Raw genomic sequence first — 72,089 nt, 5'->3', positions numbered from 1 at the left:
ACATACCCGAGGAAGGATGTGGAAGTTCGGTGAAATTCGCATTTCTCATCCTTAGCATACAACTGGTGTTGGATGAGTCGTTGGAGAACCGCCCTGACGTGTTGGACGTGCTCAGTGAAGGAGTTAGAGTATATTAAAATGTCATCGATGTACACTATGACCCAGCGGTTCAGCATATCCCAGAAAACGTCGTTGATGTAGGACTGAAATACTGCTGGACTGTTGGACAGGCCGAACGGCATCACAAGGGTCTCATAGTGGCCGGAGGTGGTTGAGAAGGCAGTCTTCCATTTGCCCCCCTCGCGGATGCGTATGAGATTGTAGGTGCAGCGGAGGTCGAGTTTGGTGAAAAATGCAGCTTTTCTTAACTGTTCCAGGGCGGCAGGTACCAGAGGCAAGGGGTAACGGAACTTAACTGTGATATCATTCAGAGTCCGGTAATCAATGCAGGGTCTTAGTCCTCCATCTTTCTTTTTTACGAAAAAGAAACCAGCAGAAGCGGGTGAAGTTGACGGCAGGATGAAGCCCTTGCCTAGTTCCTCTTCGATATAGGCCTTCATCGAGGCTGTCTCAGGCTGTGACAAGGGGAATATCCTGCCCTTGGGGGGCGTAGTTCCAGGTAATAAGTCAATAGCACAGTCGCTGGAGCGATGTGGGGGTAATTCAGTGGCTTTTCTTTTACTAAAAGCGATGGCCAGATCGGCGTATTCAATGGGGATGTTGGGGTTTTCAGACTCACCCTCAGTAAATTCTACAGTTCGGATGGGCATGGGAATTATGGGCAGAAGACAGTGTTCATGGCAGTGGTCGTCCCAGTGCAGAATCTCTCCCTCTTTCCAGGATACGTAAGGATTGTGGGTGCGAAGCCAATGGATGATATAGAAATGAATTACTTCTCGATGAAGTGCTCCGACTTGAAGTGTGAGTTCCTGAGTGATGTGAGCCACTTTGCCACCGCCAATGGGTTTTCCGTCTAGCGCCTCCACTGTTAATGAAGAATGGTACTTGGTTAGCTTTATGTGATGGTCTTGGGCAAAAGAGTCTGACATGAAGTTCCCCGCGGCCCCTGCGTCCAGTAGAGCATGAGTGGAAATAACTTGATTGTTGAGGGTGACTTGAATGGGAATTTTCAGAGAATTGGGTGGATAATTGTAGTGAAGGGAGGAACTCACCGATCTGGAGCCTGAGGTACTAGGGCGGACGGGACAGTTGCTCTTAAAATGTCCAGCCTGACCACAGTAAAGACACAGGTGTAGCTGTTGTTGGCGTTCTCTCTCTTCGGGTTGTACTGGAGTGTAACCCAGCTGCATGAGTTCAGAACTGGAACTGGCAGTCGTAACACTTTGGCTGGTGCGGCGAGAACGGAGCAAATTGTCGATGTGGATAGCCAGCTCTATGAAGGAACTCAACGAATGACCCTCGTCATGGCAAGCGAGCTCAGCCTGCAACTCCAGGGAAAGACCCCGACGAAAGAGCAGTTTTAAGGTATCCTCTACCCAGGTGGTTTGGGCTGCGAGCGTGCAAAACTGAAGTGCATATTCCACAGCCGTAGATTTGCCTTGACTCAAGGAAAGTAACTGTTCTCCTGGATTCTGACCTCCAGCTGAGTGTTCGAACACCTCTCTGAATCGTTGCAAGAACTCCATGAACGTGGTGAACGCGGCACCATCCTCTCTCCACACGGCCGTGGCCCAGTCTAGCGCTTTGTCTTTAAGCAGGGAGCAGACAAAAGAAATACGGCTGGAGTCTGTGGGGTACAGAGAAGGCTGTTGGTTAACGTACAAAGAGCACTGCAAAAGGAACCCCTTACATTTCGCAGGCGTGCCATCAAACTTTTCAGGAAGAGCTAGTCGTGGATTCACAGCAGGTGGGTTGAGCGGTGGCGTGGGGACTGGTGCCGCGGCCTGCGGCGTGGTAGCCTCGGTGGGAGTGAGGTGCAGGCCCTGTAGAGTTTTCACCAGCTCTTCAGTCAATGAGGGGAGTCGTGATAGCTGATGGTGATGCATAGCGAGTTGACTGGCTTGTGCAGACAATTCAGTGGAAATCTGTGCAAAAGCTGCTGGATCACTGAGCGGCGAAGTCTTCTGTAATGAAGGGTCAGTGGAGAGTGGATCCATTCGCAGTCTTTATTAAAACACAGTATAAACAACAGGGCTGAGACAATACCGTAGTCGGGGACAGGCAAGGGTCAGGGCTGGCAGCAAGAATCACAAACGGGTCACAGGCAACGGTCGAGACAGGCGGCTAACAATCACAGATCAGAGTCCAGGCAGAGTTCGAGGTAGGCGGCAGAAGTTCACGAGAGATAAACAGTCCAGGTAACAATGGGTAAGCAGTCCACAGAAATAACGCTCAGAAACGATCACCTTAGCATATCAAGACTTCACGATGTAATGCAGTGTGTGAAGGCCTTAAATAGTGTGTGTGTGATGCGGTGCAGGTGCATGTGTAATCAGTCCCAGGAATGATGGCCTATGGGAAATGTAGTCCGAATGTGAAACAGTCAATATTCCGGTGAGGGCTCCCCCCAGTGGTCCGGAGGATGGGCCGAGGGAGCCTCATTCATGACAGATTCATCATGAGCTCAAAGCATTATGGGTAGAATCTCTCTACAGTCAATTCTGATTCATCAACACAGTTTCACTGATCCAGAACCAACAGCAAACCCAGGATAGAGCGGTTGAGTGAATGTGGTCTGGACTGTGTGGATGAGGCTCATTGTGTCTCCAGAGACGCTGTAGAAGGACAGAGTTCCTGCACTGTGATCCACATACACTCCTATTCTCCTGCTGGTGGACTTTACAGGGAGATCAGTCCGTATCTTATTGTGTTTGAATGAGTATCTGGAGGAAGAGCAGAGCAAACTCCAGGACTGATTATTATATCCAAACCCACACTCTTTACCCGATCCCTTCCTGCTGATGCTCTTATATGACACTGATATACGCACACGTCCACTCCACTCAATCTCCCAGTAACAGCGTCCACACACACTCTCTCTACACAACACTTGAAGATATCCTTCAAATCTGTCTGGATGATCAGGATACGGCTGAAACTCTGGAAAAGTGTCAGTAATCACTCTGTTGCTCTCAGACAGAAGCAGGTATTTATTCACTGTGTTCGAATCCAGAGTGAACTGATGGGAATCTGATGAAGATAAAACACATCAGAATCAGGAATTATCAATCTTTCTGATATCCTGTGCAAATCATCATTATCATCATCCAACATTTTCTAAATGCCTTCCCTAAGTATTAATGTTGGTTATTATTCTGTGTTTATTATAATTTAAAAGTCTGTTGTTGTTATTATATTTACACCATTCAAATGTTTGAGGTCAGTTTGATTCTTTTTTAAAAGAATCTGATACTTTAATTCAGCAAGCATCTATGTATTAAGTTGATTCTACAATGAGTGTAACTAGATAAAAAAAAACTAGAAAAATGTTTGTAGACAAACTTTAAGTTGGCTTAAAAACACCTAGCCAGAAAGTTTGAAACAGTTTTAAAAGCTTGAATTTTGAAAGTTTTCAGTTTGAAATAGTTTGTTTTAAATAGATAGATAGATAGATAGATAGATAGATAGATAGATAGATAGATAGATAGATAGATAGATATGTAGATGCTAGAATTTTCTGGATGGTTGGTAGGGTACTCAGGAGAATGCTAGTTTGTTGTTATGCGATTGCTAGGATACTCCGAGTGGTTCCTAAGGTGTTACTATGCAGTTGCTAGGGCATTCTGGGTGGTTGCTAAGCTGTTGCTTTGTGGTTGCTATGCGGTTGCTAGGGTGTTGGTGTGTGTTTGCTAGTACATACCATCACAGTGCTAGCATGTTTTAAAGGGGTCATATCATGAATATCAGACTTCCCATGTTTAATTGCTATATTATCTGATCCCGGTGCATCTACCAAACTAGAAAACGTGAAAATGGATAACTCAGTAACCGTTACTTTAGCGAGCTCTTAACACATTATAGTCCTTCACATCTATTGCCATCTCAAAACTCTGGCCAGTTGATAATGCCTAGAAAATCAAAATCAACCACAGACAGTAGATCCTTTTCCTTTTTAGCACCTAAACTTTGGAACAGTCTTCCTAGCATTGTTTGGGAAACAGACACACTATGTCAGTTTAAATCTAAATCTAGACTAAAAACACATCTCTTTAACCTGGCTTACACATAACACATAATCTTATATAATTTAAACCATGTAAATTGGTTTGATGTAATAGGTAACACCTGATGGATCCCCTGCACCAGATCTCTCGGGCCGCCAGAGGGAGCCCTCACTCGAGTACTAGTTTCATTCGGACTACATTTCCCATCCACCCACATACCTGGGACTGATCATGCCTGCACCTGCCGCCAATCTCCTCATTATCGCACACTATATAACACGCACACACACACAGTTCTGGACTCTTTATTCTGGACTGTGATTCTTGCTACCTGCCTACTTACCTGCCTGTTACTGTTTATTCCTGTCTGCCATGACCCTCTGCCTGTTTCACTGGTTTATGATTGCTGTACTGCCCTTGTTGTTGTATAAACTGCAAATGGATCAATACTCTTCTGAGAAGTTACACTCTGCAAGTATATGAAAAAATTAGCCCTTCAGATTTCACTCCCCTTGTAATGTAGGAAGAGGATCTTATAATATTACCGCCCCTTAATCTGCATGTTGGTGTACCAGTAACTGGTCCTGGAGTGTTTCTTACTGTATTCACGGAAACCAGAGCCATGTCATTATTTTTATTTTTAACCCGAAAACAATTGCAGTCTGTATAATTAATAAACGCATCTTCATTCATGTTGAGTCTCTCCAACAGTGTGTAGCTTTAGCCACGTTAGCCGTGCAGCACACTATCAAACTCATTCAGAATCTAATGTTAGCAAACATCCACAAAATAGAGAGCATGAGCTCATTTGCATTTGAATTTATACAGAAGAGTTTTCAGTTTGTTTTTTTCTTGAAACATTTTTACTACTGTGATTTTTACCTCTAAATCTTGGATGAATGTTTTTAATTGGCTTTCAGTAAAAAATAATCACATGTATCCTTTAGTATTATAAGATATCCTGTTTTTGAAGAATATGTCCCAATATCCCCAGTTCAAAATAACTTGCATTTCTATTTTTCGTTTTATATTTCTATTTCAATCTTTCCGTTCTTTGAAAATTCTGGATAAAAACACCTCCACACATTCCTCATTTTTATTTTACATTTTAAAATATATTGAAATAGAAAATAGTTATTTAAAATCATGGGGATATTTCACAATATTACAGTTTTTTTTAATCAAATAAATGCAGTTAATGGGTCTCATTCATGAAACATTCGTAAATATACGAGTAAATATGTGAGTGATTTGCGCGTAAAGAGACCTTCCCGAAAACTCTTCTCCTGATTCACAAATACTTCGTAAACGTCAGAAGTGATAGTGAAGTGTGTGTGTGTGTGTGTGTGTGTGTGTGTGTGTGTGTGTGTGTGTGTGTGTGTGTGTGTGTGTGTGTGTGTGTGTGTGTGTGTGTGTGTGTGTGTGTGTGTGTGTGCTTTTGTTTATATTACATTGTGGGGACCAAATGTCCCCATGATGTAATATAAACCTGAGTTCACCTACATCGTGGGGACCAGCCAGCGGTCCCCACAATGTAAATGGGTTTATAAATCATATAGAATGAGTTTTTGTGAAAAAGTAAAAGTTTGCACAGTTTCCTGTGAGGGTTAGGTTTAGGGGTAGGGGCAGGGTAGGGGGATAGAATGTACAGTTTGTTCAGTGTAAAATGCATTGAAGTCTATGGAAAGTCCCCACAATTCACAAAAACAAACGTGTGTGTGTGTGTGTGTGTGTGTGTGTGTGTGTGTGTGTGTGTGTGTGTGTGTGTGTGTGTGTGTGTGTGTGTGTGTGTGTGTGTGTGTGTGTGTGTGTGTGTGTGTGTTAGTTAGTTAGTTAGTGAATGAATTCCAATCAGTCGTAAATGGGACGCGCGTGCACGCTCATTCTCAATTACCATAAATCCCGCCCATTAAATCCGACTGACAACTACATGGGCATCATATTATGACACCAAACGAAGGATTTTGTCCATTTTAGGAAACAATTTCCATAACAAATAAGGGGGCCATTAGTTTGCCCAACCGTATTGAAATCTATCCATTATTTGATTAAAGTGCTCCGTTTGCAGATGCTATTCATTTTATACCTAATCTTAAAAAAAAAAAAAAAAAAAAAAACCTTCTTATTCCTATCCTTTCACTTCCTCTAATCCCTCTCTATTGTAGCTTAGGATAATCTGAGCACTGCCTATAACTTGTATTATGAGCACTTCTTGTCTATTTGCCTCGTCATGACGACTCGCTTGTTGTATTCCTCACTTGTAAGTCGCTTTGGATAAAAGCGTCTGCCAAATGAATAAATGTAAATGTAAATGTATTACTGGCTCTCACAATAAAAGTAAAAAGAAAAAACGTATGTAATTACTATATATAATATTTTTTCAAAATGCTGTGTAAATATGTACCTTATTAAGGTGAATTAAAATGCAGCCTTATTAATGAGCAAAACGTTCGGATGTTAAACGCACTATTTACGCGTGGCTGGGAGCAGGTGTAGATTTCTTTCGTACCAACTAACATTTGGAAAATACGAACATTTTAATGAATCCGAAAATTTACGCCAGAACCACTTTACACACGATTTACACAAAAATTCGTTCTGCTCGTGTTTCATGAATGAGACCCAATGTTCGATATATCAGCAGTTTACCAGATATCCTGTGAAAATCATCATTTACATGATCAATTTCTGTCATGTTTTCTTTCTCCTTCTACAGGAAGAACATGAACACACTCAGTGAGTTTCTCTGCTTGTTTTCTTAGTGACTTACATTGTAGGAAGTCGTTCCTGGTTCTGGGAACAATGTTGGTGAAAGTGACTGTGGAAATCAACAGACATGAAGAGTGTGATTATCATGTCAAGAGAAAATGATCCCTGCATCCATTCCTAAGACACTTCTAATATGATCTTCTACATGATATGAGATGATGGAGGATAATTTCTGAGAGCAGATGAATCTCCAGGACTTTACCTCTGTCAGAGATCTTCTTCAGCTCCTCTTTGCAGAAATCCTCCAGTTTGTCTCTCAGCTGACGGACAGATTCTCTCACTCCATCAAAAGAGGAGAGAGAACTGAAGGGATCATCATTTACGTCTGTAGATTCAGGAGGAGCTGAGAGAGACTGGAAACTCTACAGAAAACAGAAATCAAAGCTCATCACCTCCACACTTCAGCCAATAACCTGCACTACTGTCAGATTTGAGCAGCTCTTGTTGATCTTTATTAACTCTCCTCAATCCAGCACTTTCACGGCATCAGCTTCATTCTTCTCATGTTCATTATATCATGTTAGAGCTATTAGTTCTAGTGTTTGACACTTACATTATATGTGAACTTTCTAGGAAAACACTTGATGATCAAACATCTGCCAATAACATAAATGAAACAGATCAAGAGCATTAATGGAGTCACATGACAGGGTTGAGTAGATTTGATCAGGAAAAGCAGTTCAAAATCAACGAGTAGATTGATTATTATTTATAACTTTTGAGCAGTTAGTGGCTCTGAAATTCACAAGGACTCTTAGGACACGATCCCAAGCTCAGGTTTTGTGGTTTAAATACACTGAAGCATCACTAATATACAGCCTTACTTCCTGTTTGAGGACTTCACTGTCAAATTGATTAATGTGTTACTGAAAATTATTATAAAAGGTAGGATACCATCAAGTTAATGGATTTCACATTGTTGTAAAATTGTTTAAATATTAGTAAAGTTTTCATCTGTTGATGTCTGTAATCTCAATATATCTTTCAGGAAAAAATTTTTTGTAAATGTTTTTTGTTTTCTGTAATGCATTTGTAAGTGTGTCTCTCTCAAAAGAAGAAGATCAGATGAGAGTCTGACTGATGATTATATAATAACCGAACACACAGATCAACACTTCAGTCAACGGCTCCTTCTGCTCTCATGAAATGTTTCTCTGTGAGTCTCTTGCTCAAGTCCACTATGATCCTGTTCTTCTAGATCTCTGTTACCTGCAGGAAATGGATGTGATCCTGTGTGTGTGAAAGCTGCTCCAGCTCAGCGTCTCTCCTCCTCAGATCATTGATCTCCTGCTCCAGTCGCTCCAGTCGTCCTTCAGCTCGACTCACTGCAGTCTTTTCCTGATCTCTGATCCGCTGTGTGGCCTCAGAGCGGCTTCTCTCAATGGAGCGGATGAGCTCAGTGAAGATCCTCTCACTGTCCTCCACTGCTGTCTGTGCAGAGCGCTGTTAGGACACACATCACAATCACACAGTGGCTTCAGTGAGTCCTGACTGAGACTTCTCAAACTTCTCTTCTTCTCCAGACTCACCTTATGAGACTCCACAGCCTCTCTCAACTGCTGAAGATCTTTCTCTCTCTGCTGGATCCTCTGCTGGAACAACTTCTGCGTCTCCTTCAGCTGGTGCTAAAGGACAAACCGATAACAGGAGAAACATCACATAAATCTGGCTCTGCATCAGCCAACCAGGGCTCTTAGGTCAACAAATCAGCTTTTGCTGGAAGTCCCAAGGTTACGATACAAACACTGGGGTGACCGGCCTTTTTCTGTTGCTGGGCCCAGACTCTGGAATAAGCTTCCTGCAGATATGAGCGCTATCACTGACCTGGGCCTTTTTAAAGCTAAGCTCAAAACGTATTTATTTAGACTGGCTTTTAATATCTAGCAGTTTTTGTGGCATTTTTGTGTATTTTATGTATTTTCTTGTTGGTTTTTAATTTTTGTTTACATTGTTTTGTTTTTATTGGAAAGCACTTTGGTTCACCTTGAGTGTTGTAAAGGGCTGTATAAATAAATGTTGATTGATTGATTGATAAATCAACAAACACAAATGAAGATATTAATTTTTCAAAGATATTCTCCTGTTTCTAGACCTGTTTTGAAATCAAATATGGACACATAAATAACATCATACTTCACTGACTCATGCATGTCACGTGACTAAACATGCCACCATATTTTTTATGGCTTCTGCAGCATTCCAGTTCATTTTTTTATGCCCTTCCCTCGCTAACTTCCCTCAGTCTCCTTGACTCAGATGTACGTCATTGCTTACAATGTACAAATGGCCACTACTGGCAGAACCTTTGCAGTGGGCTGAATTGGAACATCCTTGATCTCTTGGAATACGCTATGCAGTTGATTTATTTATTTTTCCCACAGAAAATTGTTTAATGCAGCATTCTATATTCATACAGGTGTGTTTGAGTGTTTTAAATATTTAAATAATAATAATAATATAGAGTTGTTTGTTTGTGGTGGGTAACTTAAATGTGATATGCAGTGACGTCACAATCGTGTTGCATTGTGGTATATGGAGCTGCCTTAAGTGTTCATATGAAGTAGACTCGCAACCTCTGTCAAAATTGAGGGAGTGAGGGTCTGTACATATAAACTTCCCTCGTTCACTTCACGAAGTGTAATGCATTTCAAAAAATATTTTTGGGTGAACCACTGGTTTAAAGGGGTCCTGTTATGCTTGTAAATGATCATAATGGGACTCTTTAAGTTCATACCTGTTTCTCTGTCGTCTGTGCTGCAGCTGATACAGTGTCGTGGTTTTTATGTTCATCTATCGTACACAACACACATATACACTTCTGATCAGTGCGGCAGAAAACCTCAAGGATCTTGTTGTGTTTCGGGCAGATCATCTCCTGCAGTTGTCCAGTGGCTTCAGTCAGATTGTGTCTCTTTCCTTTAAACAAACTCTCATGTTGTTCAAGGTGATTCTGACAGTAAGAGTTCAGACACAGCAGACAGGACTTGACGGCTTTGTGTTTTCTTCCAGTACAGACGTCACACTGCACATCTCCAGCTCCAGCGTAACAGTCAGCAGGAAGTTTAATCTTCTTCAGTTTCTCCACCATTTCAGCCAGAATGGTGTTTTTAGCTAAAGCAGGTCTTGGACTGAAGGTCTGTCTGCACTGAGGGCAGCTGTAGACTCTCTTCTGATCCTCCTGATCCCAGCAGCCTGTAATACAGATCTTACAGTAACTGTGTCCACAGGGAATGGCCACTGGATCCTTCAGGAGATCCAGACAAACTGGACACATGAACTCATTCTGATCCACTGAAATTCTGGCTTCTGCCATTTTACTGCATGAAGAGAGAGACACAAACACACAACAGCTCAACTACACTTCAGTTTCTCTTTCCCTGAACTCATGTGATTCCAGTTTCCTGCTTCTTTTTGAGTGACGTGTAGCAAACTTTCTCTGCAAGTCTAAAGGTCACAGATAATAAAACATCCACTAGATGTCAGCCTCAAACAGACACTCAGAACAGCCTCGAACAGAAGCAGAAAACACAGTTAAAAACCACAGCAATACTGCATCCTAATGGCAGCTTGGTACTGCAAAAATTATGCAACAAGGTTATTTTCAGCTGTACAGCAGCTCTAGAAGAAAATAATGTCACTGTCCAGCATTAAGTTCATTGTTAATTCATTAATTTAGTTCATTTATCTATACTGAAAACAAGACAAAAATACTAAGAAAAACTTTTTGTGTGTGTGTGAATGCACACATATTCACAAATTGAAAACTTAAACTGAACAGGAAGTTCATGTGTTAAAAAAATAAAAAGGGTTAATTCTGCTCTGATCATCATTTGTGCTTAGACGGAGAGGACTAGTGTTTCTCTAATATTATTTCTTGAGATTCAAAGACTAAGAAGAGCCACAGAGTGGAGTAACTGAGTCAGTAACCATTTTGACAGTTTACTATCCGCTTGTTAAGTCGTGACGTAAGGAACGCCGTTCCTCGACTTGTCTCACTGAGAATGCCATCATCGGACCTTTATGAGCGCTATTTATTCATATTAAACATAAACCATTTTAAAGTTAAACATTTTAAATACTTACAGTCTACACAACAGTCTCCGTGCTCACAGCATCACAGACTTTAATATTTTAACGATTTATAAAAGATAAATCACTGTCTGGCCGTCTGGAATTTTGGTATGGAGATAAAGGTTATTATTATAATTTTTTGTAGTATTACACCACATCATGTGTGTATATTAGAACCATTTGTTGTTTTCTTGTGGTATGAGATAAATCGTTTGGACCCGGAAGCGCTGCCGTGTGACGTCAGACTTAACAACTGTATAAAACATCTCTGGTTATGACTGTAACCGTAGTTCCCTGAGAAGAAAAAGGAGACACTGCATCAATGACACTTTGGGAACACCTCTGCATGATGCGTCTAAAGCACGTGTGTCAACTAATCCAATGACGAGACGGAACGTCACGGGCCAGTAACATCATGACCAAGAAAGCTTAAAAACACATCCAGAGTGATAGCCGTTAGCTTCAATTAGCCGAAGCAAGTCGATCACAGCGATGAAGGAAGTATGGCAAGGTGACACAGCGACTCGTTCCCTTCTCAGGGAATGACCAAGTTCTGTCTTGAAACTCTTGACGATGCAGGCTGCTGGGTCTTTAACTCATTTGGTAGTGATCTCATCATTATCTACACAACACAGCTGATTGGTTGCTGTTGCATTAGCTGCCAATGAGCTTGCGGCTCAAACATTCAAATATTTGGCATTGTTTGCTGTTAGCAGTCTGCAGCGCGTGAACCCTCCTCCTCCCCAGCTCCACCTGTGTAGATCTGCCATGGGGGTTAATTCATGTATGTTACATGTGCAGCATCAGCATGTCTCACATGCTGCATATAGGGCAGTCGTGGCCTAATGGATAGAGAGTCGGATTTGTAACCCAAAGGTCATGGGTTCGAGTCTCAGGTCCGGCAGGGATTGTCGGTGAGGGGAGTGAATGTCCAGCGCTCTCCCCATCCTCAATACCACGACTGAGGTGAGACCCTTGAGCAAGGCACCGTACTCCCAAGGTGCTCCCCAGGCACCACAGCAATGGCTGCCCACTGCTCCGGGTGTGTGTTCATGGTGTGTGTGTTCACTGCTGTGTGTGTGCACTTGGATGGGTTAAATGCAGAGCACAAATTCCGAGTATGGGTCACCATACTTGGCCACATGTCACTTCACTTCACTTCACTTCACTCACAGACAGTGTCTGTGAATGTACTGGCATTAGCAAGTCCTGGTACTTGCTCTGCAGCAACAGCGTAGCAGATCTATTCCACCAACACCAAATATATTAACATCCTCAGATCCATTACCATGCCAATCTCAGTTATCATACCAATATTCCAAGAGTTATCATGACAGAACTCCTAAATATTTAATATTATTAATTTTCCACTTTATATTTCCACAGTTATATTTATTACGTATGATCCACTAGGGTGAATAATTAAAAGAGAGGGTCTGAGTTTGTCTAAATTTAATCTGTATCCTGAGTACCACCTAAAATGTACAAGCCATGAAATAAGTCTGGAGTCTGGGTCGGAGATTGTCATAAGAATATCATCCGCAAATATACATATTTTGAGTTCATTTTCTTTAAATTGAAATCCTGGTATTTCTACATCTTCTCTAATTGCTTGGGCAAGTGGCTCTATGAATAGTGGAAAAAAATTGTGACTTAAGGGGCATCCCTGGCCAAATGTAATTGAACTAGAAACATTACCATTTATTTCAACCTGGGCCTGTCGGTGAATGATATAGTGGTTTAAAAGGATGGTTCACTGGCTTTTTTCTAGGCGTGATTGTGTTTATGGGGCGCAGTTTAACATGTGTTAAGTGTAACCTGGGTAATCCAGTCTACTAGTAAAGGAGTTAAAAATATGTTAGAAGATGAAAAAATTAAGAAAAGCAAAGAAGAGAGAAAAACTAGTTATGGGGAGTCGACTCCAAAAGAGTCGATTCCTCGACTCTGAATAGCCCCAGAGTCGGGGTCGACTCCAGCACAGGAATCGACTCTCGGTGTCGACTCTGTTGCTGTGTCCGGAATCGCTTCACTTGTTTACTGGTTCTTAAATCCATAGCCTACATAATGCATGGCAGTTAAGTGCATAATGTCTATGGTTAAGTGCACTAAGCAAGGAGTGAACGAAATGAAGCAAGGAATTCAGACACTGACGAATCGCGTCAGAGAGCTGTCGCAGAAACTTATACATTTATGCATTTATGTAGCTTACTTTAGAAATAGATAACAGTCATAGAGACTTTAGTTTGTAAGTCAGCTTTAGTATCATGGTATATTATTGCAATAAATATAGATTTGATTTTCCATAGTTAACCGTGTTCATTAAACTAACCATACATAAAAATAATAAAACACTCAACAATAAACATAAGTGTACATTATCGTATGCATTTTTATGTATTGTATTAATTTTAGTATCTTAACTCTTGTGTCCAAGCACTTTTAAGACAAATGATCATGTTCGTTTAGCGCCATCCCCGGACCGTTATAATGAGATGAATTCATTAAAGAATCCATGCTTTCTCGTTTATTTAACTCTGACATAATATTCGACCACAGATGTTTTTCGTGACTTTCCTCTTTGTAAAATTAGGTATTTAGCAACATTGATAGGCTATTCAATCATCTCTAAATTGGACTAATTTGGACAGTCTTGCTAAACGCGTGTTGTTTTAATGAGGGGATTTTAAGGCTTCGCGTCGGTGAAAAATAAATTAAGTGTGTAAGGACTGCCATCTTGGCTTATTTATGACCCTGTTTTGATGTACAGTAAATGGAGTCGAGGAGTCGATTCCATCGACTCCTACAGTGGGAGTCGGAGTCGACTCTAAAAAACCTGGAATCGAACACCCCTAAGAAAAATGAGTGTTTTAGAAGGAAAAGTGTTTTGTCCAATCATTGATCATGCTGCAGTGACAGACACTCCAAAGAGCCAATGAAAGCAGCACTTTCATAAGTCCCGTCCACAGGCTGCGCCGGTGTTACGAGATTTTCAGTTTCTGAGATTTTCGGTTTCCGAAGGCAGAGCATTGCACGTGCACCTGAGAATTTTAGTTCACTCGCAAGACATTAGTGGATTATTCTATAAAGGTAACTATAGTTGCGTCCCAAATGACGCACTATACACTACACACTTATACACTATGTACTTGTGCACTATGCACTCATCCATGTAGTGCGTGAATTATATAAGGTTATTTTGTCATTTAACAACGGAGTCCGATCCTCTCTTCCCTTCCACTACGTAATTAAAGCTGCGACAGTCGAGTGCACGAAGTGTCCAACATTCCACACTTCGTTTTTTCCGTTAATTTAGTGCATCATCCGGGTATTTAAAGTGCACTTTTTCTTTTTGGAATTTTCTGTGTTAACGCACTACTCACACTATTTATAATTAAACGTCATAGAATAGTGCATAAGTACGCAAATTGGGACGCACCTTATATTCTCAGCGTCGCGGCTGACTTACGCCTAAACTACAGTTGTTTACTTCTAGGTAACAGTTCATAATGTTTTCATAGTAGCCTATGCACGATTTGTGCAGTCGTCTGTAACTGAATGACAGCTACTTCGTCTAACAGCAGAACACCTTCAGCTGTCGTCTACAATGAGTTCAGCTCCTCGTGCTCTTCCTTTGTACCCTGCGATGTAAAAGCTGATAGGCCTATATAAATGTGTCTGTAGACATAACCTACAGACTACTGGTGTGATTATACATGTGTTAGCTTACCTGTTCAGACTAACATTCTCTGGTTTCCGGTTGGTGACGAATTCTGAAAATATTTCTGAAACTATATTGTCTTTTCGTGGTTTCCATTTAAGATACACTGACACCACAAGGTTTAATTTTCCAATTGCACAATAAAACAAAGCATCCCAGAACACCTGAATGAGTTGAAGTAGATTATACTGATTTCATATAACAAATAAATGGGAAAATAAATTTGATACACAAACACTCATTATTTGGCATATATTCAGGTTGATCAGGAAACTTTTTCCCAGTCATCCCAATGGCAAAAAGTGTCCCAGTCAACCTGAATTCACTGATCATTAATGTTCATAAACATGCATTTTCTTCATGGGGTTATAATTAGGGGCACATTTGGCCTCATGAAATTTAAAATAAATAAAGATGGGAATATGGCCTTGATTTGCTTTTGATAGATGCTTTGTATAATGTGTGATGGAGTGAACATATGATATTATGCGAGACATTTAATGACATTTTGTTTTTGTACAAAAAGATGGGCATAGACTTGCCAACAACAAACTTTACCTACTGTAGCAGTCCCTTAATATATGGAAATATGACACATAAGAAAGCTATTCTCAGATAAAAAAAAATCAAATAAAAAAAAATTTGCCTTAAAGATTTTGACATTTTTACCACCCTTTGAAATTAAATGACTTTTTTATTTACTTTAATAGCAGCTCAGAATGTTTTTTGAGCAGCAAATCATCACATTAAAATGATTTCTGAAGGATCATGTGACACTGAAGACTGGAGTAACAGGAATAAACAGCCATTTAAAATTTGATTAAATAAATGCAACCTTGGTGAGCCTAAACAAAAATAATTTTATTAATCCTTTTGAAGAGCAATAGGCCTACATCATATCAAAATGAACAAGAAAACAATACCAGAATAGATATAGTTCCTCAAAAACATTTATACAGGTTTATTTCAGTTGTGATGTACTTAATGATAACAACTAATGAAATACCGAGTTTTAAAACATCGCAAAGGAAGAGCACGAGGAGCTGAACTCATTGTAGACAATAGCTGAAGGAGTTCTGCTGTTACACAAAGTAGCTGTCATTCAGTTACAGACGACTGCACAAATCGTGCCTAGGCTACTTTGAAAACATTATGAACTGTTACCTAGAAGTAAACAACTAGTTTAAGCGTAAATCAGCCGCAACGCTGAGAATAAAGTTACCTTTATGGAATAATCCACTAATGTCTGGAGATACAATGCGAACTAAAATTCTCAGTTGCACGTGCAATCGCGCATGTCAGGGAAACTCATTAATATTCATGTATGCTCCGCCTTCGGAAACCGAAAATCTCAGAAACCGAAAATCTTGTAACACCGGCGCCACTGTCAGCGTGAGCAGAGCAGGTCAGACGAAGCAGCGGCATACCGCAAATTAACTTCCTCGTTTGAAATAGGATGTCATTCTGGCCTTGGCGAGTTATATTTCAAATATTAACTTGACATTATGTAAGAAAACTTGCAAACTATTAGTAATATTAGTGTTTTTAGGCCGCTTAAGCATAGTGCGCAAGCTAGTGCTAATCTGCACGTGGGCTAAAGCTAGGTACATGTGAAAATGCTGACGAGTCAATGAAGTGTGACGAAGTGTCATGTTTAAGTGTCTTTGTGTTAAATAAGTGTCGAGATGTTGAGTTAATATGTTGTTTGAAGTGCATACGTGGTATTTGTTGACGAAAGTGTTTGAATGGAAGATTAATCATTGTTCTGCCTTGTGATTTTGCAAGGATGTTTTTTTTTTTTGAGAGAGAGAGAGAGAGAGAGATTGTGATCATCTATGAAAGTTTCTCCTATTCCGTCCTGGACAAACGGCGGGCCACCCATGGATTAACTCATCGAAACTGGTAGGAAAATTATTTTCTTTTTGGTTTTGGACAAACAGGACTCAAACTCACTTAGATCTTTTTTTTTTTGCCTATTTTTCCTTTCAATGGAGAGACATTAACTTTGAACTGAACGATTCTAAAGAATCAACTTTTGAACCGAATCAGTTGATTCATGGACTGAGATTCGGTGCGTTCCAAACGGGATATATCGCCCTCCGAAGGGCACTTCGGAATGAAAATAATCATGGCCGCCATGTTGAAGGGTCGTTCCAAACCGAAGTGCTCAAAACTGGCCACTTCAAAGGGCCCTTCGGAATGAAGGATTTCGAAGGGTACAACTGATGGACACTTCGGGCCCCCATGATCCTTTGCACAGGGAAGTTCTTTGACGTCACAGAATGGGTATGGAGGTTATAGGAGTTCGATTTTACCTATAAATGTATATATAGTATTTTTCTATACTACTGTAATATTTATACGAGTTAGATTTGGTACATTATTATGGTCAAAACGACATTGTACTTCAACAAAAATACTTTACAGCTCCCTTTATCAGTCCATTCAAATGTTTAAAATACATAGACACAATATAGCCTACATGCGATAAACCTAAAATAAATAAATAAATAAACTAACGCTAAACAAATGGCGCAGCTTGCACAATCTACTCCTCTTTGATTGTCTCGTTAAGATGACGCAGAAGTGCGTTCCAAAAGAAGAGTTTTTTTGACCCCTACACCCTTCATCCTTTCGAAGCTCTCACTCCGGAGGGTAAACCCTTTGAAGGGATTAGGGCATAGGGATGAGCCCTTCCGAATGGAACGCAGGGATTATCAGAATCAATTAAGTGAATCTTGAGTATTTGATTCATTTAACTGAAAGGACTATAGACCACTTTGGAGCAGACGTCACAATTACGTCACTTGCAGCTGCGCGCGCATAGTGGTTGCAGAAAAATAGCGGTAGCAATTGGAGGAAAATGTGCAAAATCCACAGAATAAGAGAAAAATGTTTTGTTGTGCCTCTGGATGTTGGAATCGGAATGCAAAAAAATATAGTCTTCATTTTTAAAGAAAACCATCGTTGAAAACGTCCTTTGAAGCTAAACGGAGCCGTTTCAAAGACTGGACTGATGACACCTGCAAGGATTAGTCTACTATTAAAGCAGGAATTTGATGTAAACAGTAAGTCTACATAATATTCACATATGCAGTTCAGAGGGCATACATACATAGCAGTTACAGCATTGAAATAATATTTAAACCTATAACATTTCACATAGATAACTTTTAAACAGTCTATACAATTTTAATTTCACAATTCTGACTTTTTTCTTGCATTTGCGTGTTTATTACTCCCAGTTCGGACTTTATTACTCGCAATTGTGAGTTTATTTCACAATTCTGAGGGGAAAAAAGTCAGAATTGCGGGATAAATTGCAATTCAGAAAAGACAGAATAACGAGTATCTCACAATTTTGTTTTTCTTTGTAAGAAATGTGAGATATAAACTCAGATTTGTGAGAAATAAAAGTCAGAATTGTGAGATATAAACTCGAAATTAACTTTTTATTCTTTTAATTCGTGACTTAAACAAAAACAAAACAAAAAACAAAGTTGTACGCGTCAAGAGACTTATACGCTTTTAGCTTCTCCTGAGTATAGGCTATACACTTGAGGTGTCAATCAGGTAAATATATATCTCTGGCCACTGCTTGGCCATTTCGTTTCGTCATTTAACCACTGACAAGGTGCTATGGCAAACGGATCCGTAAGCTGTATCCCACTCGGTAATGTTATTTTTTTTAAATAACAGTGCTTATCGCTGGGTGAAGCTGCTGTGATATGCCGACAACATTTAAAAAAAATAAATCAAAATATTCTATAATGTTTCTAAATCTTAACTACTTTGAACGGCTTCGTCGTAACTCTCTAGTCGTACTGGTTATCACTCCCGGGTTTTCTGCAACCATGATGCGCGCGCATCCCGAATGTTTACAAACATTAAATAGGCCTATTGAGTTTTGAGCATAGACTGTAAAAAAATATGGACTTAGCGTCCGTGACGTCACCCATAGAGTTCTGAACAGCATTTTTGAAGCGTAAATGAGGCCGCTGCCATCTTAGCAGCGCGTCACTGCACGTTACTCCCGGAAAACTGAAAATGGACAAAGAAGCGGGGAGGTGGTTTGAGCTGATGTGACGCCCGCCTAGCTCGGCGTGACCATGTTAGCAGGCAAAGGAGCTATCTATCTATCTTAGATATGATCTAAAATATTAATGAAGATGAGTTTTATCATCAGAAAGTTCTAAAGGTTTACTGTCAATCTACGGTGTGTTTTTTTTAAGATATATCCCAGCAAACACAAACGTTCCCCTAACGTTCCCATATGGTTCCCGTTTGGTTATTTTTTTGGGGAACCAAATAAGAACGTTCTGGGAACGTTCTCTATTGGTTCTTTTTTTGCAACCTAAAGAGAACGTTTTCAGAACGTTCCCTGCAGGTTACTTTTTGGTTCTTTTTTTGCAACCTAAAGAGAACGTTCCCAGAACGTTCCCTGCAGGTTACTTTTTGGTTCTTTTTTTGTAACCTAAAGAGAACGTTCTCAAAACGTTCCCTGCAGGTTACTTTTGGTCCTTTTTTTCAACCTAAAGAGAACCTTCCCAGAACGTTCCCTGCAGGTTATTTTTATTTTTAGATTTCATTATAACCAAACTATTGCAGATGATAGACCAATGGGCTACAGAGATGAAGTGTTACCTTTCTTTACTGCGCGCCTCTGATCACGCGCTTCTGTCTTCCACAGAGAGCCGCGCACTCGCGTAATTTAAAAATTAACGGTCATTTCATTTTACTGACTCACTATAACATTTGTTTATCGATCTCTTTATTGAATGATTATTTATAATTAATATATGTAGGAGTGTAAATAGTGTGATTTCAGAGACATTCGACAGGTAATTGAAGACAACATGTTAACCGAGGAGTTTTTGTTAACCGACCAAAAGAGAGCACCCGCTAATTCAGTGGTAAGAAATTAATGTAATGTTATCCCAGTTAAGTCACATAATTGTTATGAAAATTAAAATTTTATGTCTGTGAATAAAATTAATATTTTAAAAACACCATATTGTGTTGAAGTCATTGTTTGTTGCTTAAGAAACATAAAATCTGCTAGAGGTACAGTGTCAGTGATACAATTCACGAAATCTTACATATTAATGCATAAATTCGATCTTATTTAATCCTCCATAAGGTTTATGTGCTCGGATTATTTATAATATATTTCTATTGATTAAATAAAAGTTCAAAACAAGACATGGTCTGTAGTATCAATACTGTCAATGACGTCCATTCATACGATCTTCCGTGCCGCTCATACCATATGGGACGCGGAGTGATAACCTACCTACAACAGTAAATTATATCGGAGTAAAAAGAGGTTAGGGGAACGTTCTGGGAACGTTCTAACGTTCTGGGAACGTCTCCAAACCAACAGGGAACGTTCTATTTACGTAAAGAAAACTTTCCTGGCTAACCAACAGAGAACGTTAGGATGTATGTTCTGGGAACGTTCCCAGAACGTTCTGGGAACTAGAAACAAACGTTCCCAGAACGTTCTGGGAACCAAAAATTGTTAGCTGGGAGATGCTCCAACACGTGTTGGGTGTGCAAATAACATCATGGAAAATCAAATGGGACTTCATACCTTTATAATGAAATAGAGATTGCGAGATGAATCCAATCTGTGGCACTTGGGTAAAATATAAATGTCCATTGCAAAACAAAAAAACAGTACTTTTTGTCCATGAAATATTGATATATTATCCATTGTTTGCATCACATTTCTTCTGAATGATCTGCTCTCTGTCATCGTTCTGCTCTCTGTCAAGGATGCAATCTGAGCAGCGTTTGTTGTAAAACTGTATACGATCGTATCTAACAAACAAATGAGCCGGTGTCCAAAGTATATTTTTTCAAAATAGTGCAGCAGTTTTAGTTATAATATCCAAGCAGTGCTGTCAGAGTTGTATATCCTCCTGGTATTGTCATTGTAGTAAATCTCACAAACAAAACTTTCAGCCAATGCCACGATCCAACAACGTATTCTGTCTATCTTCCGCATGCATGCACATCTACACAGACACACATCAGTCTCGAATATTATGCAGCAAGACATATTTTATATTTGTATAAAATAATCGAGCACAAATACGGCTGAAATGCCAAATTCAGCGGCTGGAATTAGCTGAGGTAAAGTGAGTGACGGCTCACAGACAGCAGCGGCATCCACCTGTCACTCAAGTGACCACGCCCTTAATTATGCAGAACTTTAAGACTTAATATAGTTTAAAAGAATGACTTAGAAAAAAATTCACCCCCCTCAGAGTTGTCATGAAGGGCAAAATTAGCAGTATAGACCAAAACCACAATTTGAACCAACTTGTAAACATGTTTTTTTCTGCTGTAAATTTGGCCATTTAACATGGGACTCAATGAGATTCTGCTCTCTTTTGGAGCCTGTCCCTAGCGGCCAGTCGATGAACCGTATTGGCTTCACGAGAGACTGGGGGAGGTCGCTTCAAACAAATTACAATTAAGAATATACCCTTAATTAATACAAAATCTCAATCAGCAAACAAGACTCTTGGTCTTTCACCTACCTGCTGTGCTGCCTTCCTCTGATGCTTCCCAAACAACCAAACACTTCACTTTCCCTTCCTGATAATGTGAACATATCATTTAGGATGTTTATGGGCAGTTTAAGTTACTTCCGTATTGGCTTCAAGAGAGACTGGGGGAGGTTGCTGCTTGGTTTTGAGGGGAAAGAGTGATTTATCGAATTGAAAAAGTGAAAATTCAGAACTACATTCTGTACATTGATTCAAATTGACTGTTGAAATAATTTCTTAGTTATTGAGTGTGTAATATTTTGTTTTGAGAATATCCTTTACTTTTTTATTACATTTTGTTGGGTTACAAACTGAGACTGTTGATTTTTTTCCAAATGTTTTTATTTTATTGTACAAAGTATATGAAAATTGATTCCAAACTGAGTTGAACTGTTTGGGCAGTTGAGTCCAAGTACCTAAAAATGTCAAAAAGAGGGTTGACTACAAATATTAATTGATAGTATTTGAGATTTACACGCTTCAAACAAATTACAATTAAGAAAATACCCTTAATTAATACAAAATCTCAATCAGCAAACAAGACTCTTGGTCTTTCACCTGCTGTGCTGCCTTCCTCTGATGCTTCCCAAACAACCAAACACTTCCCTTTTTAGACCCCAAACAATCAAACTAATCAAATTCATGCAGTTTTGCTGATAATGTGAACATATCATTTAGGATGTTTATGGGCTATTTTTAGTGCAAACAGGACTTATGTATTTATTGCAGTGTAAATACAATTATCTGACTCGGTGTGTCACAAAGTGTTTTTTAAAAAGGAAATGTGCAAATCTTACCATATTCTTCAAGTTGTACCCTTCAAAAACAGTGATATTTTTCATAATTGTTTGAAGATCCTTCACACGACATCAACACCTCCGTACAGCTGAGGTTGTACAGTAAGATATTATCATTGGACCTATTCAAACTGGACAACGGACCGTTCGACCACCGAATCCAGCAGTGTCTGCCATAATACTGAAGTAAGTGTGCATCACTGATCATTGTTCTCGCTAAAATATTTTGTCAGAACGTCTGCAGTTTAGTTTAAAGAGGAATTATTGTGCACCTAGCACTCCTCGCTGTCATTAAAATAGCGTGTCACAGGAAAAGTGATCAAAAGTAGCACATCCACTATCTAAATTGTTTTAAAAAGGGATGCAGAGATGGCTATTTTTCTGCTGGACAGGTAAGACAATTAATGGTTCATTGGGTAATAAGGTTACAGTAGCACATGTTTTCGCTTAATCCATACATTTATGGATAACGATAATACACACTACATACACATAGTCACATAATGTTGGTGTTTCAATTCGAGAGCAAAGTATAACAATAATAATTTGTTGTGTTACTTAAAGTGGATGACATGTTACTTCTTCAGGTGAAACTTCTTATTTTGGACATACATACAAGACGTAGCATCTGTAATTATGGTGTAGAGTGAAGATCCACACTGGTGCGTTGACTGACAGCCCACACACAGCTGCAGCTGCACCTCACAACATTACATTCATCTGCACTCATTGAACCGTGCTGAAGCACAATCCACGTAAAGATGATAATGCCGCAAATAACTGCAATTGCAGGTTTTAAACAGAGATGGCGATAAAGAGGTAAAACTTATGGACTGCAGCTTTAAGTAAAATAATTCTATATTCTTGTTGTGACATTTATCTTCAGATATACTATCAAATTGTTAATGAAAAATTACAGTGTTAGTTCACCCAAAACTGAGAATTCTGTCATTTATTACTCACCTTCATGCCGTTCCACACCCGTAAGACCTTCGTTCATCTTCAGAACACAAATTAAGATATTTTTGATAAAATATGATGGCGCAGTGAGGCCTTGCTAGCAAGATTTCCTTTTTCCATGCCCAGAAAGGTACTAAAAAAGTGAGTAATTAATGACAGAAATTTTTTGGGTGAACTAACCCTTTTAACCCTCTGGGGTCGACAAACGTGCTGGTGTGTATTTTCTTTACATAGCAGCGAAATAGTTTTAAATTATGCTGTCATTTATAGTCATACTGTATAAGGTCGACTTTTGTATGTTCACTTACAATCAAAACAACATACTGTGCTTTTGTAAAAACAGACATGAGCAACTTATCTTTATGAACAGTTAAATGTCTACCTTTTATAATGTGAACAAATCTACTGACAGCGCTCTGTATTCAAACGCTAATGTTGTGAGGCGATCCATGCAAATTAGTGTCAACGCCCACACAGACTCGGTAAAAAAAAAAAAAAGAAGTTTAACCCTCAAAGACCCAAATATAGAAGAGAAAAAAAAAAACTTTTACATGTTGTAGGGGACCTCTAGCTAGCCTCTGCTTTGTTTGACAACTCTTTGAACGTAAACAGGAAGTTACTCCACCCAGGATCACTTAGAGCACCTTTAATCTTATTGTCTTATTTCATATTTTATGTGTTATTTTAATTAATTCTATGTAAAGGACTCCGAAGGACTCTGAGTTGTCTATGAAATGTGCCATATAAATCAACAAAACACCGACCTAATCAGTCTGAGATTCCCATCTATGTGCCATAAAATGTTTGTCACTGGATCACTATCCTGTCATCGCCTTGCAGTCTGTATTGATGCCTGCGGATCCCTCTGGATCCACCCTTTCCGTGCATGCCTGCACATGATATTCTGATATGTCTTGAGGAAGAAAAACAATACATTGAAAGAATGAAAAAACATTGCAGTTTACCCTATAAAACAGGAATGTGCATGGGGGGGTGTGGCTACGGGACTTGAGCAACTGCCCCGTCACACTCACCATCTAGTAAATCTGCACTTACATTGTTTCCTTACACATTGGCTTCATCCAAAATCACATATTCTGAGTAGATGCTTATTTTGAGTAATTAATTATGACAAGTAAAAAAATCTAAATAGTATTAATATGTGTGGTATGAATGATTTGGATTTGTCATGTTGTCATTATCCATAACCTACTAGCGTCAGTTGCTCATGGGACAGTAAAGTTTCCATCATATGCACACTTCAGATTCTCACTGGAAGCACGGTTGTGACGGTCACAGAATGACCACACATGGGAAAATGAGTAAAGTGTAAGTGAGTTTTTGTTCATCCCCATGGAGTAATGGTGCTGCCCGCCAGTATGAATGAGCTCTTCTTTGTTTAATGGGGTTCAGATTATTCCTGTTTTGCAAGTTTAAAAAATATTCAATTAAACTTTTTGTATTCACTCTGCCTGTTTATTTCAGCCACACATTTTTGGTGCCCATTATTGGGTTTCCATTACAATGGTTTTTCTATATAGAAGGGAAGTATATGCAGTTTCGGATGCTGCCCGTGTCTGAACTGGACTCCAGCGACGCGACAAAACAAAATAGAACCCATTATAACCAGTAATTACTGTCTACACTGGCTGCGTCACGTGAAGTTTGTTGCCATATGTACTGAGTAAGAGTTCATCACACAATGAAAAGCTTACTTTGCTCACCTTGGCATAAAAAAAAAATGAAAAGAGATTCATAAATGAAAAGATCAACATTCATTTTACTTTCCTGTAAACTCCTCCATGACAGAGTTTAGTAGTTTTAACTCCTTTTTCTTAATCCAGTCACAAATTCTCCTTTTCATATTTTAATAATCGTCTGCAGTACTGGTGCGCTATCAAGCTAAAATAGAGAAAAATATATCAGTGTTTATAGAGTGGTGCAGGGATGACGTGTTTTTGTAGGCAAAGACCTGGAAACAAGTTAGCATTTTATTAAAACACACACACACGATACCCTCTTGTGGTTTATTTTTAAAGCTTTTAATGTAAAAGTCAGTTGCTAATTAGTGGCTAAATGAGACTACAGAGGTTATCGGGGACATAAAGTGTCATCAGCTGAATAGATAAACTCATCTATACTCACTATTGCTTTCACAGCTTCATGTTTACAATCACACTCTAGAAAACTATCATAACTTGAACTTTCAGGAAAATGTTTTAAACAAAGACTGAAAGATTTGTCAGAAGCTTAATAATGCTAATATTGAAGTCATGTGACCATGGTGTAGTTCATTTATAACCTATTTTTACTTCTGCCGATCGGATTCAATACTCATAAAAGTTGTATGTATTTGTGAAGATTTTCATGTTTAACAAAAGCTTATGATTTTTACATGTTTGGTTAATCACAGAGCTTATTTTCTGCAATAATCCAAAAGCCAATGGAAAAAAAAGTTTTTGTCAAGGGACTGAAGTGAAATCATCACACACTGCATTATAAACATCTATTAGGCTCGACACAGATGAATCAAGCAGTATCAGGTACACAAACAGTGATTATACATTAATGCTGACTCTCAAAAACCATTTATATTCTGAAATTTAATCTCAAATACCTTCTGTTGTTAAGATGTACGCATTTCAATTATATGACAAAAATCCAACAAATTGGATATTCATTTTTTAAAATGTGGTGTCATATTTCTTTTATATGTAACCGTGTTTAGCAACGAGCAGATGAAGATGATGGTGAAGAGAAAGAAAGTGCAATGTATTTACAGTGTCCAACATGAAATATAAACTAAAGAAAATTCAAAACATGAAACAAACCTTGAACAAATCATGAATAGACTATGAACAGACCTAGTGCTTGGAAACATGGAACAACACATGAACACGACTAGACAAGACACATGATGAATACATGATAGAGGAGCACATGACAATCACAACCAATGAACATACAGAACTAATGAAACAAGAGCCAATCAGAACTCTACTGAAGGAGCACATTAAAGGATCACATGAGGGGAACAGGGAATCACATGACGGAATACAGGAAACAAAGGAACCATGACATGATAAATTACAAAATAAAAGACAAGAAATCATGAGCATGAAGTCAAACCAAAAACAGACGTGACATTATAACAGTTGTCTATAATAAGTGTAGCGTTCACACTCCAGTGACTTTATCACTGCACGTCTCCAGTGTCTGGTGGTGAGGACACTACTGCTGTTCCCGCTAAAACAAAATTTAAGGAAAAGGAATAAAAAATGGAACCAGTACATCAAATGCTTAATATTAAAGATGAATGAGAAACGGTGAGTTTTTCTTTGCTATCGTGATCATTTATCTGATTATCACAAATGCCGCTCTGTTTGGGTTCACGAATCCATTCAGGTTCAGCGTCAGCACGGCGAGTACCAACATTTGTAAACGAAGACATAAAACTTATAGGGAAGTTGATGACCGCTAAATTAATGACATGGGCTTCTTACAATATATGGACCTCATGTTTGATTTTTACATAAATCTCAATGACTCTACGCTGGTTTAAAAATCAAGTTAGTATTGTAGAAGTAATTCTTTTACATTTCTACATGTTTTTTATTTATAATGTACCTGAGGCCCAAACATAGACTTTATCCACTGTAGTGGACGTTATATAGGAGCAAATTTCTCTGTTTTCAGAGATACCAAATGTTTCGAAGTTTTAGCAGGACATCTGCCTCTCTTTGGTCTTTGAATATGACTGATATTGATGATCAAATTTAGCACTCTTATGGAAATATGATAATATTTTGTAATTATCATTTAAATCTGACTGACTAATTGTCATGAATCAGCATCTCAGGAAAATGTTATGGGGTTTCTAACCAAAATATTACTTTCTCTTACAAAACAGGGCATTGATTTCATACACATCAATATGCAAATAGAGTGCCCCAGGGATGACGTGTTTTTGTAGGCCAACCTGGAAGTTAGTGGCGCACGGGTTCCCTCGACTGAAAGCCTATACATTTTTCCCATAGACTTTTGGAAAATCGCAGAAAATAAGCTCTGTGTTTAACAAAGGGTTATGACACTTACACGTTTTGTCTATCAAGATAATCTTTACAAGTTAACACAACATTTATAGATTTTGAAGCCTAAATAAAGTCGTCAGATATAAAAGGCTAACAGTAGGCTATAAACGGACTACAGCACACCACGGTCGCAGATCAACGTCGTCACCACCAAGCTTCCTCAAACTTTATTTAGAAAACAACTCTATTTAAAAACATGCTCACTGATTATGATCTGCGCTGGGTATGAATACTTATCCACTTTTTCATGAGAAATGCTGTCCAAATGTCCCATTTTTAATGATGACGTCTAAAGTCCCAGCCAAAGGAAGTAGTCCCTTGTAGCAATTTGTTAGCAACCGCCGATTTTAAGACACAGTAAAAGTTAAAACACACCAGTTATAACCCACTTGTGATTTTTTTATGTCATAGATCAAAACGTGAAAGTATTTAGAGGCTTTGTTAACCACAGACCTTATTTCAGGCGATTTAGCAAAAACCCATTAAAAAAAACCATAGACTTTACGGCGTTGGAACCGGAAGTCCTAAAATGCCAACTCGCTTCCGGGGTTTTGCCTACAAAAACGCGTCATCCCTGGGGCACTCTATTAGATACAATGTATCAGTGCATTGTATAGAATAGGAAAATCCACTTATGGCCATTTTACACATATTTCAAATCATTGAGAATAGTCTTTATAAAATATTTTAAAAATACCTGAAACCTTAAAATTGATAGGTGAATGAAACAAACAAACAAAACAAAACTACAGTGGACATTTCATAACATGAATAAAATATTTTTTTTTTTAAATATTTTTTCTCCCATTTATTTTCTGTGCTTCAATTAATGTAATGACAATAATAATAATAATAAAAAAGCTAAATTCACAAAACTAATTTCTCTCTGTCTCAGGAGGATATTTATCATTCTAATGTCTTATCTTTTCTTTAATACTAAGATGAACTCATAATTTTCCCATGTTGTGGTTTTTCTTGGGATGGAGAGGAGGAAGTTGTAAGCAGTAGATAGTGTTTCCCTCCTTATAAATACACTAGTTACATAAAAGAGCTCCAACATGAGAAACCAGGAGCTGAATATGTGTGGATCCGACACCCTCAGATTTGATCAAAAATATCTTCATTTGTGTTCTGAAGATGAACGAAGGTCTTACAGGTGTGGAAAGACATGAGGAATAATTAATGACAAAAATGTCATTTTTGTGTGAACTAACCCTTTAAGTTCATTGAAAGCAATGTCCCATGTTAACGTAAGCTTGGTTTGTGAGCGTGACACAAGAACATAACTTCCTTAAAACTGCTCCAAAAAACACAGGAACAAACACTGCAAAATCAAAATGCTTTATTCATATCTATGTACAACTGGTGAACTATACATTTTTAAATATATAATCCATTGAATATCATGTGACAATTCTGTCACCATCTGCTGGAGATCCTGGTCAACACACTTGTGTTTAGGCGCACATTAAGGCAAGTTAATATCTGTTCAAATCACTTCAGTAATGTCTCCACATTTTTACATATTTTAGTACGTAAAACAATATTTTTTTAAGTAAATACAGTAAAGCATGTTCTTCACACACACACTGATCTCACTGTCTATATGAGGATTCATTATACACATTTATTCCACTCCATATGTTATTTCACTGACAGTTCAGCTGTAGTATTAATGTAATGAAGAGGAAATAAGAGACTCTATAACATCTGACTGTTACTGATTCATCATGAGCTCAAAGCATTATGGGTAGAATCTCTCTACAGTCTATTCTGATTCATCAACACAGTTTCACTGATGATCCAAAACCAAAAGTAAACCCAGGATAGAGCGGTTGAGTGAATGTGGTCTGGACTGTGTGGATGAGGCTCATTGTGTCTCCAGAGACGCTGTAGAAGGACAGAGTTCCTGCACTGTGATCCACATACACTCCTATTCTCCTGATGATGGACTTTACTGGGAGTTTAGTCTGTATGTTATTGTGTCTGAATGAGTAACTGGAGGAAGAGCAAGACAAACTCCAGGACTGATCATTAGATCCAAACAAACACTCATTACTCCCTCCCTTCCTGCTGATGCTCTTATATGACACTGATATAGACACATCAACTCCACTCAATCTCCCAGTAACAGCGTCCACACACACTCTCTCTACACAACACCTGATACACATGATCAAATCTGTCTGGATGATCAGGATACGACTGCTCTGTGTCAGTCAATGTTATCACTCTGTTCCTCTCAGACAGATGGAGGCGTTTATTCACTGTGTTCAGATCCAGATTGAGCTGATGGGAATCTGATGGAGATAAAACACATCAGAATCAGGAATTATCAATCTGTCTGATCTTTTACACTGTAAAAGTTATCTTTGAAATTACATTTCATTCTAATTTTATGTAAAATCAACTTAAATACAGTACAGTCCAAAAGTTTGGAACCACTAAGATTTTTAATGTTTTTAAAAGAAGTTTCGTCTGCTCACCAAGGCTACATTTATTTAATTAAAAATACTGTAAAAACAGTAATATTGTGAAATATTATTACAATTTAAAATAACTGTTTTCTATTTGAATATATTTCACAAAGTAATTTATTCCTGTGATGCAAAGCTGAATTTTCAGCATCATTACTCCAGTCTTCAGTGTCACATGATCCTTCAGAAATCATTATAATATGCTGATCTGCTGCTCAAGAAACATTTAATGTGTATAATTGTACAAAATATTTGTGTACAATATTTTTTTTCAGGATTATTTGATGAATAGAAAGTTCAAAAGAACAGTGTTTATCTGAAATCTAATCTTTTGTAACATTATAAATGTTTTTACTGCCACTTTTGATTGATTTAATGCATCCTTGCTGAATGAAAGTATTCATTTCTTTAATTTCTTTTCAAAAAAAAAAAAAAAAAATTCTTACTGACCCCAAACTTTTGAACGGTAGTGTATAATGCTACAGAAGCTTTGTATTTCAGATAAATGCTGTTCTTTTGAACTTTCTATTCATCAAGTAATCTTGAAAAAACAGTACACAACTGTTTTCAACATTGAAAATAATCATAAATGTTTATTGAGCAGCAAATCAAGCCAATAAAATATTGCAGGAGAACTAGATTTGACAATGAAACAAAACAATTTGCTATTATAGGACAAAATTACAAATTAAACAACCTAAATGTACTCATAAATCAATGTAACGTCTGGATGGATCCATTCAGAGTCAATAAACTTTGGAGTTTTCAGAACGCTTTTAACCTGATGAACTTTGTTTATAAATCAGTAAATCGGCTATGGACGGCTGTGACTTTTGGCAGGTTTGTGGACCTGTGAGGGTAAACAGAAAAACTCCCAACTTCCTCACTTTGGTGACTTCAAAATGAGCCGGGGGGGCGGCGCCCCCCCCCCCCCCCCAGAGACTGACCAGATCCACATTCCAACACCCCACACACACAGGCACACACAAAAACACACACACAGACACATACAGAAACTCACAAACATACATTTTTGACTGTATGTAAAATACAACTATGCCAACATATACCCATCCTGTATTTTGAAGCGTATGCATGTTTTCTAGTGTTTAAATGAGTGTATTTGTGCTAGTGTGCATTTTAATGATAGAATTCTGTCTGTAAACCATAACTTCTTTTATAGGCATTTCTGATGTATCGAGTTTGATCTCTCCGTAAAGCTCCGGACTCGAGCTATTCATTGAGATATGTCACACAGCTGACAAATGCATTTTTCTATGTGTTTAATGATACTGTGAAGAACGCACTCCATCTCAAAATCCGATCTGATAGTCATTAAGTATGCAAATTCAGCTAGGAGACCAGACAAAGAAAGAGCTTGCCCGCCAACTTTGCATCAATGTCATTGGCCATTCCACCTCAAGGAGGTGTCGGCCTATCTGTCATAAAAAGGAACACCAGGATTCTCCTGCGTGTTCTCCCGATTGTCTCACGAGCATCTCGTGCACGTCTTTCCCGGACATCTCCGGTGACCACGCGCTCAGCTTCGGGACCGCCATCTTCCAGCTAAACTCACTCTCAAGTCCTCAGTTCAAACCTTCCCGCGGAACGGAGGAAGCCAACGAACTGCACCAGCGCTAAACTGAAATTCGACACACACAACCAATGCAAGTATACTGCCGTTTCTCAATCTTAGATGATGAAACTGATTTCCGTGCTGGCTTAGGACTGGTTGTGAGTTTGCTACTTGCCTTCTCTCTTTCCTTCTCTACTTCCACTCTTGTACATAGGTGTGTATTGTCTTGTATATATATTTAGATGAATAATCTCTGTAGTCGTAGCTGCATATATTAAACACTTAATTCATGTTCGATTGTTCTGTTTGTTCTTTCAACTGAAGACCAAGTCACTTTGATGTTTTTTCGATCGCTTTATGCTTTGATGTTATAATAGCAGGTTATTTTCATGGCCAGAGAATAACTCAGTTCATAATATTCTATGAGAAGCAGCGGTTTGCTGGACGAGCTGGTAGTTTCTCTAAATAATTATTGAACCTGAACTAATCATATATGTAATTAATTATAATTCGTTGTAACTGATTCACAATATATGTTTAATTCCCCCTTGGGTCAATATGTACATAATAATTCATAAAACCTTATGAATTATTATATTCATATTCCACCCATAAATTGATTAATAACCGCTACATCGTTACATCTAATTAGATCAACTGAATCGGCACAAAGATGGCAAAGATATACAAAATATAAACACATAAAATATACATGTCTGACCTTGTGCCCTTATCAACCAGCTACTAAACAATCAGATAAGAAAAAAACTACATGTACTAATTTCACGTTAAAACTTTAATTTAACTACTCATTTTGTAACTCTGTGATCATGAATCATTAGCTGTGTCTCATTTCGAAGGTTGCATACATCATTGAGGCTGTATCAAAAGTAAGTAGGACTCTCTGAATGTGACCTTCGAATGTGTCCTTCTTCCACAGGAATTCAGAGGATGCATGAGGTGTATCCTTCGCTGCTACAGATACCCCACAATTCTTTGCATCGCTGATAACAACCGTCATTTATTTGATTTCTTTTTTTTTAATGTCAGCGTCGGCAGATGTACAAGTGAAAAAAGGGTGTTAAAATGTAAGTAGTTTCAAGCCTGTTTTTGTTTTAATCTTTGTTCTTCTGAATATCCTCTGTAACAGATATATCTGTTGTACATAAGCTCCTCAAGCATTAACCAAAATAAAACAAGTAAATACATTTTCTTTTCAAATTACTTTACAAATGTATTAATAATTTTCATTCATTTGCTGAGAGCGCAACGAGGCTGCCGTGAACACGTTGGCATAGCAACGATATACTTCCGGTTTCCTTTCCTGCCTGTGTGTCCTACTAAGGACGTCTCCTTTAATTCTGGCTAACTCCATATACCGCATCCTTCACAGGATTCGTCCTCTTCAAAATTAAATGAAATGAGACACAGCTATTAACTTGCATAAGTCCAGTGCCATCTTCCGTTCTCCTGCGGAACCACACTTCAAAATAAAAGTCCCTATAGAAATAACTCAAATGGAGGAAATAATTACATAAACACTATGATGTAATTTTTGCAGTTTCAAATAATTTTGAAGTTAGGGCATCAGTGGGGTTGTCTTAAAGTTAGGACAGTTTTTAAGATAAGATAATGCACTTAACCTGCAGAATGACATTTCTTTTGTCCTGTATGAGGTTCTTACTGAAATTGCTATAAACAGATAAGATATGATTCTAGAGTTAAGATCTTTCTGTAATATGCTGTAAAGTAAATGCTGAATTTAAGTGTTATTATATGTTTTTGAGAGACAGACCTGTTAATGTTTAATATTCAGTTATGAAGAGAGAGAAAGTGTGTGTGTGTGTAGACGTACATTTGCGTACTCCTGCTGTAATCCTGATCTCTCCCCCGTGATCCACACTAGAAAACACACAGTGACACAGTTAGTCAGTAAACACACACACACACACACAGGTTTGTTTGTCTATATTAGTGATTTTTTATTTCAGGTTTATGACACACACAGCAGTGCAGGGCTGTAAGCGATTGATCACATTATATTTCAATTATGATTTCTAACTGCATCCAGGGCCGGCACAAGCTCAACTGCCGCTCTAGGCAAAACCTCGTCGTGCCGCCCCCACTTCAGTTAAACTCGATCTTTGAGATGTGAAAGACTTGAGGTTTTGTTTAGTGATTTATTAATAAACTTGCACTAATACAAAAGCATGTCGGATTTTTCTTTTTTCACTCTGCAATGTAAAAAATAATCAGCACGTTACTAACTACAAATGCAAACACTTATGTTAAATAGTAAGAACATCTCCTAGAAGATTCAGGAGGATTCCTGGTGGGCCGCTGATAAATTGGGCGGTCAGTATCTTAGTTCGACATAGACAGTTTACAGACAGTAATAAGTCATTTACAAATGCATTATAAATCATTAATAATACAGTTATAACTGCATGAATAAAAAGGGCGACTTTAAACCTGACAAACATTGAGCCGTTTTTAACTCACATGTTATAAATGCTTAATAAATGTATTTATTAACACTTATTTAACTCAAAACCATATTCCTGGTTTATTTCATGATGCAGTGAACCTTAATGTAAAGTGGAAACATGAGTTATGAACATTAATAACCTGTGAAAGTGAACCTTATGTAGTGTGAAAACACGTGAATTATGTATTTATTAAAGCAGACACAGAAGATCTTTTTTTTTTTTTCCTGGTGACATTTTATTGTTGAAATATTAATAAGCGATTCATAATTATTCTTGATATCATGATAAAGGATACTGTAACTTTAGTGTTTGACCATCTGCATAGTACCTGTGTGCGACAGAAGAGGGAGCACCAGAGCAGTTATTTGTTTAAGATAACAAACTAACACAGTGATTACATATATAATATACAAACTAAAACAGCGATTATAATATAAACACTTGAAAAACATAGTCTGCAATGTCAATTTAGTTTTAGTTTACCCATCAAATCAGTAACATTAAACACAAATTTTGAACAGTACTAACTGTGTGACTTCTTCTCATGATAGTGGCAAGGCTTTATTGGATGCTCACTAGCGCCAACTCCTGTCACACGCCAGAACACGCATGCTTAGTGATGTGACCTGAAAGAGTGATGTGACCTGACATATATAAAGAGTATATAAAGTATAGCCTAATATATTATTGTCACGTCTAGTTTTCTATAACTATAGTTATCTTCGTAATAAAAAAAATGCTGCATCTGAATCCTACTTCCTCACTGCTCTTTACACCAAATGTGACAATATAATGTATAATAAGCAATGTATTCTTCTTCTTTTTATAATTATTATTATTATAAGTAGTAGCAGTAGGCTATTATGCATGTTAATTCTGGCATATGACAGGAGTTGGCGATAGTGAGCATCATATAAAGACTTAAAGACACTATCATGAGAAGAAGTCACACATACTGTTCCAACCAAGCGGAATGATTGAACAATTCAAACAGAATCAGATGCATTGCTTGATCAGATTTACTCAAGCAGCAACCTCCCCCAGTCTCTCGTGAAACCAATACAGAAGTGACTTAAACTGCGATTCATCGACTGGCCGCTAGGGACAGGCTCCAAAAGAGAGCAGAATCTCATAGAGTCCCATGTTAAATTGGCCAAGTTTACAGCAGAAAAAAACATGTTTACAAGTTGGTTCAAATTGTGGTTTTAGTCTATACTGCTAATTTTGCCCTTCATGACAACTCTGAGGGGGGTGAATTTTTTTCTAGCTCATCCGTTTAAATTATATTAAGCCTTAAAGTTCTGCATAATTAAGGGCGTGGTCACTTGAGTGACAGGTAGATGCCGCTGCTGTCTGTGAGCCGTCATTCCTCAGCTGCCGCTGAATTTGGCATCTCAGCCGTATTTGTGCTCGATTATTTTATACAATTATAAAATATGTCTTGCTGCATAATATTCGAGACTGATGTGTGTAGATTGACAGTAAACCTTTAGCCTTTCTAATGATAAAACTTATCTTCATTAATATTTTAGATCGTATCTAAGATAGATAGATAGCTCCTTTGACTGCTAGAATGGTCACGTCGATCTAGGCGGGCGTGGTTTCAGCAACCAGTCATATCAGCTCAAACCACGTCCCGCCTCTTTACCCATTTTCAGTTATCCGGCAGTGACGTGAGGTGACGCGTAGCTAAGATGGCACGGCCTCATTTTCACTTCAAAACTGCTGTTCAGAACTCTATGGGTGACGTCACGGACACTACGTCCATATTTTTTTTACAGTCTATGGTTCCAACATGCTTTGAAGTGAAAATTTGTGTTTGCTGATTTGAAGGGTGAGCTAACTGAGGTGAAATCGCAGACTGTATATGAGTAATCGCTGTGTTAGTTTGTAGTAATCTTAAACAAATAACCGATCCCACGCAGGTACTGTAAGTGCGGATGGCCAAAGCCTAATACTCAAGTTACAGTGGCCTTTATCACTATATTTTATTCGTTTGTGTCAAATATGTTTGACTTATAGGTGAAGCTTATTATCTTTTTTGGAATACTTGATTGTTTCTCTGAATGTTTTAATTTCAGTTTACTTGCATAAGCCACTTTTCATGAGAAGTCATGCTCTGTGATTTTATGCTGTAAAATAACTTTTTGTTTTGTTTTTTTGTTTCAAGTTTAAAGTTGTGTTTACTGAGACATGCATCAAAAACAAAATATTTCATCTGAAAAAAATACTATCTTATGTGTGTACATTAATAGTTAATAAATACATAATTCACATGTGTTCACTTTATATTAAGATTCACTTTCACAGGTTATTAATTTTTGAATCCTATTAATAAATGGTTCACAGGTTTCCACTTTACATTAAGGTTCACTTTCACAGGTTATTAATGTTTATAACTCATTAATAAATGGTTCACAAGTGTCCACCTTGCATTAGGGTTCACAGGTAACTAATACTGGAATACAATTTTTCATTATTAATATCCAATGAAGTTATGATTATTATATTTTGTTTTATTTTCAAAATAAAGTTGGAATTTTGTCTTTAAAAAATGAGAGTATCATGGGTAAGACAGAAACTTCTGGTAAACAACATAGTAAGAAAAGTGTCAGTCATGAGATATTAATAAGAAAAGCACAAATACAACACCCTTCAGTCTAATTATGTAAGTCAATTTTTGCTGCATCATGAAATAAACCAGGAATCTGGTTATGAGTTAAATAAGTGTTAATAAATACATTTATTAAGAATTTATAACATGTGAGTTAAAAACGGTTCACTATTTGGCAGGTATTGCATTAAAGTCACCCTTTTTATTCATGCAGTTATAACTGCATTATTAATGATTTATAATGCATTTGTAAATGACTTATTACTCATTAACAAACACCTTTATAAACCCTTTACAATGGGAAGCTTAATGTAAAGTGTTACCCAAGTCTCTAGTTCATTTTCAGTGAGACACACGAAAGCCGCAAATCGGTGGTATTTCTAGTAGCTAGTTGCGACGGTGTGTAAGCGGATCTCTGCATACCCAAAATCCCGTCACTTGCGTATGCACAGCTCTCCATTATGAATATAGGTTATAAATATATGGCATTTATAAATATTGTGCACACAAATGTGAGCAACGTGACTCCTCCGCTTTCTCCACTTTTGCAGGTTCACTATATCATTACATTAATAATTATTGTGATTTAATTTTATAAGAATTTTTGTTCTGCTTTTAATACAATTCACCAAAAAGTATTACACTATTAACCAGGCCTAACAAAAAAACAAAAGAAAACAAAAAAAACATTTTTTTGCGATGTATTTGCAGGTTATTATTAGTGAATTTAATATTTTCATTTTTATGAGCTGGGCTAGCCTACTGTAGCCTACAGAAATTTAAACTTTTTAAACTTGTAACTATTTTTAATAATTATTTTGCATTTTAGACTCATTATAAGCACTAAGTAAGTTGCAAGTGTATTATTTATTTATTCATATCTGAGTGTACCATCACCACTTGATAAGACGTGTGGAAATTGCTGCGTTGGAGACGTTTAAACTGTCCAAAACAATTATAAAACACATAACCATATTACTTTAATTTAACATGAATAGTTATGTTACTACCTTGAAAGTCGAAACAGATAACAATGTTTCTTTTGATAACTGATGATAATGGCGCTCTGCTCTGGTCCAGGTTAGCAGTGTGCGCGAGTAGCAGTGTGTAGCTGCACAGCCCCCTCTGTTGTTGAACATGATCACTACACGATTGCTCTGATAACCAACAGGCTGATGTATGTTGGTCGGGCTTTCTTTGCGATGTATTTGCAGGTTATTTTGAACGACCTATAAAACGGGGACATTTCCAGGGACAGCTCCATTCGTGGACGGAGCACCAAAAAGAGGACGTCTGTTCACTACGTTCACAAACTACTGTTAATTTTAACAGAAAATAGGCCTAAGGGAGCATGGCAGAAGGCGCGTAAATAGTGCTCCCTCTGTAATCACTAAAAAGTTGTCATATCTCACAACGTTCTGTTCTAATAAATGAAGCTGTCACACATTGAATCTCTTATTTACATAATTCTAAATTTCTTTGTTTTTATGAGAATTTGCAATCGTGCAAACTCAGTCCACTCACCGTTCAAAACGCCGTTTTTTTTTTTGTTCAGTGATATGCAGCTCTAGGTTGGGGCGGGTTTTGGTAGCCTACTTGGAAAGATAATTTAGATTTAGAATAACTAATCGGGTGATAACCTTTTGATACAAGTAATAATTCCAAACGAATGTCCCAAAAATAAATAAATTAATTAACTTAACTAAATCCCTCTCTTTTTTTGCCGCCCTCACTATGCTGCCACCCTAGGCGGCTGTATAGTTCAACTATAGGCACGCGCCGGCCCTGACTGCATCTAAAAGTTGTGGTTGGCGGTAAGTTTGTGTGTAAATGTATGTTTTTGACCAACTTTTTCGATTTTTGATGTAATTTCTAGCAAGAAATGAGAATTGAAGTGTATCATCAAAGCTCTCTCTGTTTAGTTGTAGATCATCAGATGGTCATTCTGCCTCAGAAGTACAGCTGCCCTTGAATAAAGATTGTTCTGGTCGACTAGTAGTCATTAATTTTAAGCGATTAGTTGACTCATTGCACGTTTATTAAAGTGGTGAAACATGTTCACGGATATCTGCTTCCTGTGGTGATTATTACAGTTTTTCTCAAATGCTAAAACACATTTCACAAACGTTTCCTCCATGTTCCCCAATGTCTAAACACAACACCCTTTTCTAAAGCTACATAAACACAACCACACCTTCTCACTTCAAAACTCAAACTTTCACACCAAAAGAGCAGATCGAGGCTTTCAAAAATGTAAACACTATACACATCATTACACACTACAGCAAAACAATTGAAAACACAATGCTCAATTTGTGAGAAGGTTCTTTGTTTCATAACTGCCAATGCATATTTTTAGAAACTTTACAGTAATGGATGTTCTTAGATCTCTGCAGAGGATTAGGCATTTAGATTTGTGAGTTTCATATGAAGAGTATAAATCTATAGTAAATTCTGCACGTACACTACTGTAACAACTCAATGCAAAAACAGAATCTATTGCACACAACAGTACTCTTGAAAACATGATCAGGGTGTGAAGTTTTTTTATTTACTTCATTCACACCGCACACACACACACACCACAATCACTGTGCGGCATCATGTCGCTGAGCTGCATCGGGCCACATCACCTCATCCACATCGCAGGCTATATTGTCTCTTGCCAGGCACCGTGGGAAAAACGCCCTGGAATGGCCAGACCTCATGAGTACCTCTTCCAAGGATGGATTCGCCATCGTGTCCAACTGTAATATCCTCTGTGAAAATGTGAAAGTGCACAGGTGTTCAGAACAACAGTCAATCAGGTAGCACAGTATTGTCCAGAAGTAATGCAGGCCACTGAGCAACACAGTATGTCCACTAACTGTACTGTGAACATGGATGTATACTTACTTGTACATACTCGTAACGTAGGTCTTTGTGTCGCGCAGAGTTGCGCTCAAAGGGAACCCTATAGACCCGTTTCATCCGCATCTTTTGGCGCCGGAGAACTCGGTCTATTGTGGCCAAGCTGACATCAAAGCTCTCAAAGTTGACATTATCTGCAATGACTTTGTCTCTGATCTCCCGGAGTCTGATGAGGTTGTTCTCACGAACCATATCCACAATGCGGGTTTCTTGTGCCGCTGTAAATATGGCAACCCTCCCACCTCTATGTGGCATTCTTTCAACTCTAAAGAAAGAAACATGTGTTGTCAATTGACATGTTTTACAATACAGTAACAACTGATTTGAAACCAATAGACTACTTTCACAGGCTTGTAAAATTGTATTGTGACAAAGAAAGCAATAGAGTACAATACCTGTTGTGTTGTCTGAATGCCCTGATAATGGTGGCCACAGTGAACCTACTCAGGTTTGGACGGACTCGTAGTCCTGCTTCAGCCATTGTCATGCCATGGACAATGACATGGTCAATGACTGTGGCTCGCATCTCATCCGTAATGATGGTGCGAGGTTGTCTTGCTCTCCCTCCTGGACCTTCTCCTCTCCCTTGTTGGCCTGCTCCTCTTCCTCCTCTGATTTGAACTCCTCTTCCTCGTTGGCCTGCTCCTCTTCTTCCATGGCCAGCTCTTCTCCCTCCTCTGACTCGGATTCCTCTTCCCCTGACTCTGCCTTCATCCATTGTGTTTGTTTGGAATCTACAGCAAACTGTGCACTCTGAACTTGCTTTTATACATGTGGTCACAGCATTAGCAACAAGTGTCTTCTATTTTGAGTCGTTGTGTGTAATGAATGACGCCAGGTGTGTTCATTGTGTTCAAATATTGCTGACTGTGGCAAGCATTTTGCATCACATGAGCTTTCATTTGAGAATATGAGCAGAGTTCTTTTGCAACTTGTGTTTTAGTAAAGAAAAATGTTTTAAGATTTATGAGAACGGAGGATTGTGTTTTGTGAATTGTGTCTTCATGTGAAATGTGTTTATAATATTGGAAAATGATGGCTAGATTTAGTAAATGTGTTTAGACAACTGGTCATTTGGTTTAGAGGATTGGCTTTTGTGTTGTAGCATTTGAGAAAAACTGTAATTGAGGGTGTTTAGGAAAGGAGTATATAAAGTGCTTTTTTTTTTGAAAATAGGCTCATTTTCCAGCTCCCCTAGAGTTAAACAGTTGAGTTTTACCGTTTTCGAATCCATTCAGCCGATCTCCAGGTCTGGCGGTACCACTTTTAGCATAGCTTAGCATAGTTCATTGAATCTGATTAGACTGTTAGCATCTCATTCAAAAATGACCAAAACGTTTTGATATTTTTCCTATTTAAAACTTGACTCTTCTGTAGTTACATCGTGTACTAAGACTGACAGAAAATGAATGATATCTAGGCCGATATGGCTAGGAACTATACTCTCATTCTGGCGTAATAATCAAGGAACTTTGCTGCCGTACCATGTGTGCAGCAGACGCAATGATATTACGCAGAGCCTGTGACCCCCTGCTTGCACAGGGAGCGTGCCTTGCAACCATGGAGACATTTGTGAGAGACGCTGCGTAATATCATTGCGCCTGCTTTACTTTCATAAAAAAAAAAAAACACAAGTAAAAAGTCAGTAATAAAATAAGAACAAATAAAAAAATTGCAAACAACAGCACAAATAAATGCAATAGAATGAAGAGAGCTATGAAACTAAGTTTTTCAGGTTAAGTAGGTTTTTATTCAGGTAAGAAATACTACAGAAATGAAAGAAATCAAATGTAAAATAGAACATCCAGTGTTGTTTTACATGTTTACTTAAGTTTCTGTAGTGTTTTATTATTAAATACAGATTCATTCTTACCATTAAAGTTATAAAAACGTATTCAGTCAAGAGCAGAAAGTGATTTTTTTTGTCTTTTGTTCTTTGATTAACATGACAGACAGCAGCAGGAATATTGGACTGCTGTTCTTTTAAGAGTTTATGAACGGGTCCAATACTGTTACACAAATGCGTTCTCTTTCTCAACTATAATGATCCAAAACTGACTCTGTTTATCTGAATAATCGCCAAGACTGGCATTTTGGCATAATTTTGTATGTATTTGACCGTTTAAGTGCAGTAAGCCACTCATTTTGGTACTTCCCTGTTGAAAAAAACAGCTAAAACTAGCCTAAGATGGTTTAAGCTGGAAGTAGCTGATTTAAGCTGGTCTCCCAGCCGGGGTTAGCTGGTGTTCAGCTGGGTTTAGCTGGATTTTTCAGCAGGGTTGTGTGATGCTGTTTGGCTTCTGACTCTGAGACTGAACGTGGATTGTCCGCTCCACCTATATAGATCAATGGTGCATGCGCTAAATGTGCTAAGAATTACTAAAATTACGCGCAATGCAAGCATTATTTAACCAGAGCAAATGAGATGAGTGAGAGAGAGGAGGCACCCGCGCAGATGTGTGTCACTTCACCGTCGGAGGGAAAAAACGGATCGGCTCGGAATCGGTAAGAAGTGAGACTGACCGGCCAATCACTGATCCGGACCAATCATGAGGAAAATCATCCGATTCTGATCCCTGGTGATCGATAGGTGCATCTCTAGTGCTTTCATCAACAGCTAATGAAAAAGCCAGATAACTGTGGGTCTCTTTGGCCAGCTGTGTTGTTAGATTTCCTGATAGCTCCTTAACTTGGTCTGTGATGGTGCTTCTTGGCAAGCTGACATTTTTAAACTCTGTATCTGGTCGGGACACACCTGCTGACACACCTTCAGCATGCTCTGCTCTCCCTCTGAAAAACACTTAGAAGCCCGGGCGATTTCTTCAGCCACAATAAAATTAGCTTTCACTGCTGCATCACTTTGGGCTGTCGCCTTTGTGAACATATCCTGCCGTGATTGCAGTCTGCCTTTTAATTCTTTGACAATTTGTTATTTTTCTTGAGGCTAAATGTGGCATACTTAGCTCTGTGTCTGCTGTCAAAATGAAGACGCATATTCTACTCCTTTACCACCGAAACTACAACACAAAAGTCACAAATATGTATTCGCTTTCCCAACTTCCATTAAGTTGCCTTCCGACTGTATACATTTTTCTCTTCTTGGACATTTCGGGATTATCTGTAGATATTTCTCAACTCTGTTTTTTGGAAAATTGCTTAAAGTCCCCGTGAACCGGAAGTTGCAAACATCCTTTCTCCAGTGTTGTGACGTATTTCCAAGTGAAACAGAATATTGAATAGAGGGCAGAGTTTTATCTCTCGCTCATAGCAGACTAACGGTTGCAGAGGAGTGGTTTACGCGTTTTCAACCCAAGCCGTCAAGCTGATGTCATCAGAGAAGGGGCACCGTTACAGAGGGGAGGAGCATTTTCAGATTTTGATTAAATATAATAATAGCCAAACTATTTTTTTTTTGTGTGGATTGACTTGCACAGATGAATTGTTCACCACAAAACTAGCAATTTGAGCTAACAAAATAAATAAGTTCAATTTTGATTTCATGTGTACTTTAAGCGCTGATGTGGAAACACTGCAGTCTAGTGGCGGACTGCCGTCACTTCGTGGGTTGTTAACAGCAAAAAATGATCACAAATGAACGTCACCATTTTGGAGTGATTTGGACAGCATGGAGAGTGGCGTCACTGTAGAGGTCTGCATTCCTGCGGCTCTCCTGCAGGACCCGATAAGATTTCTTGCAGATTTCTTTTAAATAAAAAGCAGCAGTGGTCAGTAACTTTGGTGCACTTTGGGTGGAAGTGAGCGTTCTGACAATAACTTGGCCACTCCCGAGATCCTTTGACAACAGCGCTTTGCTTGAACTTGAAGTGAACAAAATGTTCTGCATTGCTGGCATTCACACAGTTCCCAGTTCCCTGCCCTGAGCAACCTGGCAAGATGTGTCCTTTGAAGGTGCACTTGTGGCTGGGATGCAGAGAGAATATTCAGCCTTTGTGGTCGGATTTTGCAGGAGATACATTCGGTGGCCTATTGATTCTGTCGTCAGTCAGTCAGTTGTTAAAAAAATATTTCATATTGCAGTATAGCTAGTAGGCCAACAGTTTGTTTATTCATGTTTTTGGCTTAGCCTATAGTTTTGAGGGACAGTATTTAATGTAGCCTATTTTTCTCTGTGACATTTAGAGAGTTTTTCTGTCAAAGACAAAAAACAAACACAAATCTTGTATAGGTTATCCATCATTTTATATTGGTTATCCCCAATCACTCTCTCTCTTTAAGGGAAATTTAAATGTGACATTCTGGAAACGATCTAAATTTAGCGGGACCTGTCAGGTCGGGAATGTTTTGCAGGACATAAGGGCATGAATTTAGTAAATAAAGTGACAGTGTCTGTAAAAAACGCTTTTTTTTTCAGCGTCGCGTCATTTTACGTCACTCAAGGGAGTCGATCGCCGAGCTCTGTGTTGACTCAGTGCAGAGTAGGCTGGTATTCAGTGACAGCGGTCGTGAATCAGTGTGTTTTCGGTAGTTTTTGTATTCTATTTATCATCGTCATGGTAAATTATTCTGTTTATGGAGGTTGCACAAACTTCAGCCTGTCCAGAGGACATTGAGTACAGAGGTTTAATAACAAGAAGAAGCACGCTGCTATCTTCAGTGCCGGGGTGTGTTTTGTGCAGGTGAAGAGAAGGGACTTTACTTCTGCATCTACTTCGAAAAACGTGTTCATTATAGACCGGAGGATTATCATCCTGGCGATATGATGGAGTTCAACATTGTAATACTACTGTAAATGATTATATTAAATGAATAAACGTACACACGCGATGCTTCTTCACCGTTTTTACTTGAATCAATTTCAACACTGATGAACAAATTATGTACACAAATGTATACAGTCTCACACTCACACAAAACGGTTTTGAATTATGTGCTGGTAATGCACTCCAATTTCATTCATGCCATGTATAAACTTGACTGTAAACGTATATAGCCTATACATTCAAGTTCACACAACTACATAATCACGGTGTCATATACATCCCCACACTATCAGTGATCGGCACGGAATAAACTCGTAATACATAATGAATGAATAAAGGATAACATTACAAGAAACACATACAGTAACGCTACTTCTGTTCGGCCTCCGGCGGGAGACATGATCACGGATCTGTCAGAGAGATGAAACGTGAATTGTGCACCTTAAGTCTTGTTTTTTTATTTTTACTTTGGCTAACGTTACCAAATCAGTGAGAAACCGCTATATCACGTAATGCTAGTGTAGACTGATATTAAGGAAGTTTATTAGTCTCCTGCCCTGTTTTCCACTGCTTCTCCTCACACAACAGCTCAATTTGTCTATTTTGACCGTTATTTTGTCTAATCCTGGCCTGTCGCTGCTCTCTTAAACACATAGCAGGCTAATTGTATGGCTGTGGTTTGTGATACGAGTATGAATAAACATTTACAATTTTTTCAGCATCCGAAATGTCATTGCGATCCATTGTTTTCCTATTGTTTATATTGATCACACTCCCTTGAGTTACATCACTTCTGATTTGGCATTTTTCAGATGCAGAAGTAAAATTTTCTCACAAAAATGACTCCAGAAGCCTATGTAGCGTATTTATACGTGTTTTTTTCAAGAGAATCTATTTCATACATTATTTTTCTATACATTGAATCACTGAAGCTCTAACCTGCAATATGCCCTTTAAATTAACAATACATTCATCAATTAATCATTAACCTTAATACTGCAGGATGCGTATACTGCAATGACATAGTCAAGTCATTTTTATTTATATAGCAATTTTCACAATACAGATTGTTTCAAAGCAGCTTCAAAGTCATAATATGAAAATTAATGGACAGAGATTGTTTTGGCTTTACAGCAGCTCTTAGGAGACTTAGACTCCTAAACTCAGTGTACAGATAAACTCCCAAACTCAAATACAGATATGATCGGGATCATTATTGCTGTGACCGCTCCATCTTTCAGTTTCAAAAGATCTGTAAATCCAGCGTAGAACTGGGCCTTGTTTATGAAAACATAAGTGCTGATCCTGAGGGCCTGAGCAGCCACAGAAAACACAAGATATTCTCCATTTGTTTTAACCAATAAAAACGCAATTGCAACTATCAGTTTCTATAGTTATTTTAATGACAAATATCGAGAGTACATTTTTTACACTTTCAGCTCCACTTAAAGTTGGGTTCTTTGGGAAGCAAGGTTATCTTCCCCTCACAACCAAAAACACACTTCTTTGGTGACATTGTTGATTTTGTGAAGTCCTGTGACCTGTGCAGTGCTGCCGATGACTTCCGTAAAGCGAACGCACGTTGATGGGCGTGCTCTTGCTCTCTCACTCTGGTCGACGTGTGCGTGCCCGTACAAGGAATTCTGCCCCTGTTTACGTCACTCAGGCCCATAATCAAAAAACCCCGCCGAAGTTTGTGAGGATTTGGAAGAGTATGTTTGGCACAGAAATACTCCGTCATACGTCCAACTCGTGTTTTGAAACTTTGGCCATGTTTAGCATGATAATCTAACTCTTTAACCATGTAAATTAGTCAGAATGCATGAAATAACATTATATAGTAAAAGTGCTGCTCAGGTGGAGCTCAAGAGCTGTTCACGTGGAGTAGCCTCGTTTAACACATAAGGGGCAAATTGCATCCAATACCTTCAATACTCTGCAGATGGCAATATCGCCCAAGAAATAAGCCACATCAGATAAAGTTGCAGACTTGTGGGGCACATTAACAGTGTAATAAGTAACGGTAAGTGTCAGTTCAAATGTAGTGGAGTAGAGAGTAAAAGTTGCTTATATTTTTGATACTCTGTGAAAGTACAAAGTAGCCAAAAAAGTACATTAACGAAGTACATTAACTCTAAAGGCCTGTACACACTGGGATGAATATCATGTGCGATTATCACCGACGTTTAATCCCTTGTGACTAAACAAAGGAGGCCAATTTGAGTGTGCACACTGACGCAAAAACGCCAGGCATAAAAGTGTCATTTAAAAAAAAAAAAAAAAAAAACGCCTCGGGTTTGTTTTTTTTTTGGTTTGATGTGCCGCGTTAAAAACTCGCCGACCAATGAGATTGGCGCTTTTGTTCACTTGCCTGGAGCTGCTGAAGTTATAGTAAAACACCACATGGTGGCGCTCAAGCCCAAAACGGTCTTGCTGAGCACACATTGATACCAAGACGATGAAGAGAAAGTAAGCAGATGAGGAAGACCCCTACAAACTATGGGTGCTCTGCCAGTTCTTGGCCACACCAATAGATGAGTATTATATGCCATTTTATTTCTGTATTTTTACTGTTTTATTTTCCTTTTACATTCAAGAAATATAGTTGAAAATGTCTATTTCATAAATATGTTTATTTGCACTACTGTTCACAAAATTAATGGAATGCATAGCTGATATAAAAAATTGGATGACCAGTAATTTCCTACTACTAAATTCAGAATAAAGAGATTCTAATTTTTGGACCAAACACTTCTTCACGTAATAACTTGAACACTGTCTAACACTTGATGGCTGCTCTGTTAAGTCTTCGTCGTCAGTTAGGAACATGGGTGTGCTCTTTGATACCAATCTTTCATTTGAAGGCCATGTTTCTAGCATCTGTAAAACCACATTCTTCCATCTTAAAAATACATCTAAACTATGACATATGCTCTTAATGAAAAATGCAGAACAGTTAGTACATGCCTTCAGGAACTCAAGGCTAGATTACTGTAACACTCTACTGGGTGGTTGTTCTGCTCACCTGATAAATAAACTACAGCTCATACAAAATGCAGCAGCTAGAGTTCTTACTAGAACTAGGAAGTATGACCATATTAGCCCAGTTCTGTCAACACTGCATTGGCTTCCTGTTAAACATCATATAGATTTTAAAATCATGCTAATTACTTACAAAGCACTAAATGGTTTAGCTCCCCAGTACCTGAGCGAGTTCTTAATACATTATAGTCCTTCACGTCTATTGCGATCTTAAAATTCAGGCCAGCTGATAATACCTAGAATATCAAAATCAACCGCAGGCGGTAGATCCTATTTGGCACCCAAACTCTGGAACAATCTTCCTAGCATTGTTTGGGAAGCAGACACACTCTGTCAGTTTATATCTAGACTAAAAACGCATCTCTTTAACCTGGCATACACATAACACATCATCAATTTATATTTTCAAATCTGTTAAAGGATTATTAGGCTGCATAAATTAGGTCAGCCGGAACCGGGAACACTTACTATAACACCAGATGTACTTATTACCTCAAAAGAAGAATGGCATCTACGCTAATATTAGTATTACTGTTTATCCCGAGGTTTACCGTAGTCAACAGGATTCGGGCTGTATCCAGGTGAGATCGAGGACCTGCACCATGACATGACCACAACGCAGCCCTGAAGTATCAGCAGAGATTGAGTCAACTAGATCATCCATTGTGAAGGCCTCATCGACACGAAAGCCAGTGCCACAGTTCCTCAACAGACCGTCCATACTGGCGTGATGAATACAATCCTCAACTGGATGGAACTGAAATAAATACTTTGAATGTTGCGATCCCATGGGACAAAGCACTGTTCTCCAGTGGAGAAATGTCCCCCCGACTAAGCCTGGTTTCTCCCAAGGTTTTTTTCTCCATTTTAACACCTGTTTGCCACCTGTTGGAGTTTGGGTTTCTTGCCGCTGTCGCCTTAAGCCCCGTTCACACCGCCAGCGACAAAGTGACAGGATCCCATTCTTTTCAATGGAGCACTGGCGACTTCCGGTGACAAAAGCAACAGTGACCGTTCAGATATTTCAACTTTATGCAAAACAGGAGCGAATTACGCAAGCGACAACCAATAGGAGTGAAGGCTCTCTGGAGCTCACGTCACTGTTTCAAGTACAGGCAAGACAGATTTCACTGTTTTATATGATTTGACTGTACATACATGGATATAATAAAATGATGTGTGGAAAAGAAACTGTCGGCAGTCTTGTGAGTTTGATTCATACATTGATAGTTTGTGTGTTGTTAATTACATGATGCTGTGAGCAGTTTAGCACTGCTGCAGTTCATATTACAGTTTCTCCTGCATTATGTTGATTATTAAGGACAAGAAAATTGATTATTTGTCAAATTCAAATGACGTTTTATTATTTTTTGACAGTATGAGTGAGCTTAATTTGTTGATAAACCGATCGTTAACCTAGTTAATGATTTATTGAACTGAGCTCTGCAGTCACAACACTCTACAACAGCAGAAAGTTACTGTTAACTATTTCAAACCTAATTCCTAGTCAAATTAGAATGATTTCTTAGTTTTATATATCATTTGTGATTGCACGTCTGATCATATCTATAGAAAATGCAGTCTACCAATGATATTAGAGCGACAGCACTAGGAACGCCCACAAGCGACTTCACAGTTCTGCCTGCATTGACAACATTTTCTTTAAGAGCTGCTGTGCAGCCAAAATTATATACCAATTATCACTGTAAAGCTGCTTTGACACAATCTACATTGTAAAAAGTGCTATATAAAAAAAGGTGACTTGAACACTAGGTGGTGGTATAAGATTCCATTCTTGATTATATAGTTTAATTCTTTCATAACATTTAACTTGAGAATTTCTTTAACGATTATGTAAACTATAAAATATAATGTCTCTGTATAATACCTGAAATGTGTATGTTTATTTATGAATTCATATCTTTATTCTCTTTCTATTGTAGGCTACACGCATACATACACACAAACCCGATTTCAATTCCTGTATATATACACATACTCCCCTACAGTGAAAACAGATTAACTCTGTTAAGCCCGTGTACAGCTGTGTTGTGTACAACCTGGATTAAAGTTACTATAGAGTACCTTAGGGATGATGCATTTTTGTAGGCAAAACCCGGAAGCGAGTTAGCATTTTAGGGCTTCCAGTTCCAACACCGTAAAGTCTATGGGTTCCGAATATTTTTTTGATCCGAATATTTTTTTGACGGACGAAAGTTTCGGAGGCAGTGTGCAAACGTGATTGACATAACGTGAGGTTGAATTTATTTTTTAACGTGCGAAAATTTCGCATGCGAATTTCGGACTCAGTGTGCAAAGGCCTTAAGTGTCATAACCCTTTGTTAAACACAGAGCTTATTTTCTGCGATTTTCCAAAAGTCTATGGGAAAAATGAATAGGCTTTCGATCGAGGGAACCCGTGCGCCGCTAACTTCCGGGTTGGCCTACAAAAACATGTCATCCCTGAGGTACTCTATTGTGTTAGGAACAAATAAACCTCCTTTGAATGGAGCTGACTGGATCCAGTGTTTTGACCAACACCCATTAAGGAAAGCTAGATGTCGGACATCACTTAATACAGTCCCTTTTCAGACATACTACATAAGTTGTGAAACAGTTTTGCAGATGAAATTGCCAGGCAGCACAAACAAGTTTCTGTGCATGTGTGTGTCTGTACTGTATGTGTTCGTTTGTATGGGACATTGAGTGGGAGAAAGCATGCTTCCCATAAATAATAAAACCTTTTTCATGGGAAAATCATAAAAATAGTTTGTTGTTTTTATCCCATTTTTTGTTTGTTTGTAAGACGTAAGGACCTTTGAAATAACTGCAATCATTTGGCAAAATAACTAATGCAGTCAAGAGCAGCCTGGAACTACTTTAGCTTTGTGTTTACTGGAAATGATGTCACACTTTAGAATGTTTGTCAAACAATCAGATTCAAGCATTCAACTGCACTGTAGTATAACTAATTCTCCGTTAGAACTTTTGTAAATGTGTGAAATAAATAAATTCAAACTCTTCCTGCTCAACATACTTGAGTTTATCCAGAGGGCGGTTTTGATGGATGAATCTCCTGGGTGATTGTAGCTCAGATCCAGCTCTCTCAGGTGTGAGGAGTTTGAACTCAGAGCTGAAGACACATAATGACAGCCTTCCTCTGTCACCATACAGCCAGACAATCTACAAACACAGCAACAGTTCACATGGCATATTTATTCAGTTTTTTTTTTTTTTTTTTCAAATCCACAACTAAAGGAGAATGTGCTCTAACACTGAAAAACTCTGAACTCTCAGAAGCACAACTCGGTGTAGTAGTTTATTATACATTTTAAATGTAAAAGATATGATACATATCTTTTATGAAATGTAGAGTATATGTTAGATATAGAACCATAGACATTTAGAGGGTCTCCCCAAAAATGAGAAATGGCCAAATTGTCCCTCAATATTTTATGTTCTTGATGCTGCTCTGCTGCACTTTACACGCAGCTCTGTTTGTTATTTGGAGGACAAAAAGTTTTAAAAGTTTTTAGGTTGCTCTGTCTAAATAGTCTAACAGCGCTCGTCAATGTCAAAATGAATGAGATAACCAATCAAATCAAAGAAGGCGGGTCTTACAGAAGACGAGTATTCCAGCGCAACGCTTTAGTTTTATAATAATAATAATAATAATAATAATAATTCCTTACATTTATATAATGCTTTTCTGGATACTCAAAGCACTTTACATACGGAAGGGGGAATCTCCTCAACCACCACCAATGTGCAGCATCCACCTGGATGATGCAACGGCAGCCATATTGCGCCAGAACGCCTACCACACACCAGATTATTAGTGGAGAGGAGACAGAGTGAGGAAGCCAGTGTATGGGGATGATTAGGAGGCCTTGATGGACAGAGGCCAATGGGTAAATTTGGCCAGGCATGTTGGGGTTACACCCCTACTCTTTTCGAAGGACATCCTGATATTTTTAACGACCACAGAGAGTCAGGACCTCGGTTTAACGTCTCATCCGAAGGACAGTGCTTTTTGACAGTACAGTGACAAAATCATTTATTGTGATAGAATTCTGTTAAAATTGTTACTCAGGTCCAGCTCTCTCAGAACACAGATTGAGGATTGTAAAACCGATGACAAGCTCTCACAACACTGAGCAGTGAGATTACATATGGGAAATCTGAACAATAAAAACAAAATGTGATTGCATTAAGCTAATTATTAAAAATGGGACTGCTAAGATTAATTCTGTATGCAGAGGTTTTCAACCTTTTAGGACAAGTGCCCCCCTACGTTTATCTAATTTCACTCATGCCCCCCTAATCCCAACCAACGTGAACATCATAACAATTATGTTCGGATGCGTCAAGTTCTATGCAGCATATTAAGTAATATTCATATATTGTGTTCAAACCCCGTTTTTACACCAGACAAGACCATTGTCACATTCCACCTTGCCACAATAGGTTGAGGAGGTCTACACTGGATGCAACAAAGTGAGGCATTGCATTGCAAATCCATTTGTTGTTTGTGTCAAAAGTAATGCAGGCAATTTGGAACATGTCAGAAATAGAACAAGGCATCAGTTTACTGTCAGAATTTTTGTGTTGCATCATGCTTCTCGCATCTGGTGTAGACAGAGTATTAGTTAAAAACTGAAATTTAAAAATGTAAACAGCTTACCGACTTTAGAGTGATGGCTGAGCTTGTTTTAACCTTAGTTTTTATCATCTCTGGTATTCTTGATTTTTTTCAAGCCATCAGTCCATTTTGCTTTTAGTTGTTTTTGCTCAAATTCAGTTCCATCAAAACTGCTGCTAACCATAGCCAATGATTAACTGCGAGAATCGTAAAATTGCCCCCTCTAGTGGATGACTAAAGATTTGCTAATAAAATCTCACATTTGCAGCTGTTTACTAAAGTGTATGCTTCTGAATTGACAGGTGCTGCTCATGCCTATTAATGGGTGCTGAAAACCCCTGATGGCCCACAGGTTGAAAACCCCTGACTTCATGCAAACTATTAAAGTATCTGAACTCAAACCTCAGTATCTCCAGCTGACAGTTTGGACTCTGCAATCCATCAGAAAGGAGCTTCACTCCTAAATCCTGCAGGTCATTGTTACTCAGGTCCAGCTCTCTCAGAACACAGATTGAGGATTGTAAAACTGATGATAAACTCTCACAACACTGAGCAGTGAGATTACATTTGGAAAATCTGAACAATAAAAACAAAATGGAATTGCATACATAATCAAATCATAGTAGTGTGATTTTTAATAATTAACTTAATGCAAACAATAAAGTATTTGATTTCAAACCTCAGTATCTCCAGCTGACATTTTGGACTCTTCAGTCCATCAGAAAGAAGCTTAACTTCTGAATCCTGCAGGTCATTGTTACTCAGGTCGAGCTCTCTCAGAAAACAGTTTGAGGATTGTAAAACTGATAACAAACTTTTACAAGACTGAGAAGTGAGATTACAGCTCTGTAGTCTGTGTAGAGAACATAAGTGTTTCTTTAATTTATGATACAATTAAGAATAATAAAATAGGTATAACTCTTCAACAAGGTTCAACTTGTCTGATGCTGAAGACACTTTGGCATTTAATATCTTCACACACATTGATATGTGTTATCATAGCCATAACTTACTTATACAGTCAAGGCCAGCAAGTCATCTATGTAAAAATTATACCCAATTACAAAAGACCAACCGTATATGAAGAGTTTGGTTTCAAAACGCTATAAACCATTTTTGATTCATTTGAGTACTGCACTTTAAGCACAGCTCTGTTTTTGTCCTGTTTGGAGGACAAAAAGTTTTAAAAGTTTTTAGGTTGTTTTTTTTTATTTTTTAGATTTATTGTAAAAACTGAATTTTTTCCCCTCAAAATGAAATAAATCCATGACACTTTTTTTTCAAAATGCAAGTAATACATTGAATCAATATAAAAGTTATTTTTCATATTGAAAATACACAAAAAGTAACTTGATCCACATATATGACAGCCTCTGAACTTGATCAATACTAATCTTGTATACAGGCATTGGACTAAAAATACATTGTCATCACTCCAAAAAAAAAAATTCAACAAGTCATCTTGTTAATGCTATAAATTATGTCTCCGTTTGTTATTACCAATTAAAGAGTATCTGGTGCCACCACACGTTTAAAATAATCACATTTGTCGAGTACATAGGAATTGATTACAACTACCCAGGGGTGTCGCTATACCCAGGCATAAAAACGGGTCAGGGGTGAAAAAGGTGAGAAGGATATTACCCTTCTAGGGGTAGAAAAATTTAATATTCCATATTTTAAAGCATCAATCTGATGCATTTTGAGATGCTTTTTTTGCCAACCTGGGGAGAGCTGGAGAAACTTCAGCCATGAGTCAAAAATTATATGGCCTCCTTACTAAGTATTATGCAAGTCATTTCATGCCAGCCTGTCACTGGGTCTAACATTTACAGTATATTTGGGGGAAGAACCTAGCGCTATGATTGGTCGAACTCTTCTTCTTTTGCTGTTGCTTGATTTGAGGACTGAGTGTGCACAGAGGCATCACCAGGTTTTTGTGTAGTTTAGAGTGACAAATCGTACCAGCGTACTTTGAAGTCAAAATGCGTATCCGCTACGCAAATTGCATAAAGGTTGGCAGGTCTGCTTGTTGATAGAATGGTGGACCACTTTACCTTCTGCCTTGTCAGTCCCCTCACCTCAAAATCTACCTCCTCAAAAACGGTAGCGTTAGCAAATAATTTTTCACCAGAGCTTTGGCTAGCTGGCTAACGTTGCGTTCTCTCCTGCTGTGTTCAATGACTCCATTCATCAAGCTGTAGCTAACGTTAGCTAAGTCTATGTCAACAGAGCTCCTGGGTAACTTATATACCAGAAAATATTAAAATTATTGAAACCATTCAGGGCTCAACGCTAAGGATTTTTTCTGCTGGCCCAGTTGGGCCAGTGGTTCATATTTTTACTTGCCCCGCTGAAATTTTCCGGGCCCCACAACAAAAAATTAATAAAAGTAAAAGACAAGAAAATGGGCCTATAAAATAAGCATAGTTATTGTTTTCATTGTTTTTGATACGTTTAACCTCAATAAATAAGGTTATGACACCAAAAGCTACTAGATTAAACATTTTAAATATTGTTAGACAAATAAACAGTAAGTAGTAAAATAGTAACAAATAATCAAATTACGAGTAATAGCACAAATAAATACAACAGAACAAACATAGAAATTAAATAAATGGTGCTTTTCAAGTAGGTTTAAACTGAAGATTTTCAGGTACTGAAATTGTAATCTAATGTATAACTATAGAATAGACAACTTTAGTAAAGTTAATCAAGAGCAGTTACAGATGCATAAAAATGTTTTAATGTTCAACATATAAAACGTCAAACACTGTTATTTGAAATTTTAAAAAATGAAGACACTTTAAATGTGAAATTAAACCCGCAAGTAGGTTGCAGAGAATCACTGTTAATGAGCGAATCATTGAGATTCAACTGATTCATTCAAGCGGCTGATTCATTCAGGAAGTGTTGCTCAAAGACGCAAAACAATTCTGTGGACTTTGGAACTATTTTCGTTGGCGAAATACAGCGAAACAGATAATTTGGTGTCTAAAATGTAAGTCACTTGATATTAAGTTCTTGTTCATTAAACTACGCTGAATAAAATCAATAACACATTTGTAATCATGCTAATATTTGGAGAAAAACGGCACTCTTTGTGTAATATTGGTTAACATAGATGTTCAATTTTATAAATATGAAGTATATACAGGGGCATTTTTGCCCCTTATATTGAATTTTGGGGGCATTTTAAAGGCATTTTAATAGACTAAATCACGCAGTGAAAGCGTACACTTTAATATGCGCACACACTACTCTAACCCACTAGACTATGTCAAGTAGTGCATGCGTGCACTTAAAGGGATAGTTCACCCAAAAATGAAAATTTTATATTTATCTGCTTACCCCCAGCGCATCCAAGATGTGTCTTTGTTTCTTCAGTAGAACACAAATGATGATTTTTAACTGCAACCGCTGACGTCTGTCAGTGGTATAATGCAAGTCAGCGGGAACTTGGACTATAAGAGTAAATAAAAAACAACAGACAAATCCAAATTAAACCCTGCGGCTCGTGAAGACACATTGATGTCCTAAGACACGAAACGATCGGTTTGTGCGAGAAACCGAACAGTATTTATATAATTTTTTACCTCTAATATACCACTATGTCCAACTGCGTTCAGCACTTATTGAAGTATATGCGCGAGACATATGAGATCAGACCTCACGAATCGAGTGATGAATGCCGTTGGACATAGTAGTGTATTAGAGGTAAAAAATAATTTTGGCGGAAACTAACTTTTATTTTATTTTTTTAAATGGTGTTTATTGCGTTTTGGAACCAAACTCTTTTGTATATAATTGTAAGAAAACTTAATGTAAAGAATGTAAAGAAAACTCTTACAGTGCTCTTCTGGTGTTTTTGATGACTGGCAGCATTATCATTAGTGCTTCATCAGATCTTCTGTATTTTTGCAGTTCAAACTTCTCTTGAGCCTCTTCTGACATCAGGAGCACAAACACCAGGCTAGACCACTGAACAGAGGAGAGATTCTGTGCTGAAAGATATCCTGAGCTCAGATTCTTCTGGATTTCTTCCACAAAGTCATCTTTCAGTTCACTCCGACAGTGGAAGAGATTGATGGTCCTCTCTACTGATTTTTCTGTCTCTATTTTCTGTTTGATGTAGTTAACAGTGTCCTTAATGTTCTCTTTTTTTAGTTTCAGTTTGGGCATCATTAACTTTAGGTCTCTCTGATTGGATTCCAGAGAGAGACCAAGAAAGAACCGAAGGAAAAGATCCAGGTGTCCATTCTTGCTTTGTAAAGCCTTGTTGATCGCAGTCTTATGAAGCTTAAACAGTGACTTTTTGGAGAGTTTCCATGTTAGTTTTTCTATACAGCATTCAACAAATGGGTTTGCTTTCTTGTCTTTGCTAATCAAAAACACATAGAGAGCAGCAAGGAATTCCTGTATGCTGAGATGTATGAAGCTGTAAACATTTATTGTCGAAACCTTTTCCTCCTGAAACATCCGGGTGCAAAGCCCTGAGTACAATGACCCTTCACTGACATCTATTCCACATTCCTCAAGATCTTCTTTGTAGAAAATCAGGTTTCCTTTCTCCAGCTGTTGAAAGGCCAGTTTTCCAAGCTTTAGAATAATCTTACCAAAAGACTTCACCTTGGCTTTAGGTTCAGGATTATCTTGTATATATTTTTTTTCCATCTGTTGCTGCTGATTAAGTAAGAAGTTTGTGTACATCCCTGTGAGAGTTGTGGGAGTTTTGTCATTGCTTTCTTGAGCCAGTAGAGGCTGAAGAACAGTGAGAGAGATCCAGCAGAAGACAGGGATATGGCACGTGATGTACAGGCTCCTGGATTTCCTTTTATGACTGATAATGTTTTCAGAAACCTCAGGACTGCTGTTATTTTTGAAGTATTGCTCTTTCTGCTCATTGTTGAATCCTCGCACTTCTGTCACTTTATCAATGTAGTCTCGGGGTATGAGACCAGCTGCTGCTGGTCTGGATGTGATCCAGATGAGAACCAGATGTGTCTTGATAAGGTTTGTAATTATCTTAATCACTGTTGTTTTTTCTTTAAAATCTGTAAATGCGTCATCCTCTTTAAAGTTCAGAGGGAAGCGGCATTCATCCAGCCCATCAAAAATGAACATGACCTTACCATCATCTTCAGGAAGAGAGGACAGTTCTTCAGGACTAAAGAAGTATTTGTTAAGCAGTCCCATGAGACTGTACTCTTCCTTAATCAAATTCAACATACGGAATGGAAGTGGAAATATGAAGACTATATCCTGGTTTTCTTTTCCTTCAGCCCAGTCAAGGATGAATTTATTGACAGAGACAGTTTTTCCTACTCCTGCGATCCCTATTGTCAGCACTTTGTCAGTTCCATTTTGTTGACCAGTGTCACACTGGATTTTAAACATGTCATTACACTTGATTGGTGTCTCTTTGGCAGTCAGTCTGTTCTGATTTGATTCAATCTGTCTCACCTCATGGTCGTTCACTCGTCCTCCGGTATCATTCTCCACCACATATAAATCAGTGTAAATATTGTTCAGGTATTCCCGATGACCAGTCTGTGAATTACCAACCAATATCCGCTTGTATTCCCGTTTTAATTTGTTCTTCAGTCTGAGGCTGGTATCTTTGAAATCACAAAGAGCATTTTGACTGTTGTCTGCAGTTGAGCCTTTAAGAAAGATGTAAAAAGACAGTGATTAAGTGATCTTTTTTTCATAAATTCATAAATCCTTTACATAAATTCTAACCTGGTTTGCAGTTCTCATAAAAAAAATAATTGTGATAAAAACTGCTTTTACTATATTCAAATAAATCACTCTCTTTCTGCAATAGTGTTTACATGCACATCTTACATTTATAATGCCGAAATACACAACATACAGTGTGTGGGTTTACAAAGAATCTTAAGAATCTGTTTAACATTTGCTGATCTTACATCCTGACATTATATCACATGAAAAACGAGGGTTAAGTACATTGTATTTGGTATTTTAAGGTAAAGATGATGACATCAGATGAATAATTCTGTTAAGCAAAGTTTCCAGCGACTTCCTGTTCTCTTTATTCTAAGTCTTATAAACCACTGTCACCTTTTGTCTTTAATGGCTCTTGGAGCCCCTGTCCCATTCTTTGAATAGTTATGATGGGGCGGGATCCTATATCTGAATATTTAATTTACATGCTTTTTTTTTAAGGTCGTCTACCAAGTGCTTTGTCTCCATCTCTAGGCACATGCCCTAAAATGTATATAAAATACAATGTATCACTGCTTTAGTTGGACTTGATGACTGCAGCTACCAACAGCATGTGTTCTCAATAAAGAATCCTGCAGGGTATCTGCACATTTTTTAACAGCAAATTTAATAACTTTTAAGACCTTTTTAAGTCCTCTAAAAGGAAAATTTAAGACTTTACCTCAACAAAAAAAAAAAAAAACAGGAAAATGTTCAGTGCGACAACACAGAATGATGTGGCGAAGCATTAGCGTGGCACAACTCACCAGAGCCATGCTCAAGACAGGTCAAAGGGACGCAAAAACTTTTATACCAAGTGCTGATTGACCTTACAACCCTGACACGGTTGACTATGTATAAACTATCAGCCTTTAAGGTACTTAAGGTAATTTCTAAATTCTGGCCCCTCATAGCAGTTTAGCCCCAGGACATTGCAAAAGCCCACAAATACACAAAAGTTAAAGTATTCGTCATACTTGATCTAAATTATGGGTAAATGTGGCTGCCAAATAGCCTTGAGCTGGGTTTGGGGGTTCTCCCCCAAGAAAATGTTGTTCAGGGTCTGATTAGTGTTTTCTATGTCATTTCAGACACAGATAAATGCAAGCACATTCAATAATATATGCATAGATAGACCTAATGAATGAAGATCCAGTCAGACAATTGTAGGAAAGATCAGGATCAGAAATGCATTTAAAAGTGCTTTGTTCAGCTACTAGCCTACTTTCAGTGCTGTGAAGACATCAAACTTCCAATATGGTCAACAATGGGATTAATGCCAATCTGGCAATCCAAGATATACATGTATAACAGTATACAAACTAGTGTTGTCACGGTACCAAAATTCCAGTAGTCGGTGCCGATACCATGAAAATTTACGGTTCTCGGTACCAATTTCGGTACCACAGCAGAATCTGCTAGAACTATTTTACTTTTTTATGTAGCCTATTTTAAAAGCATTAAATATGATTTGAAGAGTGTGTATGTTTGTGTGTATATATAGGCAACCTCATTTAAATACATTTTGAAATTTGCTGTTTTTTTCAACAGGGATAACAGACGTGCGTGTTTATTTTAGCTATTCTGTCAATGAAACAACACACTAGCCTGTAAAACTATGAAATAAATATTGGTAAATAATGGTAACCTATAAGAAAGTTAAATATTATTTAAAAAAAAACATCTGTTTTTTATTTCCACACAAAGATGCGTCATATAGCCAAATCCTTATGAAAAACTAGTATACTTTAAGTTCATTTGATCAAATACTCCAGAGTGTTAAAGTGTTAAAATACGAGTGTTAAATGAACACACTTTTAAGTTTTCTGTATATATATATATATATATATATATAAATATATATATAAAATATATATATATATATATATATATATAAATATATATAAATATATATATATATATATATATATATATATATATATATATATATATATATATATATATATATATATATATATATATATATATATATATAAAATATATATATATATAAAATATATATATATATATATATATATAAAATATATATATATATAAAATATATATATATATATAAATATATATATATTTATATATATTTATTTATATATATATATATTTATATATATATATATATATATATATATATATATATATATATATATATATATATATATATATATATATATATATATATATATATATATATATATATATATATATATATATATATATATATATATATATATATATATATATATATATATATATATATATATATATATATATATATATATATATATATATATATATATATATATATATATATATATATATATATATATATATATATATATATATATATATATATATATATATATATATATATATCTATAAATATATATATATATATAAATATATATATATATATAAATATATATATCTATATATATATATATATATATATATATATATATATATATATATATATATATATATATATATATATATATATATATATATATATATATATATATATATATATATATATATATATATATATATATATATATATATATATATATATATATATATATATATATATATATATATATATATATATATATATATATATATATATATATATATATATATATATATATATATATATATAAATATATATATATATAAATATATATATATATATATATATATATATATATATATATATATATATATATATATATATATATATATATATATATATATATATATATATATATATATATAGATATAAATATATATATATATATAAAAATAGATATAAATATATAAAAATAAATATAAATATAAATATATATATATAAATATATATATATATAAATATATATATAAATAAATATATATATAAATATATATATATATAAATAAATATATATATATATATATATATATACATAAATATATATATAAATATATATATATATGAGCTGTATATATATATTTATATATATATATATATATATATATATATATATATATATATTTATTTATATATATTTTTTTTTTTTTTGCTCAGAACAACTGTTTGTGAAATCCTTCAGATTATGTTGATAAAGCAGAGCTTGTGCTGCTGTAATCAATAATGTAAATCTAACTCAAAGATTGGACTCTAAATGAGTTCAGATATTCAGATCAAATAATGATTATGTAAAAACATAACCAACACCACCTGACCATTTTTTCCACTTGTTTGTCTGGATGTTATAACTCAGTTAAAACAGCCCAAACAAAATTTTATTTTAAAAAGTCAAGGGTCAAGAGCTCAACTAAAACAAACACTCATCTCCACGATGGTGGCTTAAAAATTGTGATTTTCTCCTTTGGTGATTCTGCTTGTTATCATCAGGTGTCTTCAATAATGCTCAATCATCACTCAATTAATCACTTAATTATCTCATTAACTTTAACACTCTTGAGTATGGTCTCACATGTACTCCCTGGAGAGTTAATTTAACACTGCAGTTTTTGCTGTGTAGTATTAAAATAGTAAACTACTGGTATACTAGTATAAGTTCACTTTTAGTACAGATGCAGTACAAATGAGAAATGTAGCTGTGAACTAGTCAAAGTTTACTACTGTTACACTTATAGTACACTTAAACGTATACTTCAATTGGGCAAATTTAGTCCCAAGCGGTATTAAAATAGTACACTTACAAGTTTACTACTAGTACATTGATATTATACTTACTACATAAAGTATACTTAAAAAATATACTTGAACATTACTTTAGTATACTTGATCAAATTAACTTGAAGTATACTAGTTTTTCGTAAGGGAAGTCCCGTTATTAGTCTTTGATATAGCTACCGCTCTGCACTTGAGAGGGATGTGGGACACGAGCAGGAAAGAGATATAATAATATCTCTATAATAATATCTTAATGTTATCTCCTGATGTAAGCAACTGACACTTGTTGTAAAAGGTCTGAAGAGCGAGTTTTATCCTCCGCAGGGGCAAGACATTCAGGCTATATATGTTTGATTTAGCGCTGCCAGAGAAAACGAAAGTAAAAATTACCGGCGTGTGTGAAACGCGCTATACAAACAAACTTAACGCGCCTTATATAGTCTAATAACAAGCACAAACCCAGCTAACCAAAATACGTAACTGTTACGTCGTGTGTTAGCTGGGAACTGTGTTAAATAGAAATTGACGTGCAAGCAAAAAGGTTTCTGTTCTACGGTGTATTTTCTACTTTACCACAGTAATGAATGAATAGCCTATAATAGGCCTAAATGCGAACAAAAGAAAGAAACGTGCGTGAGTGAAGATTTGGGAAAAGAAACAGATTCCATGTTCAGCGGAATAACCAATGGAATATTGTTAAATTCTCTGATAATCTGACCAGATCGCGATTCGCAAAACAACAAACGCTTAAATGTATAAACTCACGTAGCCTCTCTCATTCGGCATTAATCGAAATGTTTCCATTGCTGCGATGTTACTTTTAATTGCTAACCTATTATTTCACATAGGCTACTTCTTGTGCTTCTCTGCTTTCATGTGTGAATCGAGCGCTATGTGGCCCACTGTCCCCAGCTTCACAGTCTTTTTCTTCATGATTACTGGCTGTTTTCTTCAGCCACCCCCGATACTTTTCGTCCTCCAACCAGTTGTCATCAAACAAACATTTGCCCATGCTGCGATTTCGCAAAATGCCGTGGTGGCGAACCATCAACGCAACGCATTCATCAATCACTTACTCGTATATCACCTATGGAATGATGCAGGTTGCACCCACGAAGTGCTGCCACCAAATGTTGCGCTGTTCAAATTGCGGTTGAAAAAATAAATAAAAATGACGAGTCGGACATGAAATTTAAGACCTCCTTATGGAAAATTCCAGAATTCAAGACATTTTCAGACCTTAAAAATCGAAAATTTTATTTAAGACGTTTCAAGACTTTTTAAGGACCCGCGGGGAGCCTGTAAAGATACAATAGAAAATCCTATAGAACGTTCCTATAGGAAATCATCATACCCATTTGAAATAGTTACTTTGTACAGCCTGAAATTAAAAATAATAATAATAATTTTCTAGCTTTATTTACAAATTTTGCCTAGCAACAGTTCTGAAAACTAATATACTGAACTAGAATAACAGGGTTGGTCATCAGTCCCTTGATTTAATACTTTGTAGAGCCAAATGTTGCTTAAATTACAGCCATTCATCTTTATGGAAATGTCTGTACTTGGTTTGCACACCTAGATTGGGGAATATTTGCTTAAGCCAATGTGTTGTTCATTTGGCAGTATGTTTAGGGTTCCACTCCACTTTTAGACAACCACTCGCAAACTTTTCTAAACACTTCCCCTTGGGTGAACCCCCGCTGCCATTTTGAAGTGCATTCCACTTCATGAAGTGGACAAGGGAAGTTGGAGAGAGAGAGATAGAGCTAGAGATAGACAGACAGAGATGTCAGTCTTTCGCAAGTCACCTCATTTTCCGTTAACGGAGCGCGCGCACTATTCAAACACAAATACAATACTTGTTGTGCAGCTTTTTTACCCTTTGTCTGGATCATCTATCAATCAAGTCAGGTGAACTTTTGAAATTTCGAAACACTTATGATGTAACAGGCCTTGTTTATTGAAAATCAAGACTTTGGCGCTCCGAACCACTGATTCAAAACAAAAAATACTTTTTTGCAAAAACTGATTTTTGTTTTGAATCAGTGGTTCGGAGCGCCAAAGTTTTGAAAAACAAAGCTTTGAAGCAGTGTTTTGAAATTGGCCATCACTAGTTATTGTTGAAAAGTCGATATTTTTTCTTGTCGCTGTATAATATTAAGGTTGATCCACTGTACTCACATGAACTTTTTTTTAAATATGTTTTTAGAACATGATGGATGAATCATGTTCCTTTTGGATTTCATCAAAAGTATATTCATTTGTGTTCCGAAAATGAACAAAGGCCTTAAGGGTGTGGAACAACATGAGGGTGAGTAATTAATGACAGAATTTTTGGGTGAATTAACCCTTTAACTGAAGAGCATGATATCTTCATTATGTTGAGAATTAATCACATAATATTGTATAATATATTCATTTCAAGAGCTCAGTGCATTCCATTTAAACCTTATGCACAAGTTCCACCAGTAGTGGGAACTCATGCAATGTAAGCAATGATGCACATCCGAGTCCACGAGACAGAAGGATGTTAGCAAGTGAAGGGCATAAAAAATTGGAGTGGAACGGAGCCTAGTACAGTGATTCTCAAACCCACCAGCCATGCACATTTTGAATGTCTACCTCATCTATAACACCTGATTCAATTCATGAGTTTATTAGTAGAGGCTGCAAGACCTGAAATGGGTGCAGGGATGCAAACAGGTAAGGAGAAAAAAAAGGTGAGAACATTGTGCATGGCGGGGGCATGCTGCACACGTAATATTTTTTAAGTTATTTGCTTTATTGGGCATTTCAAGCAAATATAATATTCGAAGGTCGCTGGGAATTATTCGAATATTATTCGAAAATCGCACCCCTCCCCCGCATGCACGCATCAGGAATGTATAAGCTACACACACATAAATGGAAAGAGAGAGTGAGAGAGACCATTCATGCTTTTAATCTTTTTTCCACTGTCATTCATACTGGTGTGGGGCAGACTGATATTCTCTGAATATCAGATAGTTCATGTTTTTGTGGCACAAATCAGCACAAATGAATGGCATAGATTTGGAGATTTGGTTTTATGGGGTTTATTGGACTTTGATCAACTTCAGGTCATGCTGAGCAAAATTATTAAAAGCTTTTTATTTAAAAAGTGACATCTAGCACACCAAACAAGGCATGAGACTGTTTTAAGGTTAAGGTTATCAAAATGATGTGTCTTGATAAGTTGCTTGTAGAAGTTTTAATGGTTTTAGACCATTGTAAACCATTTAAGCTTTTGTAAAATCATGATTAGAAAATCTTTTGTAAATGTACTTGTATAAGATCTCTGCAGCTGCTCTGCTTGGCCCTATATTTGTTGCTTGCTGTTATGTTTTCTCTGGTTTGCATATACAGGCAGTGATTGTTATATTTACCACATTTCTCTTTAGAAGGAGCTCCAACGGGGGCAGATGTCATCGTATTTTCTTTAGCCTGATCTGTGTGTGTGAGAGAGAGAGAGGATCACTCACTGGGAAATATTAAATCAAACAAACACATCAGCAGAGGAAAGTTTAAATCAAACCATCACAATGGTAAACTGTCAATCATGTTACAGTCACAGTGAATTAATCGTTACCTTGCTTGTGTTTGTTCTCCAGCTGCTCAGCCAGATTATTCTGGTTCATCTTCTTCAGGATCTCCACTGTGTTCTTCACAGCTTCTTCTGGTCCAAAACATGCCACCATCTTATCCACTGTGTCTAAGATATCTGCTTTCTCCACATCAGACCTTGATATACACTTATCATTCTTTAAGTACCACTGAAACTCCTTCAGTTCAGCTTCTAGCAGTTCCTTCAGTGATTTCTCAAGCAGCTCTTCAACAGATGCCATTGTCCTTTCAGAGTCACAGCTGCAGGACAAAAAGAAAAGATCTGAAGTATTTCTCAACCTTAACTTGTGGAACTAAATGCTCAAATGTTATTTGGATTATGAAATGAAGCTGTGATTGTGTAGCGGGAAATTTCACTACAATGTAGGGGTGAATTTATCTTCTGCTGCAATATATCGACTAGAAATTGACAAGATCTAGGTCTCCACCCCCTAGTACAATTAATTTCTGTACTTAAATATATAAAAGTATGTTTTTATCTGCCTTGTGTATTTTGTTTTTGTCTTTTGTAACAGCGACTGATGAGGATTGAGGCTCTGGAACTTAATAAAACTCACTGTAGCTTCCCAGAGGAAAATTGTTGGTTAACCCCTCTTCCCCTCTACCAGCCCACAAGATAGAAGGAATGCCCCTACTCCAAGATAACAGAAGTTTTACACATATTTCTTAAATGTTTAGCAGAATTAAACAAAATAAAGAAAACAACAGTCATGAAATAAATTCTTTGTTTCACGTTCCACATCAGATATTTTCAGTTCACATACCTGAGTGAGATTCACGACCCCAGAGTTAAAGTTTTACCTCACAGTAGAACTGGGCTGGTGTCCAGATATGGCAGGGGTAATTAAATCAAACAAATAGCCACCTGTTCAAAAACAGAAAGTCTCTTCCTTTTCTTCAAAGACAGAAAAAATAATGTAAAAAAAAATAATGTTCAAAAAAATTTATATATATATATATATACATACATACATCTTCACGAACATTTCTGATAGACGAGACAGTCCCTTCAAATAAAAAACAAAAACACCGTAATTTGGGTTCATTCACTCGTGCAAACTCAGTTATCAGTTCTCAAGTCCATGCAAGTGTCCATCCAAAAAGAATTTCAAAGTCTCCAAGTGAAAACACTTTATAATAACACAAAAAATATAATCAAAAGAAGAGCGTCAATGAGTTCGCAATGCCGTTTGTGTCCATACGGCGGCACTATTGTATCAAAAACGAAGCACGAGAATTTCGGCTCGAACAACAGTAGCGAAATCTAGTGATGGCTAGATGAAGTCTCATGAAGCATTGAAGCTTTTCAGCCAAGTGGTTCACAAAAGGGTTCATTTCTCAAGGCTTCATTTGCTCACAATACCACCTGGTGGTCAAAGAGTGTAAAACAAGCAGATACATTACAGATGACCTGATAAGATCTGTGATACACTTTATTTTGCGCCAGTTAAGGCTTAGAAATAACTGTGAAAAAAAAAAAAAATCAATTTACACATAGACAAATATATTTATTTGAATGTAATGTGTATTTTCTGGTTGTAAATAATGACTGTTTAACATAACTGTGTAATAAACATATTGGCTTCAAATGAATGGGGCTATAAATGTGTGTAAATAAATTCTTTGGTCATAATAGGCAGGAGGGGCGATATTATTATTCTAAAACCACAAATTCTGAGGGGATCCCATGGGTTTATATATCTGTCAAAATGTCGCGCCAAGATTCGAACCGCATCCTAAACCAGCCAGGCAGAAGCGAGGCTTCGAACGTCATCAATGACGTCATTGATCTAAAGTGATACAAGCCTCGATACGCGCTTCACTGAAAGCTTCCAGGATTTCTCGACACACGCTCCGAAGCCTCGGCACAGAACGTAACGTGACTAGCAAAATCACTTGATCCAAGCTGCTTTGCTTCAAAAACAACAAATAACGTCTGTGTATCTTCAGAATAGCTACTGTGCTTAACAACAGTGAAGGAAAAAAAACCTCACAGTATCTCAGCTCCCTTCTGTAGAAGACGAACACACCGTCTCAGCTAGCACGAACACCTTCTGGTATATCACAGGCATGTAGTTCAGTTTCTCGGCGTTCAGGCTCGATCCAGCTTCTTGTCCGCTCACCTCGACGCTTGTCCAATGCTGTTCACACATATGCAGGAAGTCACGAGAAAACTAACTTTCTTTCGCGCTCGCTCACTTCCTTCCTTTTTGAAACCCCAGTCCTTCCTTTATTTATTTATTTATTTATTTATTTTATTAAAAAAAAAAAAAAAAAAAACTTTTCAAAATAAAGGTCCTTATATACCTCAAAACTAAAGAAATCTGAACATGTAAAAAAGCAGAATAGAACCCCTTTAAACAGTCAGCAATTCCTCACACAAAAGACACACAAACACTGACTCACAAAAGCAAGCCTCAAAGTGAGAAAGTCAGATGTGCAAGCCGAGGTTTGACACAGAATATTTTGCTGTGGACGGACTGAATTATGAATATATACACTCAAATGAATTGTTGAAATAAAGGTTGTGAGATGAATGTGTGTATTTATGAAGAGTGATCAGAAAGCTGAGTTGTTTAAATCTGCTACAATTACTATAAAAGACGAAATAATTGCTTTGAGTTTTGGTAGTGATCAAAAAATGTCAATACAAATTATACACGATTTGTCAACACTGTTTGAGTCAATGTGAATGGATATGACACCTCTATATATGTCACTATTTTATAAAGTAAAATACTAAGCATGAATAACGATGTAGATTTTTCTATTCCTCCACTGAACTGGCGTCTTGAGCAGTTGTTGTTTTGAAACCTCTCTCAATTCTGTATTTTCATAAAGAACTGTGGAGCAGGAAGCTTTCTTCAGAACTTAAACCTGTTTAACCAGAACCATTGCAGAAAAACATAAAACCAGTTTATCAAGAAACAAAAGACATGGGAGAGACAAAATGACAGACTGAGGATAAACAATGATATACTAAAAACTAAAAAGATTTTTTCTTTGTATAGATGCCCCACATGGAAAAAAACCTATATAAACATATATGTTTCAATATAGGTTTTGATATAGGTTTTTAATATGTGACATATATAAAATTGGCCATTTTCCTATATTATATGTACATATATGCACACACACACACACACACATATACATATATATATATATATATATATGTACACGTATATGTACACACATATATGTACACATATACATATATATATATATATATATATATATATATAAATATATATATATATATATATATGTACACGTATATGTACACATGCACGTATATATGCACCTATATGTTCACCTATAATAGTAAAATTAAAATCCATAGCTGCTAGGCAACATAAATAAAAGTCCAAAATGTAGAAATGTACATTATTTATTTACTCAAGATCAATCAAATAGTACAAAACAAAAAATATAGTACAAGAACAAAAATAAGACAATAAACCTGCTAGGCAACATAAATAAAAGTCCAAAATGTAGAAACTAACATTTTTGTAAGTCCTTCATGATTTCAAAAACAATATAGAAACTGGAACTAAAACCATAAGAAAGGGAGCAAGAGAGAATATTGACTCTGAAATTCTACTCACAGATTGAGTTGTACACTCAATTTACAGTGACAGGAAGTCCGACTGCATCCTTCAATTTCAAAACAACACACTTCAAAAAGGTCAGTGTCTTTTTCAGTCCTTTAGGATACTGGATTGGATTCGATTCCAAATGCAAAATATACACATAGGAGGAGGTCCAGTGCCATCAAGATGTCCTCACTCTACTCTGTGATTAACTGGCCATCCAACGTGAACAAAATGTCGTCATACTGCATGAGATGATCCTCCCGCAGGCTTTAGGCACTACCTTAGGTGTTGGGATGACAGGAGGGCTGGTCTGAGCATGGCCCTGGAGAAGAGGGGATAATAGCATTAACCATCTTCACATATTTATTTGAAAGGCAAACCTTATAAGCTAAATTAATTTCAACTACTGTCATATACAACTGCTCAAATACTTTTGGCCATTAACTGAAAATGAATGTAATTTTCTCTTCACATTGAGAGAATAATTTGTGTATTATCATTTGTATAGCAAAATGTGCAATAAGTGTCGTGCTTTGATTAGATTGTGCTTCACACACTGTAGTCACCTGTTCATGGCTCACCTCAATGTCAAACAGCAACCCCAGGCCCACCTTGAACAGTGCAGGCAAGAGGAGAACAGCTGCTTCCAACTGTAGGCCTTTAAACAAAATAACATCATCAGGTTAACATAACATGGGGGATGCTTTTACCCAATACTTTTTTTGTTTTGTTTTTTAAACATTCATTACTGTGCGTAAAGCCCAAAGTATACTTCGTATTTTATGCGTATGCTTTTTCTGAACTCAAAACAAATTAAGATCTTTTTGATGAAGTCTGAGAGGTTTCTGACCCTCCAATGATGAGGGTGAGTAATTAATGACAGAATTTCCATTTTTGGGTAAACTGATTTGTGCAAGGGTAATCACCTTTAAAGGATTAAAGCAATTCTCAAACAACACAACTGGATATTCATACAACTACACATTTGTACGAGACACACTAGAGCTGCAGGATTCTGGATGAAATCAGAATCATGATTTTTTGGTTTCAAATAGAGATTGCAATTCTCCCACGATTCTAAATAGACAACTAAAAATAACATTTAATTTACTAGTTCTAGCAAAATATTAATTGCTGGAAAATGTTTAATTTGAATGAATTATTTTTAAAAAATGGTTTTGAATATATTAATAGCTCATTAATAAATACTTGTTTCACTACTGGATGAATCAGGGTTTAACCTTAACGAATCCATTGAATGAATGATTCAATGACAACGTCACTGGTTGCCACCTAGTGGCTTAACAAGGTAATTTATATACAACAGTTATTTGAAGCACCAAGTTTGCTCTATTTTGATCGCTATCTGATGTCCAGTGATTATATCCTAACTGTAAACTTTGATCTTATTACTTCTGTGATAATTTTAATATTTGTAGAAGAAATCAAATAACCAAATCCTTGAATAACTACAGTGTGGTTCAAAACTGCTGTTTCTGGATCAGTGGCAGCATGAACACCGAATGTTCCGGTAGGATTTTTGTCAAAGGTTTAACAGACGCAGGCGAATCGTTGTCATTAATAAAGTAGGATCACGTGGGTGTTTGAATCGAAAGTGCGATCTTTTTACGATAAATTGTGCAGCTCTAACATACACATACAAAGTTAATCAAAGGGGTTTCGGACAAGCCAGGTTGATGATGTATGTCATACCTAGAAGCAGGGCACAAGCTGATGTAACTGAAGTAAGTTGATTCAAAACTTTAACTCCCTCAATGTCAGCAGATGGTTCATGAAGTTCTCCCCCTCCTTCCAAATAATGAACATCGCCATGGTGAGCTGCTCCTCAATCATCTGTCGGGTTATCCTAAAATAGTGAACATAAAAAAAACTAATTTGGTCACCTTTTGCTAGCATAACTACAAAATACACAAATTGAGACTTATTTTTCTGAAAATAAACCAAAATAGCATATTCTTACGTTCAACTCAGAAAGTACTCCTTGATGAGGTCTTCAGGACTTTCTCTCAGGAAAAAGATAAGGGCCTTCAGGACACACTTCTCAGGTGAATGTTTTCAGTCTGTGATAAAGCAATTGTGATTATTTTTCTTATTTAAAAAAAAAAGCACAATAATCTGTAATAGGGAATCAATTTTTTGCAGATATGCAATAGCAAAGGACAAGAAAATATAAAAATAATTTGTATTAATTACTGGCCAAATTTGCAATTAATATATTTATGGACAATACCAGCAACACTTGTGGCGTTGAGGGATCCCAAAAAATAATATAAATAAATAAATAAATAAATAAAAGGAGCTAAAAAAAAAATCAATTCTTTATTTTTACAATGCGTTTCAGCACACAGGCCTTCGTCAGTGCTAAAATATTACAGATTTGCAATTAATGCATCTGAATCAGTCATTGGTTTCATTTAAAATTAGGAATTTATAATACATTATTATAAGCCTGAAAATAAAACATGCATCAATTAATAAATTAGCTTTATACCCCAATATATTTAATCATTCTTGATTATAGGGATATTTCACAGAAAAATGAAAGCTAGCTGTTAATTTACTTACCATCAGGCCATCCAAGTTGACTTTTTTTTTATTTCTTCAGTAGAACAGTAAATATTTTTAGCTGGAACTGTGATCTTCTGTGATTAATGTAATGTCAATGGCTACTGTCACTATGAGAATGAAAAAATAAATAAATACAAAATTAATACAAAACAACAAGAAAAAAAAAAGTCACATGCATTTGAGATGGCATAAGAGGGAGTTGACGAATGTTTTGGAATGGATAATTCTTAGTCTAAAGTTTGTTAATGAGGATAACATTCAAGTCAATAGACAGCATTAGATGGATTTTATTCAAACATGTCCAACATTGGTAATTCATATTATCTATTAACAATTATAGACGTTTTTTTTTTTAGAAATTACTTACCATGTAAAGTTATTGCAAAGTTTCCTTAGTCGTCAAACATTGAAGAGTTTTAGATCCTAAAAGGGGAATCAGTGTTTATAAATGAAAAAAAAAAACGTGTTTGCTGCATTAATTAGTTGTGTAAATACGCAACAATTTCATTCTACTTAAAAAACAGGATAAAAAAACACCTCGCGCTAGTCAAATGAAATAAGCCTTAACTATGTCTTTACTCACAGACTTTCTTCGTCATTTTGGTCGAACAAATAGATCAATAAATCAGAGCTAACGTGAAAAAGACAAATAAAAGAACTGACAAACATTAATTTAAAAACCTAAACTCAATAATTGTAATGCGAGGATCCCCTCAGCCTCGACTCGAGCGTCTCTCCCGCTCCCCACGCACTTCCTGCCCGCAGCATTTCAAATAGTACACGCTACATACACGGTAGAGACGTTTCTTTTAAAAAATATTTAGAGACATACTTACATGGTCCAAACTGAATACATTTCTTTATAATAAAACGAGTAAATCCAACATCTTGTATAGAATAGAAAAGTTGAAACCGTAACTAACCGAATTTTTGAATTTGCGCGGCCTGCAGTAACGTTATACTGCAGGCCGCGCAAATTCAAAAATGCGGTTAGATACGAGTTCGTTAGTATTCATGTTCACAAACAAGGTTAATTAACTCATAAACAGCTAAAACACATGTTCAACCTTTGCATTATCGAGTATATTAATTAAAACATTTCCAACCTACCTTAATTCATCCAAGTCCAGGGGAAATTAATGGCGGCCGAGCAGAAAACTCGAGAAAGGCTCGTGAGTCATGACGTCAGAAAAAAAAACGTCTGTCACGGGGTCCTTAAAGAGAAATTATCCTTTGGCTGAAAGTGAGGTATTTGAGTAGTTGAGTGTACAATATTG

At 37.0% G+C, this 72,089-nt stretch overlaps 2 protein-coding genes and 1 pseudogene across 2 annotated transcripts; all 3 read right to left on the bottom strand.

The window, feature by feature from the left end:
* Window positions 1-2,629: 2,629 nt before the first annotated feature.
* LOC137024924 (tripartite motif-containing protein 16-like) lies at window positions 2,630-10,243 on the bottom strand. Its single transcript, XM_067392878.1, has 6 exons — window positions 9,628-10,243; window positions 8,423-8,518; window positions 8,103-8,336; window positions 7,096-7,255; window positions 6,895-6,942; window positions 2,630-3,150 (listed from the first exon to the last, which is right to left on the bottom strand). Exons 1-6 carry the CDS (start codon window positions 10,204-10,206, stop codon window positions 2,630-2,632), a joined length of 1,638 nt encoding a protein of 545 aa, XP_067248979.1. The 5' UTR covers window positions 10,207-10,243.
* An 18,202-nt stretch (window positions 10,244-28,445) lies between these two features.
* LOC137024923 (NACHT, LRR and PYD domains-containing protein 3-like) lies at window positions 28,446-65,380 on the bottom strand (annotated as a pseudogene).
* LOC137024922 (uncharacterized) lies at window positions 38,075-46,161 on the bottom strand. The gene is made up of 3 exons (XM_067392877.1): window positions 39,549-46,161; window positions 39,139-39,418; window positions 38,075-39,002 (listed from the first exon to the last, which is right to left on the bottom strand). The coding sequence occupies exons 1-3, from the start codon at window positions 39,869-39,871 to the stop codon at window positions 38,832-38,834; spliced, it is 774 nt and encodes a 257-aa protein (XP_067248978.1). The 5' UTR covers window positions 39,872-46,161; the 3' UTR covers window positions 38,075-38,831.
* Window positions 65,381-72,089: the final 6,709 nt, after the last annotated feature.

This window comes from Chanodichthys erythropterus, chromosome 8 (assembly GCF_024489055.1).
Source record: "Chanodichthys erythropterus isolate Z2021 chromosome 8, ASM2448905v1, whole genome shotgun sequence".
Classification (NCBI taxonomy): Eukaryota; Metazoa; Chordata; class Actinopteri; order Cypriniformes; family Xenocyprididae; genus Chanodichthys; species Chanodichthys erythropterus.
Note: the sequence above shows the minus strand (reverse complement) of the source record. Positions and strands in the feature narration are given on the sequence as shown.

What these genes read in the sequence shown, in the direction of transcription:
- LOC137024924 (XM_067392878.1), bottom strand. Translation starts at nt 10,206, where the DNA reads ATGGCAGAAGCCAGAATTTCAGTGGATCAGAATGAGTTCATGTGTCCA. An exon ending in CACAGACGACAGAGAAACAG is followed by an intron (nt 8,519 to 9,627) that starts GTATGAACTTAA and finishes TTTGTCCTTTAG; the next exon opens with CACCAGCTGAAGGAGACGCA. An exon ending in AGGCTGTGGAGTCTCATAAG is followed by an intron (nt 8,337 to 8,422) that starts GTGAGTCTGGAG and finishes GTGTCCTAACAG; the next exon opens with CGCTCTGCACAGACAGCAGT.
- LOC137024922 (XM_067392877.1), bottom strand. Translation starts at nt 39,871, where the DNA reads ATGGATGAAGGCAGAGTCAGGGGAAGAGGAATCCGAGTCAGAGGAGGG. An exon ending in GCATTCAGACAACACAACAG is followed by an intron (nt 39,419 to 39,548) that starts GTATTGTACTCT and finishes TTCTTTCTTTAG; the next exon opens with AGTTGAAAGAATGCCACATA. An exon ending in TACGTTACGAGTATGTACAA is followed by an intron (nt 39,003 to 39,138) that starts GTAAGTATACAT and finishes ACATTTTCACAG; the next exon opens with AGGATATTACAGTTGGACAC.